The sequence below is a fragment of the Carassius auratus genome, chromosome 28 (genome assembly GCF_003368295.1).
Source record: "Carassius auratus strain Wakin chromosome 28, ASM336829v1, whole genome shotgun sequence".
Classification (NCBI taxonomy): domain Eukaryota; kingdom Metazoa; phylum Chordata; class Actinopteri; order Cypriniformes; family Cyprinidae; genus Carassius; species Carassius auratus.
This window is the reverse complement of record NC_039270.1, coordinates 8,772,917-8,845,005: the sequence shown is the minus strand read 5'-3', so window position 1 is coordinate 8,845,005 and position 72,089 is coordinate 8,772,917. Positions and strand designations below refer to the sequence as shown.

Sequence of the window (72,089 nt, the reverse complement as noted above, 5' to 3'; positions counted from 1 at the left end):
TTGAGCCTCAAACCCAACTTTTGCATATGAGCGAGGACGACATCTCGATGCCGAACCGCCAACTGTTCTGATTCTGCTAAAATCAACCAGTCGTCCAGGTAATTCAGAATACGTATGCCCTGCAGCCTGAGCGGGGCCAGAGCTGCATCTACGCATTTCGTGAATGTGCGGGGTGAGAGAGCTAGACCGAAGGGAAGTACCCGATACTGGTATTCTTTGCCCCCGAAAGAAAACTTTAGGAACTTCCTGTGCTGAGGGAGGATGGAGATATGGAAGTACGAATCTTTTAGGTCTATTGTGACGAACCAGTCCTCGGATCTGATTTGAGTCACGATCTGTTTGAGTGTCAGCATCTTGAATTTTAATTTCTGAACTGTACGATTCAACAGACGAAGATCTAAAATGGGACGCAGCCCTCCATCCTTTTTTGGAACAATGAAATAACGGCTGTAAAAACCCGATGCCCTGTCGGGAGGATACACCTGCTCTATAGCATTTTTCGCTAAAAGAGATTTCACTTCTTGCTCCATGACCAGAGCCTGCTCGGGATGCACTACTGTGAGCAACACCCCGTTGTAGCGTGGGGGACGAGAACCGAACTGGATTCTGTAACCCTTCTCTACTATCTGCAGGACCCATTGAGATATATTCGGCAGACTTTTCCATTCTGTCAGACATTCTACTAAGGGAACCAGCCTCTCGAGGCTGGCCTCTGGTGTAATTTGAACGGCTAGTTCGGGGACCTGAAGCCGAAGCGCAGGAACCACCCGAGCTAACTGCTCTTGGACCCCCCTCAGAGGGAGCGAGCCTGACGCAGCGTCTGGGAGACACAGCGCCAGAGACCCGCTGGAGACCGCTGCGCCCCGAGGCACCAAGGGTGGCGGGGTTGGCAGGACGGCCCCGTTAGAGCACCGAGACCGGACGGGCACCGTATACTGAGGTGTACACCGCACCGTCTCGATTGGGGCTGCCCTCACAGGTCTGACCCATTTGGCGTCAGGACCTTTTCTTCTGAGCCGAAGCTTTCTTAGCGAGAAGAACGGTCCTCAGATCCGGCTTCTGCTTAGATTGCTTTGGCTGTGAGTGCTGGCTTGGTCCCCGTGATTTTTGAGGAGGAGCGCGAGACGCAACACTCTCTTTTTGAAAAACACGATATGAGGAGCATGATGGCTGGGGCTGCCTTGCACGCCCAGCAGCATCAGGATTAGAAAGGCGAGGGAGAAAACTTTTAAAAGCTTCAGATTGCTTTTTATTTTCTTGAAATCTTTCAACCACTTCATTCACAGCATCACCAAACAGACCTTCATGAGAAATGGGAGAGTCTAAAAGAAAAGATCTATCTTTATCTTTAATATCTGAAAGATTAAGCCAAAGGTGTCTTTCTGTAGAAACCAAAGCAGCCATAGATATATAAGCAGCCAATAGCAAGTGCTGTTTCTTTAGTCGCCCTGAGAGATAAATCCGTAGCCCGACGAAGTTCGCGAATTTCGTCACGGCTGACTCCCTCACTGTTATCTAACTCCCCCAGCAGCTCAGCCTGATAAGCCTGAAGCAAAGCCATCGAGTGAAGGCAAAGCCATCGAGTCCAGCCTGACCTGCTACTGTGTAAGCTTTACCCACTAAATTAGATGTGATCTTTAAAGGCTTCGTGGGCAAAGTCGGGTTCTTAATAGATGACGCCATAACCATTTTCTTTCAGCCCTCTTATATCAGAATAAATGCGCACTTGAGGGCTGAAAAGACGTGATGAATATGGCTTATTCCACGATCTAGACAGCTCACTGTGAAGATCAGGGAAAAAAGGGAGACCCCGTGATGTAGGCGATGTTTTAGAAGACAGAAAACGCTCGTCTAGTTTGCTTTTAGGACGAGCGCTCTGTTTATCAGATGGCCAAGATATATGTAATTTATCTACAGCTCGTGTTAATACATCAACCAACTCCTCATATGCTGGGGAAAGAGATGGCGAATCCTCTTCCCCCCTGATTGTGTCACCTTCACTGCCCGTTACATCTAACTCCTCGGAGCTAGAGCAACGAAGCAATGGGCTCTCCCCCCGGGCGGAAGAAGTCGCGGGGCGGGCTTCCGACACCGGAGTTTGAGCTATGGATCTCCCAGGTAAGGGAGGAGAAAGAGCCCTCGGACCCGTCTCCAACCCCGCTGAGAGATCCATTTGCGAACCCCAGGAATGCATTCTCCGTTCTGCCTCGGCAGAAGCGGGTCCTGCACCCTGAGGAGCGCAAGGCTCGCCGCTCTTCTCATCAAAGAGTGACAAGCGGGAGCGGAGCATGCGAAACGAAAGCTTCTCACAATGCGGGCAATCAGTCTCCTCGAAGGCTGATAACGCATGCTCCACTCCCAAACAAACTACACAAAGCTCGTGTGTATCCCCACCCGTTAAATAACGCGGGCAGGGAGAAGCACACGGTTTGAATAGTTGCTTAGCCATAGTATATAAACTTTGCACAAGACAACAGTAAATATGACAGACAGGTTTGACACAGATCGCTTGCTGAGGCACAGAAAGCTAACACCGGTTGCTCCGGTTGGGTTTTTTATCAATTCCTGGTCGTGACGTCACTCCTGATGCTCACTCTCGCCATTGGACTAGTTGACATGGATGCTTCAGACGCACTCACGCAGAATGCGTTCCCAAAGCGTTATCGACGCATCGTCTCTCCCTCGATGGGGAACGTAAATATTCTAACGTAAAGTGTGAATGTATATGAATTCCCATGTATTAATATTAAAATCGTGGCTTTAATGATTTAAATCTGTTGTATTTAATTGTCATATCAATACATGTTTTTATTCAATTTTTTGAAAGCAGTTTACTTGTCTATTTAATAGGAAATAACATTTCTGTGTATGCTGCAAACCATCGATACACACAAAAGCACAGCATTCAATTACAAATCACATCCATTTTATTTGTTTGCTGTACTGCATATCTTTAGAATCCAGATGTTTGCAAGGAACATATCCAAATTCAGCCCTTTATCAATGGATCTTCATATTCATTCTCAGCAACAGCGTCCGTCACAGTCAAAGCTCGCGCTCGTTATGATTCGAATTTGAAAATAGCGCCAGTGCGCAACGTTACGACATGGTTTACGGCACTGATATCGAACGCTCATTGGTCCTCATCCAATTCGTCACAGATTGCGACATGTCGTGTTTCAGTTTATGACATTTGAGTACTAGTGATGGGAAGTTCGATTCTTTTCCGCGAACCGGTTCTTTCGGACGGTTCGATTCAATAAACCGGTTGAAAAAAACGGTTCATCGGTTCTTTCACGCTCGACGTAATGACGTCATTGGCGATGACGTAATGGCGTCACATCTATCAAACATTCAAATATATAAAGTCAGTAATCATAACTTTAGTCAGTTAAAACCTCATAATCATGAAAAGTTTACATTTGAGTTTTGCAACAACACCTAAATACAGTAACAGCAATAATGTGCATATGAGGATTTAAGTCTTGAAGATATAAAGTAAATAAATTAGGTGTCATCAGCGCAGAAACCATGATCCACTTACTAAACATAATCCATTGCGATGTATTTGTTATTAAATGAACTTACGTTTCGCCAGATTGCCCTTCATCCAAGCCCTCGAAATACCCGCGCTCAAAACATTACTAGTACAGAATCAGAATCAATCACCAAAAGAATCCCTTCGGTTCAGACATGCTGTGAGTCAGTTGGCTTCACACTGAATCGCGCATGCGCAGTATCATCAGTTCATCGGTTCTCAATTCGGACGCGTCCGATAGAAACGATTCTCGGTTGAGTGTACTGATGATCCGAAAACCGATGCAACCGGTTCTTGACTCGAGAGCGAGAATCGCTCTAACCGGCACGTGCTGCAGTTCAGTGTCATCAGCTGCTCTACTCGTGTTCATGTTCTGTTTACTACAAACTCAATTTGTGAATGTCATCGTTAACTATAAATACAGTACAGATATCTCATAAATCATCCCTTATTCCTATTAAACATAAGAGTCTTTAGAGTCTTAATTATTTTCCAACTTCCCTGAAAACCCATTTGGCCTATACATTATATACAATATACAGATTGGAAACATTAATCTAAAAAAAAATATATATATATATATATATATATATATATAGTTATTTTATCACACTTTCCGATGTTTAACAAAATACTTACAAAATTACACGTATGCGCAATATCATCAGTTCATCGGTTCTCAATTCGGACGCGTCCAACAGAAACAATTCTCGGTTGAGTGTACTGGTGATCCGAAAACCGAAGCAACCGGTTCTTGACTCGAGAACGAGAATCAGCTCATCGGTTCTCAAATCGGACACATCCGACAGAAACAATTCTCGGTTGAGTGTACTGGTGATCCGAAAACCGAAGCAACCGGTTCTTGACTCAAGAATAAGAACTGCTCCAGCAGTAAATGGATTACCCCAGGATATTGGTTTATTCTGACTCAGAGGGAGTGTCAGTCACGTTAAAAAAATTAACATCTTAAGTAATTCGTGGATTTATGCTTATTGGAGACGTGAACCGTTTCAAACGATTCAGTTCGATTTGGTGAACTGGTTCAACCGGTTCACTATGAAGAACCGGTTAAATTGAACGATTCGTTCACGAATCGGCCATCACTATTGAGTACTACTGCGCCAGTGCGCCTTCACGGAGAGAAGACAGATACATAATTTCATGGATTAATAAATTCAATTCTCCTCTGTACCCTATAAAAACTATTACCTCCATATAGAGGACTGCGACTGGAACTCATTATCATTTGAACTACTTTTGGTACCACTTTTGATATTTTCGCAAAAAATAAATAATTAACGTTACATTTGTTTGTTTGTTATTTGTTTATTTACAACAGTAACGTTATGTAGTTTTAAGAAATGTTGTCTTTAAAATAAAAAATCTTTCACTTTAAAGTGAAATCTTTCACTTTAAAATAATGGTCCAGATCACTAGTAGTTCATGCGGAATGACAAGGTAACACTTGAGTTATTAGTCAGGAGTTAACATGTTTTTCACTTTAAAATAATGGGCCAGATCACTAGTAGTTCCTGCGGACTGACAAGGTAACACTTGAGTAATAAGTCAGTAGTTAACATGTTTTTCACTTTAAAATAATGGGCCAGATCACTAGTAATTCCTGCGGACTGACAAGGTAACACTTGAGTAATTAGTCAGGAGTTAACATGATTTTCACTTTAAAATAATGGGCCAGATCACTAGTAGTTCCTGCGGACTGACAAGGTAACACTCGAGTAATGAGTCATGGATTTCACAAGTAATTTACAATAAAATGATCTGACACATACTGTACAGCCATATATTTCTGTGAGGAACTAGTGATATTCTACCAGACATTGTAATCTGGAAGATGTTGTTTTGTGCTTAACACTATAAATGCAGTCAATGTTTTCATGAAGGATGCAAATATGTTTTGACAAGAGAACATCATTATTTATTGTCACTTCCTAAAGAGAAGCCCTACCCAACATAATATCACTAACGTTAAAGTTATTGAGACATTGAACTTAATGGAGTTGGAGACATTGAACTTAATGGAGCTCATAAAATATATCATATGGATAGGCTATATATATACACGTTTCCATAAAGAAGCTAATTGTTCACGTTATAAACGTAGCTGTTGTGATTAGTAATTAATTAGTTATTCTTCATTAGTTGGCCATAGTTCAAAAGCAGTTCTCAATGACGACATTTTTCTTTAGTAATTATCAAATAACTTATAAGGAACTACCTATGTCCTAAATGAGCTATTACTTACTGCTTAGTTAATCTTGCTTCTATATTAGTTAATAGTATTAAGTTAAATGTTAATGTAGTACTACCTATTACTTCCTGCGTAGTTACTTATTAACAACGGACCATTATTTTAAAGTGTTACCCTGAAAAGTTTATGTACTTTATTTACATGGCAAAAGAAAGCATTGGAAGGGACATTTCATCATTTTCATCATTTCAACAATCATCTAATAAGGTTTTTTCTAAGAGTGGCAAAAGAAAAAGGGCTGTACACAATTTACAATTTACCAATCACTTAGTTAGCTACACCACTGTTTTCCCTCAATTTCACATGCTGATGTAGCCAGGCTTAATAATGAGAAACGTCTAGTAGATGCTATGTCAGAAAGGGACTGACAAATGGGGTCTCACCCGAGAGCCCAATCACCTTCGAGTGGTAAGAAAACGAGCCAATGGTCTGCTGGATTTGCATTGTGAGCTCTGCCCCGCTGTGCGGGTATATAAGGAGCAGCGCGAGCAACTCACACTCGTTTTCACCAAGCAGCCGAGCCCAGTGACCCGGCCGTTCATCGGAACAGCGATGTAGCATGTAACATCTCTGTTCCCTCCGTCAGGGAACGAGGGTTACATACGTAACCTAGACGTTCCCTTTCAGTCAGTCACATTCTACGTTACGTCAGAAAGAGACTGATGAATGGAGTCTGTAGCAAAGTTCGTGGGATGGAAGGAAGAGGACAAAAGGGTCGGCTGGACTGCTGACAGGTTTATTAAACAAAAAGAACTAAAAGGTTGCAAACACCCAAACGGTGACTCTTATTCTGACACTTCAATACTGCTTTCGTTTCACTCTTTCCGGTTTCTGTTTCCGGCTCGGGTCAGCAGTCCATCTCTCTCTCGCTTGCTTCCGTCTCTCCTGGCGTTTTATACTCTCTCCACGCCAATTACTAGAACAAGAAACAGGTGATGATAATTTTTGCCCAAACCACTCACTTAACGCTCATCTCCTGATTCTCTCTCCCGCTGCAGACTTCGCTAAACCACGCCCCCCCTGCCACATAACTCCACCGCCCTACTCAAGCCGAGGAGCCATCCGGCCTGCAGCCCCCCACCCCCCCCCCCCATTTCTGGAGAGGAAGTCGGCCAACGCCATCTGAACACCCGGCCTGTGGATCACCTTGAACTTAAAAGGCTGAAGAGCTAGATACCAACGAGTGATCAGCGCATTGGTATCCTTCATGCGGTGGAGCCACTGCAGCGGAGCGTGGTCCGAACAGAGGGTGAACTCCCGACCCAGGAGATAATAGCGGAGTGTGAGGATGGCCCATCTGATGGCAAGGCACTCTTTCTCGATGGTGCTGTACTTAGCCTCTCTTTTCGAGAGCTTCCGGCTAATGTACAGCACCGGCCGTTCCTACCCCTCTATCTCCTGGGAAAGGACTGCCCCCAGCCCCCTGCCCAACGCGTCTGTCTGCAAAAGAACAGGGAGAGAAAAATCAGGGGAGTGTAACAACGGCCCGCCACACAGAGCAGCCTTGACCTGAGTAAAGGCCTGCTGACACGGCTCCGTCCACTGGACCGTATCTGGCACCTCCTTTTTAGTAAGGTCAGTCAAAGGGCTGGTGAGGTCCAAATAATTAGGAATAAACCGTCTATAATATCCCGCCAGCCCCAAGAACTGCCTTACCTCCTTTTTGGTCTTGGGACTTGGGCAGGTCGCAATAGCGGCTGTCTTATCAATTTGGGGACGCACCTGCCCATACCCCAAGTGGAAGCCCAGATACCTTACTTCCACATGCCCAATCACACACTTCTTTGGGTTGGCCGTGAGCCCCGCTCCCCTCAGCGACCTCAGGACAGCCCTCGATGCTGCATATGCCGCTGCCAATCATTACTAAATATAATGATATCATCTAGGTAGGCAGCCTATGCAAATGCAGCATGGGGCCGTAGAATCCTATCCATGAGGCGCTGAAGGGTAGCTGGGGCCCCGAACAAGCCAAACGGAAGGGTAACAAATTGGTGTAATCCAAACGGCTGTCTTTACCCAGGATAATGGAGACAAGGGGATCTGCCAATAGCCCTTTGTTAAGTCCAATGTCGAATAAAAATGAGCCATGCCTGGCCGATCAAGCAACTCATCAACCCGTGGCATTGGATATGCGTCGAATTTCGACACAGCATTCACCTTGCGGTAATCTACACAAAATCGGACTAAGCCGTCCGTTTTCGGAACTAAATCTATCGGGCTCGCCCAGTTACTATTACATTGTTCTATTACCCCCATGTCAAGCATAGCGCCTAATTCAGCCTGAACTACTTTTTTCTTGTGCTCAGGTAAACGATACGGCCGGCTGCGAACTACCACGCCCGGTTCGGTCTCGAAATGTTGCTGAATCTGGTTAGTACGGCCCGGTAGGGGCGAGAAGACGTCGGCGAACTCCGCCTGCAATTTCGTTAAATCAGTGAGTTGGGACGGCGAGAGGTGATCTCCACCTGGAGCCAGGGCGAGGGATTGTGGTTTGATATTCGCCTCTGGCCCGAGGTCATCCTCTCCGCCAATCACCATTGCCAACATCACTGATTCCACCTCATTCCATTTTTTTAGGAGATTGAGGTGGTAGATCTGATGGGACCTGTTCCAATCGGACCGTATTACCTCATAATCGAGATCCCCGACCTGTCGTGCGACCTCAAATGGTCCCTGCCACTTAGCTATTAATTTGGAGCTCGACGTTGGGAGTAATACAAGTACTTTCTCTCCCGGTGCAAATTAGATTAACCTAGTTCCCCTGATATACAGCTGGCTCTGGCGGTCCTGGGCTTGTAACAAATTCTCCATTGATAGCCGCCCCTATGTGTGGAGTTTTGTTCTCAAGTCCAGCACATACTGAATTTCGTTTTTGCCCTGAGATGGTCCCTCCTCCCAAGTTTCTCTCAGTACGTCGAGCACCCCCCGGGGCTGGCGTCCATAGAGAAGCTCGAAGGGGGAAAACCCTGTGGAGGTTTGCGGGACCTCTCGCACAGCGAATAACAAGGGCTCTAGCCACCTATCCCAATTTTTGGCGTCTTCGTGAACGAACTTACGGATCATGGATTTAAGTGTGCGATTAAATCGTTCGACCAGGCCGTCGGTTTGTGGGTGATAGACGCTAGTTCGAATCGATTTAATGCCCAACAATCCGTACAGTTCGCGTAACGTGTGTGACATAAACGCCATGCCCTGATCGGTGAGGATTTCTTTTGGAACCCCCACCCGAGAGATAAGACGAAACAGGGCATCCGCAACACTTTTAGCGGAAATGTTGCGGAGGGCCACCGCTTCAGGATATCGCGTTGCATAATCAACTATGACTAATGAAAAAGCGATGTCCTTGTGCCGATCGCTCTAATGGCCCAATGAGGTCCATACCAATTCTCTCGAAGGGGACCTGCATTAAGGGAAGAGGGCGCAAAGGCGCTTTTGGGGCAGCCGGTGGGTTTACCAACTGACATTCCGGACATGACGGATAGGAGAGTGGGAGGGCAGGTTGGAAAGACTGGCCATCGATGGCGCAGACCTGTTGAAACGCATGTTTTAGTATCTCATCCTGAGACTGCTCCAGAGGAAAGTCATCACGCTCCGAGAGAATTAGTCTCCTGATTTCGTTCGGTTCCCCTGAAGCAGACCCCAGCGGCCCTGGCTCAGTTTCTCCCACCTGTACCCTTGCTGTCTCCTTCCATGCCTTATTTCCCCAAGAGGCATCCGCACATAACGAGCCCAATAACACCATAAACGCGGGCCAATTCGTTCCCAAAATTATCGGATGCCGGAGGTGGGGACTAACTGCCACCTCTACACTATGCTTTTGTCCCCGGAATTGAATGCTAATTGGGACAACCGGATACTCCACCACATCCTCGTGTACGCACCGCACCTTAACCACGCGGCTTGTAACCAATGCCCCCGGTTGAATCAGGCTTTGATGGATTGAGGTTTGGTTACATCCTGAATCCACCAAGGCCGGATATGTACCCCCCTGTACACGAGGAGGGCCGGGTGGACGGGACCTAGGTAAAGGGGCCCCAGAGCCAGACTTCGCTATACCACGCCCCCCCTGCCACAGAGTCCCTTACAAAACGGCACATGGCTGTCTTCCAGTGACCCATGTGAGTGATATCACCCTGACGAGTGGGGGCTTATAGCTGACACAGAATACACTGGGTAGCATATTCTAGCGGGACATATGCTAGCAGGCCGCCTGCTCGTAGGAGGACTTACACATGAACTCTGAGGTACCAGCCCGCAGGGTGGAAGTTTCAACAACAGAGCTGGCAAGGTGCTTACCAAGGGAAAGACACATGCTACGAAGAGACTGACTGTGGAAATACACATGTGGAAAAGGGGAATCACAACACATGGAGGCACCTAGCCCCACACGGGGCTGACCGATAGGGCATGCATGCAAGTGCTGGACATCGACAGTGCTGGAGGAACCCAGGGTTCTGAATTGAGGAACTCACCTGAGGAGAACAGTACACGCATCCAGTCTGTGAAGTGGAATGGCACAGCAAGTGGATTGACACCGAGCAGGTTCTTGCTGGCCCAAATAGGCTAGTGACAATGCCCCTGAATTTTTGAGATACCCCTACCGGAGGTAGAACTAAACCCAACAATGTTTTTCCTCATCTCTAAGGTCTCCCATATATGAAATGGATTCTTGGCTAAAAATATTTTACTGCTAAGATTGTTAAATTAACAAATATTGTTATACACCCCAAAATCAATAAAGGATTAAATTATAGCCTGTCCGTATGGGAGTTAAGGCATATAAACTAATGCAGATCAATCACACAAGCTCTGAGAGCTTTGAAACTTGACATGTTTGTAGTCAGGAAGTTGATTTAACTACTAGAAAAGACTGGATGTGAATATCTTGATGTATGGAATAAATAGAGACATGTAAACCCATATCTAAAATAAGCGGACATGCACAAATTTAATATCTATGCAGAATGTTTTCATTTATTTTGTGCTTGCTTTGCTTGCCATTATCATAGAAACACGTATGATGGCTTGTTGGAAAGGTGGGGTTGTGCTAAATCCAGCAATACCAAATATGTAAATATATCATGACAAAGAGAAGTGTTCTGTCACTCAATGTATGAGGTGTCCAAAATGAATGAAAATGGAACACTGACATAATTTAGTCCAAAGCCCATTATCAGTGGTGAAAAGAATGTTGAGAAATTCAAATATAAGATACATCTAATAATGAAATATTTCATATGGCACCTTGTACTATATGGAAACAAAGATTGAAATGAAGTGCACACAATACAACTTAAATTACTGTCTTAAAACAAATGGCAATCTAACTAAAGAAATTAACATTCTTTGGGGAAATGAGCCCTGTCTTCTCAGGCTGTTTAGTTTATTTTCTAGCAGCAACCATTTGGAACATCAACTGCTTTTGGTAATCATCGGAGAAGGGTCTGGCTGCAGACTTGCACTTGCACTCTCAGACACTGCTTCTGCTAGCGACATCACTTGCAGTCTTTATTTTTTATTTTGTTCTATTTATTGATAACTTTTTGTTTGAATTTCCCAACATTTTATAACAGTTGCCATGTGGCGAAGACAAGAAAAAATTAACTAAATTATAATGTCAATTGCAATCGCTACTTGCACTCTCCGCCACCTATGACTTCGCTTGCAATCAACACAAATCTTGCATGTTGCCAGTGGAGACAAGACGCTGTGGTGGTGATTAAACGATTAAAACTAATTTAGTACTATAACGTACCGGGTCCTGCAAAAAAAAGACAACCACGGACCTTGGCCACAGAACAGCAGAATATGAACGCAATGCACAAAGTCTTTCGTTAAGCGTTTTCCTCCTGTAGAAAAAAACAAACACTTAATATGGCATAATGTATTCAGATACATTAACTTCAATTAAAAGATCAATTTCGATATATAGTTATTATTCAGTGTACTACAAGGCAAGCAGATGGCTATGAACACAATGTGCAAACTTTGTCCTCCCATACAACATAACGATAGATGTGGCCTAATAACAGACTAAGATGATAAAGACAATTTAGTAGGCCTAGCATAGTCCATATGTCTTGTTGTTGACTCAAAGTATATACAGACCAGCAAATATGAACGGGCATTATGCATTAAGTGATTTTAAAAGGATCAACTCCATACAGGCAAGAAGACGAGTTCAGAACGCAGTGCGTTAAATTGTACATTAAACGTTTTCCTCCTATAGAAAATCATTATAAATAAAACACTTAATGTAAGTTAATGGAAAAAGACATTGATATAAACAAGTTGTAGACAGTTTATTCTATATGGAAAAATGCTTAATGTGAAACTTTGCATGTTGCGGGAAAGGGCAACAGCAAAACTCTGTGCAGGTCAAGCCCACAGAAAGACACTGGCATTTGTTGGCATCGGTGCAGTTTCCATCTTTACAGTAGAGGTGGGTGAGGTCTCTAAATCCTTTAGGTGCTGGTGCCTTCTGGAACATCACAGATTAAATGCAGCCACCTTCTCTGAGCCTCCATCCTCTACCAACTGGGTTCCAGAGAAGAGGTTTGGCCAGGTGGCTGTGACGCCACACTGCTGTTTGGCACACGGCTCTCAGCACATGTTGCTGGAAGCCATCTTCTGTTGGGGGTAGATTTGCTGCTGACAAATCTGTGGTAGATGCTAGTGTGTACCTCAGCTCATCCAGGTTGGTGCAAGGATGCCCATCTTGGTGCCTCTTTGTCTTTCAAGATCTTTAATTGAGTGTTGATGGTCATATCTATCAAAAACTATAACGACACAGCTGTTACCTTCCTTTCCCATTAAAGTTGCGATCTTTTTCCAGACACACTCACCCAGGTCATTGAACGTTTGAAAGGCTGAATCATTGAGACTTTGAAGAAGATCCATGCAATCAATGATACATGCTGATGGTTATTTTACACTTGGCAGCTGCTGTTGTCTTCTTTATGCTTCCATCATCAAAAAACAAAAAAATCATGTTTAATCTGAGATACGAGATTTTTATGACTTGGGAGCGGGGAGATACGAGGTTACGCACTCATTGATAAGAATGATCACTGCCAGCAGTGTTCATCAAAGTCTGTGGTCGCGTCGAGCCTTTTGACAAGAGATAAGGCTTTAATGGTAACTAAACCCCTGGTCAGAGCCTGACTCCACCCACTGGCAATATTTGAAAAATGCTGAAAAGTGGGCAGAGCACAGCGGAGATAGAGGGGACAAACCGAGGACAGGGCTGAGCGGGTGGGGCATGAACCAAAGGTGTCTGAGGACACAGGGCAAGGGCCTGAGCCATATCAATTCAAGTCCCTAGCTCAAACTGCGGTCTTAACTCCCGGATTCTGATAGGTATCCGACGATGCTAGCGAAGCAGCCACGCAAGAGAGAATGGGGCCAGTCTCCGAGTAAGGCACTGCATCGCTTTACAGCGTGAGCTGTGTGGAGAAGCCCATTTCCACCTCCATTGCATTGGAGAAGCAATTCCGCATAAAATGCAGTTTGCACACTGCAGCTCTAGGGGGGAACTCACAGTCTTTCAGGCCAAGTGCATGCAACCACTGGTGCCTAATTTTCAAGTCTGCTGGAAAACTATACAGTCCGTGCTGATGCAACCAACACGTACCATCCTGTAAATAAATCTATGCTAACTTGAAGCTATCCTAACTGATGCAATACTATGCTACTAACTAACTATGCTTCTAACAATACTAAGGTTAGGCTATACTAACAACTATGCTAATTAACAACATAGGCTACACAAAATAATCGAAATAACTATATAAATGTTATGCTAAATAGATGCTAAAATACTCTATCCTGATCATTTTCAATACTCGCAATTCCAACTCATGACTCACTACAGTGATTTTGACGGAACAAGATGGTTTGATACTGCCAAGGGCGTGGTAGCTGGCACCAAGGGCATGGTGAGCTGGTAACTGCTTACGTCACGTACCACCGGCGAGAGTAACACAATTTAAATTCTCTGTACATGTGGAAGAATTTACAATAAAGCAGACTTGACTTGACTTGACTGTTGCCCTCCCCACACACACAACCATGAGGGTTTAAAATTTAAATGTAATATGACATACACCAGGGTTATTCAAATCTTGCCCTGGAGGGCCAGTGCGGTGCAGAGTTTAGCACTAACCCTAGTCAAACACACCTGAGCATGCTAATCAATGTTTTTGGGACCATTAGGAAATCACAGGAAGGTGACTTTGATCAGGGTTGGAGCTAAACTCTGCACCGCATTGGCCCTTCAGGGCAAAATTTGAATAGCCCTGACATACACCAACTGCACATTTTAGAATTCTCCCTATTCAAACATACCTGATTCAACACATCAGCTAATTAGTGAAGACTCCATGACCTGAAATTTGTGTGACAGATGTGATGTTCCCAGGGGCTGGTGTACTTTATCATTTTGTCCAGTAGGTGTCCCTAGGTAACACTTTTTGGGTCTCCAGGTTAATTGCTGTGTCACAGGTGTGGAGAATTGGTTGATTAACCATGCGGCTGATAAGATGCTGGTTTTCTCCCCATCGAGAGGAACAATTGGGCTTTGGTCTCTGCTGGTCTCGCTGCTGGGTGGACATGCTGACTTTTCACTCTCTCTCCAATCCAGGGCTTTATGTTGTTGTTCTTGTTTGTATAATTATTTTTTCTTTATGTTAAATATAGTTTTTTCTTGATTAAATATTAAAAGTTTCAAATTTGATTGTGTTTGGCCTCCCAATTCATGTTGCTGCCACTTGAGCCAAGGGGTTGTAACACAGATAAGAGAGACACCAAAAGCGTGCAGTGTTGGGGGTTCTCCAGGACAGGATTGGGCAAAGTGCTTAACATTAATATCAAACCATAAACGCATAAAACTGAAAGAATGAAACATGAATTTAAAACTTCAGTAAGAGAACTTTTAAAAACAGTCGCCAATTGAGGGCCCTCAGTATGAGGGTGATGTGGTCCCATTTGCGACCACTTTGAAGAAATCTATCAGCAGCATTTTGGACCAATGGTAGGAGAGTAGTTTGTGTCTTTGAAATACCGCAATTTAGTGAGTTGCAGTAAACTAATCATGAAGTTATAAAAGCGTGGACAGGTATCTTTAACGTTTTGACATTTAAAAAGTTTTTGCCTTGAGACAGCAAGCGGAGTTAGTAAAAACTGGAACCAATTACAGAATAGATATGTTAGTCCAATTTTTATGACTCCTCAAGAAGGACAACCTGATTTCCCACACAAGAAGATCTGAAGGCCAATAAGCTGCCCAGATCTAGGCTGGTAGCCTGAGAATGATCAGTAGAACTGAAAACAATCACCTCTGTTTTATTTTCATTTAAAATAAAAAAACAGTACAGTAGTCAGAGATAATTTCACTTAATAGGTAAATAAATCTGGGTATCGTCAGTGTAGAAATAAAAAGATACCCTATGCCTTAGAATGGAATCTAGAGGAAGCATGTACAGGGGAAAAAAGGAAGGGCGCAAATATCAAGCCTTGAGGGAGGCCACAGGTGAGAGAAGCAACATAGGAAGAGAACCTAGTTTGACAAAATAATTTCTGTAAAAAGAAGTTGGTCAAACACATTTTTTCTAAAACCTTTGAAATAAATGGTAAAACAGAAATGGGATGGAAATTATTTTAGAACAAAAGGATCTAGTTGTGACACTGTCACACAAGGGCATGTTTTAACGCCTATTTATTACAGTAATTTTATGTATTATAGAGTTTTAATTGGTTTAGGTCAATTGTATGCCTCTTATCCATTTTAGTGTGTGTTTATGTCTTTAATCATCAGGAGTTTTTTTTATGATATTATGTCTGCCTATTTAAGAATAAAAAATAAAGGAGATGATGTTATATGTATGTGGGTCCCAGCACATATGGGTATTATAGAAAATTAAAAGGTAGACAAAATAGCTAAGAAAGCACTTCAAAAAGAGTGGGATTCTTGGACTGTTTAAGGGGATGGATAATATAACTATTCTTTTAACAGTCTACTTGGTTTATTGTGTTGTTTTAAAATCTTTTATTGTGATCCTGTATACACACCAATCTTATTAATCGTAATGTTAAAAAAATTAATATGTATAACGTCATAAGGACAAAGGTTTAATGTGAGCAATGATGTTTTTACGTGACTGGCAGATGTTTTGTGAATAATCGATAATCAGATTTGATTGTTTAAAAAAAAAAATCAGTACTCGATGTAGTTAAGATAGTTCTTAAAGAAATGGTGAGCCAGTTTTCGCCTTTCATCAGATTTTCTTTGATTCCTATAAGAGTCATATTCATCCTCTGCCCGATGTGTCTGGTGACCAACAGAAAGGCCTTTACAAGAAGCAACCATCAGCTTGCCAACTCCATCAATGAAGAACTCTGAAGTCAGTGGTGATCATTCAAAGATGAGACATGGAAACAAAGAATGGATGGACATGGGAAGACATTAGAAGAATGAAATGTGCTTGGAATCAATCAATGAAGATGGTACACTTACCGGTGTGAGCGACTCTTTTGAGGAACGGATCAAAGCCAACCCTTCGTACAGCATCAGTCCTAGCCAAGAAATAATTCACAACACCATCCACTAGAAAGCAGCCATCATAACCTGGAAGTGGTTGATGAAACTCTCTAATACGTCTTAGGCAGCCGCCGTCATTCTCATCTCCCTCGTCATACTCCAGAACAAAGTAGAACTGGTCACCTGAAACCTCACCACCAAGCTAATCACAGAAAACATTCTTTTATAACAAGTATATATTGCTAAAATACTTTTCTCTAGTTCGTAAAAGAATATCCATTCATACTTACAACATCTAGTTCCGGAAGCGCTTCCATAATCTCCACAAATCTCTCGATCCGTGTCTCATTCAAGAACTCAAAGTCGTCATCAACCCACAGGAAGTATTTAGTTGTGAGTTGAGATACAGCCAGATTTCTGCCTGCAAACCAGCCCTGAGAAGTAATAATAATCATCATCAGTGATAAATTACCAGGTGATCAACACTTGGTGTCCACAGGTCAATTTACAGTGAACTAGCAACAGACATGTTTGTGGAGTTTTGTCAGATCAGTGTGTCCCCTCTGTTGGTGCCTGAGGTATAAAGAGCTGACAGTAGGCACTAATTTTCACCTATTGAATATGTGTAAGTGATGACGTGTTAACCTGTGCAGGAGGCATGATGTAGTGCTCAATGTTGTTTCCAGACACATTTTCAGGTTTCAGGCTGTCATCCGCAACAATGATCTTGATCTTTGGGTAAAATTTCCTGATACTCTGGATGAGGACACCCAGCTCCTTATACCTCAGAAAGGTCTTGGTTATTATGGTCACTTGTGAGTTGATATCTGAGAGACAAAAGAGTTCCTTGGTTTAACTGTGCACAAATTTGAACTATGTTTTACTCAGGAAAATTTCATTTTTATTTAACTTACATATAACATTACATTAATGTAAGCATATGTTGCAATCTTTTTGTGTGTGTGTGTGTGTGTGTGTGTCGTGCTCTCACCTTTTCCTGGGTCATACAAAACAGGAACTGACGGTCTCCTGATCATGACTGGAAATATGGCCTTGTGATCCCCAAAAGTGAAAGAAACTAAGGAAAGAAGATATTTTATGCCATTTAAGGGACTGTTTCTAACAATAAGAAGCAAACATTTTTAATTGGAATTTTTTTTTTCAGCGGTTAGGCTAAATATTGGATCCAGATGGTTAGTTTTAGATATGTATGATGGAAATTTTTTAAATCTTGCATACGTATAATCATGAAGGCTCTTTCACATCAAGAAGGATCTAGGCTATTAAAAGGATACTTTGGCATCGACATTTAATTATCAGTTTGAGCCTGCCGCTTTAAATGTTCAAGCTTTTTACAGTCGATCCATTTGGTTGTGATTGGATGTCTGTGTTTTGATCTTTCATCAGTTGAAAAAATTGTCTCTTAAGAAATAATCCTACTACAATATCATTCCTCCATGTTGTATTGGTTGCATTTGTGATTGAGGACTCCATTTTCACAAAATTACGAGTAATTATTAAAACTAATATTTATAGTTACTGTATCTAAACGGGCCTTAATTAAAAAGAAATTCAAAGAACGTTAGACATTATGCTTTATCACTCCTCTCATCTGCGATTATTAGCCCACACACAGGCTGCATTTTTCAATGGCTTTTCTTCAGAAATTTATCCCAATAGATGGCAACAAAATTATCTATCTTTATGAGTGAATCAACTAATCATTCGCTCAACAGATTCGATCAAAACACAGATTCAGTCAGGAATGAATAATCACCACTAATTAACTTGCTCAGAGAGAGGAGATATGGTTTAATCTGCCGTGGCTTTGTCAGAGGATAAAGAATAGACAGAATAATGCATTGGACATCAATATTGTGTGTAAAAGGTGAGTAAGTTTTGAAAGAAAAAAAAAATCGCACAAACAATCCTGTGTTGGTCTCTTGCTAGCGTGATATTGCTAGTTGTACAAGGTATATAACTGAACTTTTAACTGTTTTTTCTAAAACATTGAGGCACTTAACTGGCTAGCATGTATCTTGTAACTTGAGTGTTAATCCTGCCTCTTCACTGTGTATTTAAGCATCACACTTTAGTACATAATTGTAGGCCTAAGTGTCTTTCCTGTACAGATAGCCTTTACCCAGGTCTGATGTTCTGATGTGGTAGATGGTGCTGGTGTAGGTCACTCTGGACAGCAGATCGTTGAGTTGTGTGAGGTTGCTGGATGAGATGGTCAGTTCACTCTGACCCTGTCCCTCCACCTGATCTCCATCCAGAAGATCCTCCACTGAGAGCACTCCACTCTTCACACTCAAAGACACCTGCAGACATCACTGTGTTAATGCAAATTAAGTACTTTAAATTCACATCTAGAACAGAATGTGAATTTAAAGAGGTCCTATTATGCTCTTTTTCAAGGTCTTGATTTTGTTTTGGGGGTGTACTAGAACAGGCTCTCACACTAGGTTGATTGAAAAACACATAATTTTTCACATATTTTACATTATAACAACACCTCTCTCCCCAGTTCGGCATGAACAGCTCAAATAGTTCCTGAAATGTGCTGTGATTGGTTAGTTGCACCAGTCTGTGTGTGATTGGTTATCTTGGCCAGTCTGTGCTGTGATTGGCTGCACTCGGCGCATGGTCGGGAAATGTCATGTCCCTTACTTTAGCTGCCTGCGAACTTCAGTGTAAATATTGCGTCAAAATCAAATCAATTTGAGCGATTTAAACCCAGATGATTGTGATCACTCTAAGCTCGTCTGCCTTGTGAAAGCTAGTGTGTCTCCGACACAGTGATAACACTCGTTGCCTTCTCTTGTACAGCTCAACCAGGTCTTGCCCCTTTCGTCTGTATTTGTGATATCACAAATCCTGGAAAATATGCATTGTAGCACAAATGAGTTGTTCATTATAGTTTTTGAAAAGTGATTTATGTTAAAGGGTTAGTTCACCCAATAATCAAAATGATGTCATTAATAACTCACCCTCATGTCGTTCCAATCCCGTGAGACCTCCGTTCATTTTGGGAACACAGTTTAAGATATTTTAGATTTAGTCTGAGAGCTCTCAGTCCCTCCATTGAAGCTGTGTAAACGGTATACTGTTCATGTCCAGAAAGGTAAGAAAAACATAATCAAAGTGGTCCATGTGACATCAGAGGGTCAGTTAGAATTTTTTGAAGCATCGAAAATACTTTACTCAGCATTGTCTTCTCTTCCGTGTCTGTTGTGAGAGAGTTCAAAACAAAGCAGTTTGTGATATCCGGTTCACAAACTAATCAATCGATGTAACCGGATCTTCTTGAACCAGTTCACCAAATCGAACTGAATCATTTTAAACGGTTCGTGTCTCCAAAACGAATTAATCCACAAATTACTTAAGCTGTTAACTTTTTTAATGTGGCTGACACTCCCTCTGAGTTCAAACAAACCAATATCCAAGAGTAATTAATTTACTCAAACAGTTCACTAACTGGTTGCATCGGTTTTCGAATCACCAATAGTTCTTTCGGACAGTTCGATTCAATAAACCGGTTGAAGAAAATGGTTCACCAGTTCTTTTGCGCTCAACGTGATGGCCTCATTGGTGATGATTGCCCTTGATTCAAGCCTTCGGTTTACCTGGGCTCATAACATTAGCACAGAATCAGTTCAGAATCAATCACCAAAAGAATCAGTTTGGTTCAGACACTCTGTGTGTCGGTTTGCTTCACACTGAATCACACATGCACAGTATCATCAGCTCCTTGGTATTTGAATTGGACGCTTCTGACAGAAATATATATATATATTTCATCAGCCTTTACTCCAGTCTTCAATGTCATATAATCCATCAGAAATCATTCCAGTATGTTGATTTACTATCAATGATGTTCTTTTTATCTTTCTATTCATCAAATAATCCTAAACAAAATCTCACAGGTTCCAAAAGAATATTAAGCAGCAAAACGGTTTCCAGCACTGGTGATAAATCAAAATATTAGATTTATATTTTGAAGGATTATAACTCTGAAAACTGGAGTAACAGCTGATGAAAATCCTCTGACACAAAGAAGTGTGAAAACTAACATAACAGCTAAGTTAATGAACATCTGAACATAATGAACCAAATGCACATTGACGGATCTTCTTTCATCTGTTCTGCAAAATGTAAACAAATGTATATTTCTCCAAGTGTAAATATTGTGGAAATATCATTATTAATTGTGTCTAGGCATGGAGGGGGGGGGGGGTCGTTATGTGACACACAGCAGACACAGCATATTGGCAAATTATTATTAAGCATTATTATTATTATTTTTATTGTTTTTCATTTTTATTAGAAACATTTCCAGAAGCCTGAACTGTATAATGAAATATCTCAATTCTCACTTTTGCATAAATTGTGTGAGCCGTGTCCCGGGCACCTATCAGCGTCGCCCTAGCAACGAGGCACTGAGGACGAGCACCTGACACCACTGGCACCTTCACGGTTTAAAGCACCTGTCAATAAATACACCCTCCGGGGCTTCACTCTTGCACTAAACCCTGTTGTGTGATTCTTCAGCCCGCCACACTGGTGGAGAATGCGGGCAAATTGCTGAAGGATCACCGACCCACGCGACTTTACTGGCTCACCAAATTGTTTTTTTGGTTTTTCGTCGGGCGGTGACTCCCTCCCCAGCTATGGAAGAGTTCTCAAACACCTGACGGAAATAAGCATTCGACAGCAGCAGATTGTTGAGCACATAGCCACTCGGCAAGGAGAAACGGAGCGTGAAGTCGCCACTCTCCGCTTCACGGCCGCTCAGCGGGCTCTGCTGCCAGACCTCCGCACTCAAGCCACCCAGCTCCTGCCGAAGATGACCATCCACGACGATGAGGAACATTATTTGGGCATGTTCGAGTTCATCGCCACTCGAGAGGACTGGCCCCGTAAAGAGTGGGCGCGGATACTGGCACTGTTGCTAACCGGGGAATCCCAGTAGGCCTACATTTGGAGCCGCCACGAGAAGCACCCCAGACCAAGGTTTTCATTAATGAGCGTCCGTATACAGCCCTGTTGGACTCTGGTAGTGTGGTAAGCCTGGTCCAGTCCTCCCTGTTTCCCCCACCGATGGGAACCAAAGCCAAAGGACACCCAGAATGTACCTACCCGGCGGGTGACTCTCTCCACAAGTACAGGCACCTGGCCACTGGAAGTGGGCGTAGTCAGGGACCTGCCCGTGCCCGTTCTGCTGGGAAAAGGCTGGCAAGGCTCTGACCAACTGCTCACCCAAGTCACCCGGCCTGCCAGCCCTGCCGGGAACCGCCTAAAGAGGAAGAACTGCAGCCAAGGTCCCCGACGGCGCCCTGTCCTCCTGGCTTTGGACAGATCCCGAGATGGTGAGTCCCCCCACCCCCCAAAGTTCTAACCTTTTCTATGATGTGTTCCAGCAGGTTCGGGGTGGGGGAAATTTTGTGAAGGAGCAACTCGGGGACGATCGGCTGAAGCACTGCTGGAAGCAGGTGAGAGAGTGGTTGAGGGGAGAGTGGTTGAGGGGAAAGAGGTCCAACCACCACCACACCAAACCCCATACTTCGTGGTTCAGAATGGCCTTCTGTACTGTGTCGCGCAGCGGAGAGGGGAGGAGGTAAAGCTGCTGGTAGTCCCACACACGAGGACACAGACGATCTTCGAGCTCGCCCATTCCCATCCTATGGCGGGCCACCTAGGTGCGCAGAACACCACTCAATGAATCCTAGACAGGTTCCATTAGCCCGGCATGGAGGCGGAGATCAAACGGTTTTGTCAGGCTTGTCCGGACTGCCAATGGACGTCGCCACATACTCCTCCCCCAGCTCCGCTAATCCCGCTGCCCATCACTGAGATGCCCTTTGAGCGGATAGGAATGGACCTAGTAGGGCCGCTGCCAAAGTCCGCCCGGGGACACGAACACATATTAGTCATCTTGGATTATGTGACCCAGTCCCCCGAAGCCATTCCACTGCGCAAAGCCACATCCAAGGCCATCGCCCAGGAGCTCTTCCTGCTGTGCAGCCGGGTCGGCATACCCCAGGAGATACTGACCGACCAGGGCAACCCCTTCATGTCCCGGGTGATGGCTGACCTCTGCCACCTCCTTAAGGTAAAGCAGCTTCGGACCATCGTTTACCACCCTCAGACCGATGGGCTGGTCGAAAGATTTAACCAGACGTTAAAACAGATGCTCCACCGCGTGGCTGCGGACGACCAAAGGGATTGGGATCAAATGCTGCCGTACGTCCTCTTCGGCGTCCTGGAAGTCCCCCAGGCCTCCTTACACCGTTCAAGCTTCTGTTTGGGCGGCAGCCCCGTGGCCTGCTCGATGTCGCCAAAGAGGCCTGGGAGCAGCAGCCCACCGCCCATTGGACCACGATCGAGCACGTGAGAGAGATGAGGGAATGGATCGACCGCGTCATGCCCCGCGTCCGGGAACACCTGGAGGCAGCCCAAGAAGCTCAACGTCGACGATACGACCGGGTGGCCCAACCATGGGAATTCCAGCCAGGGGATTATGTCCTAGTCCTCGTCCCAACAGCAGCGTGTAAATTTCTTGCCAAATGGCAAGGCCCGTACATCATCGCGGAGAAAGTGGGGCCCAGGGGACGAGGACTCAGGTTGCGGCCCTAGCCGCCTCCTCACCCGTGTTTGTCGACGTCAGCCCCCACCTGTCGGCCGCCCAGAAGACGGAGCTCCAACATCTGTCAGTTCTCTGATGTGTTCTCCCCACGTCACGGGCGGACCTGCCTACTGCAGCATGACGTGCACAAAACTCCAGAGACCATTGTGCGACAGCGGCCCTACCGAATCCCGGAGGCCCAGCGACACACAGTCGAAGGGGAGGTACGAGAGATGCTGAAGCTAGGGATCATCGAGCCCTCCCGCAGTCCCTGGTCCAGTCCCATAGTCATGGTCCCAAAGCCGGACGGCACCCTCCGGTTCTGTAACGACTTCCACCGCCTAAACGAGGTCTCCGAGTTCGATGGATACCCGATGCCCCATGTCAATGACTTGCTGGAGCGGCTGAGAAGAGCCCGGTTCATATCCACACTCGATCTCACCAAGGGCTCTTGGCAGGTACCGTTAACGGAGGCCACCAAACCGAAGACCGCCAGAGAAGGTGAAGTGGGGAACCCAGGAAGAAGAATCTTTCAGAAGGATAAAAGCGGCACTCACGTCTGAGCCAGTGTTGTGCGCTCCCAACTTTAACTGTCCCTTCTTATTGCAGACGGACGCATCCGACACCGGGTAGGGAGCCGTACTATCCCAAGTTCAAGACGGTGAGGAGCACCCGGTGGTCTACATCAGCCGAAAGCTGTCCACAATAGAACAATGGTACGTGGCAGTGGAAAAGGAGGCGCTGGCCATCAAGTGGGCAGTCCTGGAGCTGAAATACCATATACTGGGATATACAAATTCACCCTCGTCACCGAACACGCCCCATTACAGTGTATGGCCTGGGCCAGTTTGATGTGCGACATCGAGCTGGAACCGCAAACGCCAATGCGGATGGACTCTCCTGGCTGTGGAGAGCTTTCGCAGGTCTGTCAGGTACTCTTCCTCCCCCCTCGCCTGAGGCACCAGGACGACGCTTGGGGGGGGGGGAGTGTGAGCCGTGTCCCGGGCACCTATCAGCGTCGCCCTGGCAACGAGGGAGATTCACCTGCCCGCAATCACAGTGGTCTGATCGGTCCCAGCTGAAGCAGATGAGGAGAGGAACATAAAAACTGCGCCTGAAGATGACACAGGGAGAGAGGATCTCCAGACAACAGAAACTAATGTTGTGTCTCTTGTCCCTCCAGAAAGCTGCAGATCGACCAGCTCGCCACCCGATCACTGGACCCCAAGTCCCATTGCACTCAGCCGGCCGGCAAACAGGATCATGTGGCACCGAGGACAAGCACGTTACACCACTGGCACCTTCACGGTTTAAAGCACCTGTCAATAAATACACCCTCCGGGGCTTCACTCTTGCACTAAACCCTGTCGTGTGATTCTTCAGCCCGCCACAATTGTTAATAATGATAATATGCGATGGTCAAAGTAGCCTACTTAAGTAAACAGACAGGTTTTTATAATAAATTACATAAGTAATATAGGTGTCATGTCATAACATATTTTTAATATGACTTACTTTATATTAAATGTGAATTTAACATTGAAAGTCAATGTGATATAAAAACTACTACTAATCTTCATTGTTCAGAAAGGGAGCAAATAACATTTACATTATCAACATTACATTGTGCACTGCTGTAAAAAAGCGTCTGTCTCTGGCTCACCGCCAGCCAGCGAACGCAGATCTGAATTTAGCAGCTGATGATATGACTCGCTGAGTTCTCACGCCGGTGTGATTGCATCAAATATAGAAAATATTAATCGGCTATTTTTTATCTTTTGGAAGCTGCATTCAACTTGGTTCCCCTTCTGTTATAAGTTACACATACAACAAACTAATGTCATAGGGGTAACTGTACTGTAATCAAGTGTAACCCAAGTATACCTGTTGAACCAGACAGCGCACGTGGTGTTCATCCAATACAGATCTTCATCGCAAGCAAATAATAGCCTTTGCAGATTTGCTTTCAATTCAGTGCAGATCCAGCCACGTCTTCAACGCTCTTTCTGTTCTTAAACGTTACAACTCTGAGTGAAATGAACCATTTCAAATGCTCAGCGCGTGCGGCGGGATGCTGAACGAATCATTCAAACTGATTCACGAACCAAGTCACTGGTTAGCAGACTGGTTTGATCAAGCCTTGGAACAGAATTGACTCAAAAGAATGAATCATTTGTCAATGGGAATCGCTCATTGCCCAGAGAGAAGTAGACGTCGCGTTTGGATCAAACTAAAGCCTTTATAACATTTATTGCAATAAGATCAAGTAACGAGAGGAGCGTCGCCCACAGTAACGATGTAAAAGTACAGATTTTCCCCCCAAAAAATTACTTGAGTAAAAGTACCCATCTTTAAATGTACTCCAAAAAGTATTAGTTACCCCAAAAATTTACTCAAGTAAATGTAACGAAGTAAATGTAACTCGTTACTACCCACCTCAGTCAGCCACATTAAAAAAAGTTAACAGCTTAAGTCATTTGTGGATTAATACGTATTGGAGACGCGAACTGTTTCAAATGATTCGGTTCGATTTGGTGAACTGGTTCAAGAAGATCCGGTTGCATCGAATGATTTATTCACAAACTGAATATCACAAACTGCTTTGTTTTAAACTCTCTTACAACAGACCAGAAGAGAAGACAATGCTGAATAAAGTCGTATTTTTTGCTATTTTGGGATCAAAATGTATTTTCGATGCTTTGAAAAATTCTAACTGACCCTCTGATGTCACATGGACCACTTTGATGATGTTTTTCTTACCTTTCTGGACATGGACAGTATACCATTCACACAGCTTCAATGGAGGGACTGAGAGCTCTCGGACTAAATCTAAAATATCTTAAACTGTGATCCGAAGATAAACGTCTCACGGGTTTGGAACGACATGAGGGTGAGTTATTAATTACATAATTTTTATTATTGGGTTAACTAACCCTTTAAATAAAATATCTCCTTTTGAATCAGACTTTGAGCTTTGTAACTTTGTCAATCTTTTTTTTATGCTCAAACAGCAATATTATAGAAAAGGCATAATAGCACACCTTTAAGAATTTACATTGAACACTTTTTCTGGTCAAAACAGTATTTTAAAGTGCACGTATTGTGATTGAATACCTCATACACTGAAAAAAAGAATTGGTTTAGAAACAATTTCCATGCAGATATAGCTAATTTAATAAATTATTACATAATTTATGTAATACGGAATTAAACATGACATTTTGAATTTGAAAAGGAGAAATAATATTTTCTTGTAAAACAATATTTTATTTACAACTTAACACTTTTTCTTACAGTGTACTAGGGATTTTACCTGCAACTGACCTTAAATAAAAAAAAAGCTTTAAAAAAAAGAGCACAAATGGCACCTTGTACACCTCCCTCTTGTTTGTTAAACCTCTCCCTTGTGTTTGAAGAACAAGACCTGAAATGATGATATAAAAACACAATTCACTATGTTTCAAATTCACTGATAAGTGGAAAATATACTTTTGTAAAAAATTGTATATTATAAGTAACATATAAGCTGAGGTTTCGCTCAGTTAAACAACACTCCTGAACATGACTCAGTTTACAAGGAATGTAAGTTAACCTGGTATCAAACTTTTCTTCAGAGGAGCTACCCTGAAACCTGTGATTGGATATTGGAGAGGAGAGTTGGCTGGGGCAATAATAATATCTGCGTTTGTCTTCCTCCTGTAAAAATGACATGAAAAATACCATAATGTTGGGAAAACTGAATATATGTCTCCAAGAACGTCTAATGAAAGAATGATCATTGGAAATTTCAACTGCACCCTTGCTAAGAGAAAATATAATGGAGCAAGTCAATCCTCAATGAGAGGTGTAACAACAAAGATATACAGAAAAAGGTGTTGTGTTAACAGGACTGTGGTCAAGATGAAGAAAAATACAGTTCACCTGAGTTGATATTGCTTGTATTCATTTGCTCTGCGTTCTAGTATGTTATCCATTTCATATGGCACAAATTTCTTTAAGTGTTCAGCTCCTTGACAAGAAACATTTGGCCTGAGGAGTTTCGTCAAACTTGACAAACATGTAAAGATCACAGGTTAGGCAGAGCATCTAAACTGGATCCTCTTAAGATTAATTAGGAAAATTTTAATAATACTTACATTGAGATTTTAGATTGTTCAGTACTTAAGCTGTTTAAAAGAATAAAGTAAGCGGATCACATTGCTTAGTTAATAGTCAGAGAAAGGAAGGTTAAGGTACAGAATCATTGTAAATTTATAATGTAACATAAACAGAAGAAACTGAAAAGTTAATTCAAATGGGTGTTTCTTCGAATTGACACTGTGCAGACGAGGCACTTCAGATCAATGCTGCACTGTTTTTGCATAAATCAAGTCTGTTTAACTTCAATAATGCTGCGCAATTAAGTGCATGCATTACAGCTTACAGTTCATTCTGCATGCATAGCTCTTAGCAAAAAAAATCACTGCTATAAATGCTGGCTATCTTTCAGTGCCCGACAGGTTTTGGAGCCAAGTGAATATTGACTGCAGCTCCCAAAAAAGACAACAAAAAAAAAAAAATTTCCTAATATATATATATATTTTTTTTATTTCTATATGACCACACTTGTGTGATTAGAACATTCAGCACAACATATTCTGTGTTCACGCTTTGGATGATGCTGAGCAAGAGACATGTTTTTAAGACACTGCTCATTGAAACCAATCACACATGATTCTGCTGAGCTTATCAATGCAGTGGTCAGTCAGAGACATTCAGATGAGTCACCACTGAAACACCGGTGTTTTGCTGGTGACTGATTCTGCTGATTAGAAACAACAAAGTGCAGATGTGTCTACAATGGAAGTATGATATTCATTAAACAGTGCAAACAGCTTCAGTGATTAGAGTGGGAGTTTTTGAGAGTGTTTGGGAGTGTAATGGGAGTTTTTGAATGCCAGGTAGACTGAAGTCAATGATAATGCTTTTCAATAATGAAAATATTCTTCGCTCTCTTCCTGTACAATGAAAAAACACATGGCATGACACCCATATCTGCTGCTTAAGTAAAAAGTGGGCTTTGTGTGTAGTTAACAGATTACACTAACAAGCTACTTTGCCAATCTGATTAAAGAAATATATAATAATATCTATGAAAAAAGCATTAGAAATATTGAAGAACCCCTGATTTAGATTGACCATTTGTGTTCAGTGCATTTATGTTCCTAGGACTGTTGTTTCGAAGTTTATTCTTTTTCTGTTGTAGCTCAGTTCTTGTTGGTTTATTTCCTATTTAGTCCACCTTTGTGTACTGTGTATATTTCCTTGTTCTTATAGCCCTCTGTTGTCCATTTAGCTTGTCAGCTGTTGTCTTTGTGTGTGTGTGTGTGTGTGTGTGTGTGAAGCTGTTGTGTTTGTGGTTCTTTGTGACTTGTCTTTGATTATCTTTCATATCAATAAAAGTACAGTACTTTTATATGGATGTCAGAGGAGAAGCTGAATTAACTGCTTTTGAGGAAACATTTTATTATTTAATGAATTAAAAGACTATCTGCTAATTTTCAACATGTCTGTCATTAAACATTTTTTTTTTCTATCACTTGCTCATCAGGAACAGCTTCAGTGAATGGGTGCCGTCAGGATGAGAGTTCAAACAGCTGATAAAAAAAATCACAAAAATCCACAACACTCCAGTTCAACGATTAACAGAAAGTATGTTTTAACTTAAAACCAGAATCAAAAGTTTAATGAAATGTCTTGATGGATTTGTTTATTAATACACAGCTTTTCACTTTAAAAGATGTTAATTGTTGGACTTTAGTTGTGTGGATTAGGCAAGGCAAGGCAAGTTTATTTATATAGCACATTTCGTACACAATGGTAATGTAAAGTGCTTTACATAAAACAAGCAATTTTAAAACTTTTAAAATGATTAAAACATTTACTTTAAAATGAATTTATAGTGCAATCAGTTCAGACATCGCACAGTGCTCATTCAATAAATGTACAGCTAAACAGATGGGTTTTGAGTCTAGATTTAAATGTGACCAGTGTTTTAGCACATCTGATCTCTTCTGGAAGCTGATTCCGGCTGCGGGCGGCATAGTAACTAAAGGTGCGAACCCTTGGTATTTCTAACTGACTTGATCCTAGTGATCTGAGTGGTCTGTTAGGTTTCTATTCAGTGAGCATATCTGCAATATATTTCGGTCTTAGGTCATTTAGTGACTTTTATACGAGTAAAAGTACTTTAAAATCAATCCTAAATGTAACTGGAAGCCAGTGTAAGGACCTGAGGACTGGTGTGATATGCTCAGATAGTCTGGTTCTAGTCAGAATCCTGGCAGCAGCGGTCTGGATGAGCTGCAGCTGTCTAATGGATTACTGTGCTATTTTCATCAACGGTTGTCAGCAAATTTGGACCATAAGGGGGTTAATATTCACACAGGATTAGTATTAGTATTAGTATTAATTTCAGTTCTGAAGGCCACCACTTTGCCCTTCAGAGTTTAGCACAAACTTACCTCAACACACCTGTCTAGAGGTTTCTAGTATGCCTAGGAAGACCTTGATTAGCTGGCTTAAGGTTGAAACTAAACTCTACTCTACTAATGAACAGATGAGTTGAAGAAGACATACAAAAATGTGCTCCAAGTCGAAGAAACACCCTGTTACTAAAATCACCACAGTGCACAGGTGCTCTAAGAATAGTGTAGATCATTTTAAGAGTTTCTAAATATCAATAAACCAATACAGGCTAAGAGCAATAAATATAAAGAAAGGACTATGCATACCAGTGTGCAAGTGTGCTTTTCTTGCTTTCAAACATGCCACTTTGTATAAAGTAGATGCCCAGTGAACCAAGACAAATCAGGAAAAAAAGTTGTTGTGTGCTCATCATGGGCTTCACTATGGGGGATGATCTGAAAGAACAGTTACACACAGCAATAAAAGTCACACTGGAACACATTTATACAGGAACTTTTTAATGAATGCTAAACATGAAAAATTAATGTAATACTTGTAACAACACAAAGATGGGTAAATTATAAAAAATAAAACTAATTGGTGACCTACTGTAACCTAATGTTAGTGTTAACTGCTTTTTAAACAGCTATGTCATGTACACAATTATTTTGTTTTTTAAAAGAATAGTTTACCCCAAAATAAAAATGTATACAAGTTTTTTTGTTTTTTGTTTGTTTGTTTTTTAAACAGATTTGGAGAAATTTATCATGTAGCAATTTTTCCATGTCTTGGATGGCTTGTGGGGGAGTACATTTTTTTTTATCAGAGCGGTTTAAGCTATCATTTTCACATTTATTAGATAAAACAGAGAAAAACACAAAGCAATGAGTGAAGTGAGAAGGAAGAGGGAAGAATAAGCCAAACAAGCTGAGATGCTAATATCTGTCCCAAATGAACACAGCTGCAGAACACACACTTATTATGAATGCTCCAAAGGCCAACCAAAAAAAGTGTATATTTCTACAAAAAGTGCATTTTGAAATTGTTTACTCACTTACATCATCCATCAAATAACTACGGTGTATTTGTTACTGCAATGTATTTTAGCACCGCCCATGAGCTTATATCTCATATATTTAAGAGAGTCCTAAGGTGGCCGAGAGAGCTCAACATGCTGCAACTTCGGAAAATACATGCAAATAGAAAAAGCACCAGCAAATCAATAAACCATCTTTATCAGTTTGACAGCAGGGGTCCGTTTCCCTAAGGAGGTTCAACCAACTCTAGTTTAAAATTGAACTCTGAGTTGACTTACCCTGAGTTTTCGGTTACAGAACAGCTGAAATGAGTTGGTTTAATCAACTCTAAACTGACTGACTCTGAGTTAAGCACGTGCCCCACAACTATAAAAAGCCATTATCAATGGAGCTCCGATATTACTATTCACTATGGCAACAGCTCCCGCCAAAAAGCCGTTTGCAGACTTCTGACTCGATATAAATGTAATTCTTATCAGTGTTAAAATATCACAGGTGATAACTGGCAGAACGTTAGATTAATGAACTAATAGCTAATAATTTTTCTATGGTATCTCATGGGCAAAAAATACATATAAAATAATATTAATAATTATATTATAGGCCTAAGTGCAATTTTCTTATTTTACAAATGATCTGCCAATAGAGTAAGAAAAATATGGCAGTGGCTATAGAAAGTAAATACACTAAGAATTAACACACTTTCTTAGTGATAGATCCTATTTCCAGTAGGCTAAGTGCAAGTAGCTCTAGATGCTATTTACAGAAAAAATGTACAGTGAAAATCATGATATATTCTATTAACCATGTAAAAGTAGTAGTTGTTTGCAACAGGCTAAGTGTAAACACTCTATAATCTTGTTCCCCCAACAACACCCCCCCCCCCCACCCCCAGGAAACAAGACTAAGTATCTTTTATATATTTGTACTAAAAACAGAAGAAGAAAAAAAAAACTTTTTTTCCAGCGTGCATCAATGAAGTGTTTAAAAAGGGGGAGGAGACTGAAATAAACTCTGGGTTTACCGAAGAAAACTTGCTCCTGACCAGGTTAGGTTCATAGAGTAAGTTACCATGGTAACTGACTCTGAGTATAAGTTACCTCTCTTTCAGAAACGGGCTTGACTTACCCTGCTTTCTCGGGTTTGACAAACCTCCCATTCTGAAACAGAAAACATAGAGTTTCCTTTATTTCAGGGTTAACATACTCAGAGTTTTCACTTAACCTCCTTTGTGAAATGGGCCCCAGGAGTACGTTTCTTTATTTGGTTGTTGAGAGCATTTGCAGTGCATTTGTTGTCAAATTGATGAAGTAGTTTTCTAATTTTTTTTCTATTTGCACTGCGTTGAGCTTTCCCGGCCACCGTAGGTTCCTATGAAACTTGACAAAACTGTAAAAATATTGACAGTTAACTTTGTGCCAAATTTAAAAAATCTAATTTCTTCTTGCAAAATCACAAATAATTTAGGTCTTTTACCAACTACCATAAATACAATTTTGAAAAGATTCAGGGAACCCAGAGAAAGCTTAGTCTGTGTAGGGCAAGGCAGGAAACCTCAGTTGAATATGTATGATCTTTGAGCTCTTAGAGGGCATTGTTTGAGACACCTTCATGTTGTGGTGGTAAATATAGCCAGTTGTCACTTAAAACGGTCTGCTGCTGCAACTTGAATCTCTAGAGAGAGACCTTGCGTGTGTGTGCTAATGTGCGTGTGTGCGAAGCGCATGTCAGACAGAGAGCATCCTGATTGGCCTGTTTCTGCAAATCAACCAATCAATTGTCAGTGTGGGCGGGCTTTTATCTCTTCTCCCGAACAAAATTAATCAGTTATGTCTATCTAGAAACAGGAGCACCATGGCAGAGGGAAAGTGGCACAAAAAAAAAAAGTATAAGACACATTTTACGGCAGACTACACGAAAGTGTACCCCTGTCTTATTTATATATGTAAAACATAATGACAGTCTTGCTCAAGCATTGCCCATGGCAGGTTAAATGATTGCAAAAGGCATGTTGAGGTTGACAAGTTTAATTTCATCTGTATATTATTCAGGCTAGTTGCCAAGGCTACATGAAAACAACAAACTCTTTAGACCTGTTTAAAGTTGCAATGGAAAATAAATAAAAGCAGTTTACATAAATTGTATAAGCAGATTATATAAATAGTAAAAGTAATCTACATATTTAAACATAATTAACGAATAATTACATAAGCCTATAGCTTATAGAAATAATATTTTATGCTATATCTTTTAGGGACCACAACATGTTAGGGAGGCTAAGCGCTCTACTAATGTTAGAGAAGGGGAAGGGGAGGGCAGAGGAGAGTTGAGCTCTCCCTCCATTGGTAAAAAAAAAATTACCCAATCAGCATCGAGTGTTCACTTTCAGCACTGAGGAGTGTTGAGAAAAGAAACTTTGCAAAGGAGGCTAGACTCCCTTCTGGTATACCAATTATCAGAGAGACGTAAATTACATGATATTACTTTGAAGATCTCCCGCTGTCCTGATAATGTACCAAACAGGCTACTTATGATGTGTAGCAATACTGAATATTTGATTGCCAACAGATTTACCAAGCTGCCATTCAGACAGTATATATAAAAATGTAAAATGAAGGGAAAACACGCCTAAGCTGGATACAGGCAGCTCTCTTTTAGCACAGACTATTAAGGGATGGATGTTGGCTTCAAGTGATAGGACAGGTGAGTGAAATGATATCATCTTGCTGTATGTCTGTCATTTTCTGACTAAAAGCAACCAACAAGCCATTTAAAAGTGGTTAAGCAAATAATAACAATAATAATAACAATAATCTGCAGGGATCCCCAGACCAAAACAAGTGTGCCTCCTCTATTTTAAAACCTGCGAGCTGCCACTGGTCATGGTGTGCGGTGCATCAGTGCAAATGGCATGGGTGACCATTTGTGTGAAGGTACCATCGATGTAGAGGCATATATTGCGATTGAGTTCCATGGTTATTAGATCAAGACAATGTTAGCTTTCATTCTGCATGTGCTACAACAGCACAGTTTCTTAGACTCGTGTGACTGTGATGTGCCTGGCCAGCAGATCTGTCACCTATTGGAAATGCATGGCCCATCACAAAAAAGAAAATCAGACAATAACTACTAGGGTCTGTTGAGTAGCTTAAGTCATGTATCAGGTGAGAGCAGTCAGTTAAAAAAGTTTAACGAAAGAAACATTCTTGATTTTATGGCATTTCACAACACGTCCCAACTTCTCTGGATTTGAGATATAGGCTAGTATCTATAAGACTAGAATGGATTCATTTAAATTTTCACTTGTCTATCAAAAAAAAAAAAAAAAAAAAAGAAAAAAGAAAAAAAAGAAAAAGAAAAGAAAATGTGTAATTGACAAGACTTTTATTTATTATTTTTATTAGTGTAAACCTAGTACAGACTATACGGTATTTTAAGACCAGTCAAACAGAATATTACATTATAAAATATATATTAATAAATAAAACGTATAAATGTATTCAATGCTATAAAGGGTTACATATTGTTTACAAAATATTACCAGTGTAATAGTGACCAAACATGTTTAGCAGATTCCACTGGTATTTTATACAGACACACTAACATAATATTATCAATTATTTATTTAACAATAAAGACGCTGCAGACCTTAGCAGACAACTTACAGCCAGCAATCACCTCAGAAAAACTAACATGTAGACCCGTGGTTCTCAGCCTTTTTTCCCCACTGGGCTACAAGTTCACGCATATCATTAACATATTACATCAATACAAAACAACCGGATTTATAATAATATAGTCTAAATATTATGAAATCTAATCGATTACATTCATTGAAATAAATAATTCTGCTCACCATTTACAAAACACCTGATGCTGTCGGGAGCTGACCAATGCTATGAAATTCGGCTCGAAGGGACTGACAGCACAATGAAGTTGCAATTGTAAGTTACAGTCTGTAAGACGCCCCCAGAAGCTTGACTTGACCAGAAGATGGGTTCACACGTAGCCTATATGATGCAAATATGGAAAGTACTTTCTAATTTAATAATATCAGGTTCTCTTCAGGGATATTTTGCAACATTTCTGAGATTAAGGATGATTTCTGCGTTGTATGTTTGTTTCCTTTTGCCTGAACACCTTGAAGTGAGTGGCGGGGCAAAACGAAAGTCCTGCACTCTCATTCCTTCACTGCTGGCACTGCCACTATTCTGGTTTGTTTGAGCGCTCCTTTGCTGGCATTTTCCACATTTCGGTTTTCTCCCTTAATAACAAATTTGTCCATTCTGGTGCTCAATTGTACAGAACTAATGGCTGCTAATGACTATTTGAATTTAATTCTGCCATTCTGCATTTGAATTGTTCATTCGTGCTGCGGGTTGAGAACCACTGATGCAGGGTTGCCAACTCTCACGCAGCTCTCGCTTCAATGCTCACGCTCTCACGCAGCCCATGCAAATCACACGTCTCAGCTTTCAGATTGTTTAAGTTGTAATACGAAATTCAAACAATATATACAGTTTTGGCGAACTTAATGGAGCGCGAGTCGTTGTAGAGCGTCGGATAAAGCCAGGTCATTGAAAAAAAAGAGTTGCGCAACATGCCTCTTTGATCTCGCCGGTGTCACTGCCACACGGTCACGTGGTTCAGTAGCGCGCTGTCAATCTATTTGAATGGGTTTATTCAGGATATACGACAACAGCTTCACTACAAAGTACTTTGCAGCAACTTCTGATAAACATTACAGCATTTTATCATGCACTGATTATCACTTCGATCTATCATTTTATTATGGAGAGTGATGGAACAGGAAACATTAATGTATGTGTTCCTTCGCTGTCTTTCATAAGTGTTCGTAAAATGTGTGACAGGCTACAGGTCTGCTCATGTCTGAAAATAATATATGAAAAACAGTATAGCTTATATATTTTTTATGAATGTAAAATCTAAAATTAATTGTAAATACCAAACTTCCAATTTTTAATTGCACTTGTCTTGCAAGTAAACTAAATATGAAACTCACTAGTAGGCCTACTCACAAGGACTCACTAGTGAAATATAATAACATTATTGATTAATTGTGGAACATGAACACTGTAATTTTTATTTTCATTAAAGGGGGGGGTGAAATGCTATTTCATACTGAGTTTTTTACACTGTTAAAAAGTTGGATTCCCATGCTAAAAATTATGTTGTACGGTTTGTCACAAGTTTCTGAAAGTTTTTTTCGAGTATGGATCATTTATTTCTTAAGGATAATGGAGTCCCAACGAAAAAGGGTCACGATCGTGTGTTGGAACCGCAGGAGGTGAGTAAAACTGCTTCAAATATCTCTGTGTTGTTAACTTAGCTATCAGCGAGTAAGCACATCAAGTAAACAACATGCGATGTTGTCATCAAACTGCACTTTCCACATGTACACCTAAAAAAAAAAAAAAAAGACGACAAAGTTGAACTTAGTCATTTTCCAAAACCGGTAAGCAAATATATACAGTTTCAGTACATACCACATAGAGACGTCCTGCTGTAGTCGTTGCTGCTGCTGCTCTTGTTCACTTTCAGCCTCTAGATCTGATTCTGGATCATAAATATATGCTGAGTCTTACTGTTAGCCATGGTTTGTTTTGGATGATGGTAATGTCACAGCTTCCAGCTCTCAACGCAAAAGCCTACTGGCGCTCGTGATTCTTTAGCTCTGCCCACATGTCACGCCTCCAGCCGCTCGTGTTTTTCCGGGAAAAAATGCAATACTACTCTATAGGTACTCAAGATTAATAGGATATTGAGTGAAAACGAGCATTTCACCCCCCCTTTAACAAGTTTATACAATTTTTCCTCTCCTATAGTAAAGAAGGAGTGGAGCTGTTCCTCAGGGGTTCTATAGTGCACTATAGTAGTCTGATGCGATACTGTAGTTGACAGATGAATGGTTACAATTTTATCTCTAATACCCACAAGCAAATGTCTTCTGCCACACCATGACTTTTCCCTTTGCCCAAGTACCGCAAAGAATGATGGCCCGGAAGTGGCCCAGCACTGGATAAAAGACTCTGTCCACACATGGGCCATAACCAGCCTGAATCGTAGCCAGTTAATCAGCCTTAGCTGGCCCTGATCTGGGCCAAAACAGGTATTATTAATGGTGCCAATTCTCAGCCTTAGGGAAACCAGAATCCCCAAATTTGAGCCACACCTGAGCCTTATATAGCCCAGACCCAACAAAGACAGCAAGTAGTGTCGGCCCAGATCCCGCCCCGAATGGATAATAAAGTACCTTAAACTGAATAGAAAATCAGACTTAAAACCCGCACATCATAAATGTGCAATAAAAAAAAATGTATTGCATTGGTGTATCTATTTATTTTTATAAAGAACAAATCAACCAATAAAGAGTGAGTGTATAAAGTATACAGTCTATAAGAGAAACGTAACAGATAGACACATGTAACTAAATCAAAATAATTTATTACAGATTTGACAAAGAGCAATACCACAAGTAATCCAAATGACGATCCATTGCAGATGCAGTCCACTCCAGCAGAATATAATAGTAGTGTCAGGAGCAGGGCATAATTTAAGTTGTTAAATAAACGCTGAAAATACTATCCTGATCCACTCCCTCAAGGTGCAGTTTTCTCATTCAAAACACGCATCACCGGAAATACAGCATGTCGCAATCTCTGATGAAACCGACGAGAGCCAATGAGCGTTTGATATCGCTGCCGTAGAACTTGTTGTAAAAATTCTTAACGGCACATTTTTTAAATAGTTACTATAGCTACAGAGGAAGGAGATACATATCGCCAATGAATGCGGTTTGAATTTGGATCTGTTCCTCACACCAAGTATAAAATGGATACAGGATTTAAATTTAAAAAAAAAACTTTCATGAATATTTTATTTAATGCTTGTGCATGACAGCATACTATTAAAAATGATGTGCCCCCACTCATAGATCACTGTGTGTCCCATAGTAAACCAAATAAATATTACATGATAACGGTTAAATACTCTCTCTCTCTCTCTTTCTTTTCATGTAAGGATTCTAAGATTATTTGTACCAATAATAATAAATTTAATAAAATTATAATTAAGTGCAGTTAAAAGCACTTGACTGATTTGCTTACATTTTAAATGATAATGTTTCATTCTGTTTTGACTTGCCATTTCAAAGACTACATTTTAACAATACTACACATCATTAAAATGTATGTGATCATTTAACCATTATCATGCAATATTGTATTTATCTTGTTTATCATGGGTCACATAATATGCTGCCAGATCTTAGCCTGATTTGGGCCACTTATCACTCAACTGATCTGGACCACACTCCTCCCATCAACAATAGGCCCTCATGTTGTTTGCTGGATCCCTGCCATGCCGTCATTGCCACACATGGCCCAGCTCTGGCTGAAAGGGTACATGCCATTGCTGACAGGAGGGCAGCAGTGCCACCTTGAGGCCACATTTGGGCCAAGTCCATTTGCTATGTGGGTAGTATAGATTTTAGAAGTAAAGTAGTTCATAAAGTCATTACTGCTGTGATGTTGGGAAATGTCAACAATTGTTGATGCTTTATTTTTCATTAATATAGCCACTGTATTGAATATATACCTAGGGTTATGTTTAAAAGAGACAAAAAGTAATCTGATCTAGTTTTTATTGCTTTTCTGTAGGATAGGTTACTATTCCGCCAAGCAATACGAAATAACTCTAGTTTTGTTTTCCTCCAGCTGTGCTCCATTTTTCGAGCTGCTCTCTTTTGGGTGCGAGTATGCTCATTATACCATGGGTCAGACTGTTTTCCTTAACCTTCCTTAAATGTAAAGGAGCAACTGTATTTAAAATGCTAGAAAAGAGAGAGTCCATAGTTTCTGTTACATCATCAAGTTGTTCTGAGGTTTTGGATATGCTAAGGAATTTGGATACATCAGGAAGATTACTTACAAAGCAGTCTTTTGTGGTAGAAGTGATGGTTTTAGCTATATGAAGTTTTGACAAAACTAAGTAATGATCTGTGATATCATCACTTGGCTGCATAATTTCAACACCATCAACATCAATTCCATGTGACAGCATTCAATCTAGAGTATGATTTCGACAATTAATAATAGGGGATTTATCATTAACATTTGCTTCTCTAGATAATGTCATATGAAGCACCATTACTTCAAACAAGTTATACTTGAAGCCTGCACTTTGAGAAATCCTGAGAACATTGTTATAAATAGTAGCAACACCTCCCCCTTTACCTTTTGGACATAGCTCATGATTATAACAGTTATCTTGGGGGGTTAGCTCATTTTAAATAATGTAATCGCCAGGTTTCTGTCAAACAGAGCACACCTAGATTATGATCAATGATCATATTATTTACAAAAAGTGCTTTCAAAAAAAGGGACCTGATAATTAATAAGCCAAGTTATACCATTTGTTTATCTGTATTGCATCTGTTTTTTATTTGTTGAACCTCAATTAATTTGTTACTCTTAACTTGGTTTTGACGTAATTTGTATTTTCTAGTTCGGGGAACAGACACAGCCTCTATAGTGTGATATCTAGGTGAAAGAGTCTCTATTTGCTGAGAATTAGCTGACCTCTGTGACGTGAGGCAGCTAGCAGACGGTCGGTTTAGCCAGTCTGTCTGCTTCCTGACCTGGGCCCCAGTTAGTCAAGTATAAACTCTAAGACTATGTGCCATATTTCTAGAGAAAAGAGCGGCACCACCACAGAAGGGATGAAGACCATCTCTTTTCAACAGGTCAGGTCTGCCCCAAAAGCTCGTCCAATTGTCTTTGAAACCTATGTGGGCACCACTTAGACATCCAGCCATTGAGTGATGATAATCTGCTATGCATCTCGTCACCAGGGTAAGCAAGGAGGGGACCAGAGCATATTACAGTGTCTGACATCGTGCTTGCAATTTCACACACATCTTTAATGTTATTTTTAGTGATCTCCGACTGGCGAAGTCGAACATCATTAGCGCCGGCATGAATTACAATCTTATTGTATTTACATTTAGCATTAGCCACCACTTTTCAAATTTGCCAAGATGTCAGGTGCTCTGGCTCCCAGTTAACATTTGACTATGGTAACTGGTGTCTCTATATCCACATTCCGTACAATAGAACTGCAAGTAACTAGAGCACGTTCATCAGGTTTCTCACTGGGTGCATCCCTGAGTGGGGAGAACCTGTTTAATGTTTTGATCGGAACAGTAGAGTGGTGTTTTGACTTACTGTCACCCAGTTGCCCTGCTGCAGAGGCGCTGTTACCGGAACCAAACAATGTACAGGACTCCCTGAGCCTTACGCATCCAAAGCCGTATCTAGAGCCCTCACATTCTTACTGTCCTCAATTGAAGTTTGGATGCATGTCTCCCCCCAATCGTTTTATTTTTGTTTGTTTGTTTTTTTTTTACAATAAAATAACTTAAACAAGTGATATAAATGAATGAATGAATGAATATGAAATAATAAAAAAATAATTCAAGACAAGAAAATTCAAGTATCCCTCTGGTGCCGACAAGAGAAACAAGAAAAGGACAGAGAAGGAGAAAAAAATTTAAAAGATAAAGGTATGCTTTCATTATTTAAGGGGGGGGGGGGGGTGAAATGCTATTTCATGCATACTGAGTTTTTTACACTGTTAAAGAGTTGGATTCCCATGCTAAACATGGACAAAGTTAAAAAAAATTAAGTTGTACGTTTGAAGGAGTATTTCTGTTCCAAAAATACTCCTTCCGATTTGTCACAAGTTTCAGAAAGTATTTTCGAGTATGGCTCTGTGTGACGTTAGAGGGAGCGGAATTTCCTTATATGGGTCCTGAGGACACTTCTGCCGGAAGAGCGCGCGCTCTCGTATAGCACAGCACTGAGAGCACAACAGACTTCACTGATCAGAGCGAGAGCGTCGCGAAATGTCACAAAAGGAGTGTGTTTTTGGTTGCCAGGGCAAGACAACCCTGCACAGATTACCAAAAAAAACAGCATTAAGGGACCAGTGGATGGAGTTTATTTTTACGGAGCATCAACGGAGTTGTGCAAGTGTTTTTGTTTGTTCCCTGCATTTCGAAGATGCTTGTTTTACAAACAAGGCCCAGTTTGACGCCGGATTTGCATATCGTTTATTTCTTAAGGACAATGCAGTCCCAACGAAAAAGGGTCACGATCGTGTGTTGGAACCGCAGGCAGTGAGTAAAACTGCTTCAAATATGTCAGTGTTGTTAACTTAGCTATCGGCACGTAAGCACATCAAGTAAACAATATGCGATGTTGTCATCAAACTGCACTTTCCATGTACAGCTTAAAAAAAAAAAAAAAAAAGATGACAAAGTGGAACTTAGTCATTTTCCAAAACCGCTAAGCAAATATATACAGTTTCAGTACACATAGCATACCGCCTTTGCTGATGCTGCTCTTGTTAAATTTCAGCCTCTGGATCTGATTCTGGATCATAAATATACACTGAATCTGACTGTTAGCCATGGATTGTTTTGGATGTTTTTTTCCCTCACGGTAATGTCACAGCTTCCAAACGCTCTCAACGCAAAAGCTTACTGGCGCTCGTGATTCTTTAGCTCCGCCCACACGTCACACCTCAGCCGGTCATGTTTTTCTGGGAAAAATCGGTACAGACTATCTTTCTCTTATGAATATAATAAAACTAAAGACTTTTTGGAGTTATGAAGGATGCAGTACTACTCTATAGTTACTCAAGATTAACAGGATATTGAGTGAAAACGAGCATTTCACCCCCCCCCCTTAAGTATCTATTTTTTTTGTAACATTCTATTTTTGATCATATTAATGTTTGTCTATTTTAGTTTCATTTAAAAGATTGCACATTTAATGCACATTTGCATTTGCACATTTGCAAATTATTTATTTCATTTTTTGTGACAGTTTGTATTCAGAAGTTTAAGAGTAAAGAATTTTAAGTATCGATTTTTTTATTATTTATTTTGTATTAATACATAACCTCACTGTATTCATTTATAATGTAACATTATAGCTTGACATTTGTGTCAATAATCTAAGCAGAGGTGACTCCGCGTGGTAGGAGGGGGGCCCCCAAATCAAATCTGCTTTGGGCCCCCAAGAGGCTGGCACTGCAGATTAGAATGGTAGATAATATCAGAAATATGGTGGGAATTAAGTTATATTTTATCACTTTAAACAACAGAGAGTGATAGTAAGATAAAGATTCTACAGAAAAAACAAAGCTACACGGAACTACGATCACAAAACAGCAGCAAGGCCAGCAGGAAGCAGGAATAAGACTGTGAGGAGAGTAAAGAATCAATGATCATTTCATGGTATGAAAACAATGTTGTGGTAATAATAATAATAAATACTGTTTGACAAGATATGTATATATCATAGACTGTATAAAAACATGGAAGTAGTGTCCGTCACATCACTCCTGAAGAGCATTTCTGAAACTCAAAGTGTGCAGAGCGAGCCGTCACCATCTTGGCAGCGTGTCACCATGTGACTCTCCTGGACAATTGAAAATGGGCAAAAAAGCGGGAGCTAGTGGCTGAAGCCACAACCACCTAGCTTGACAGCGGTGACAGCAGCAGCAATTCAACTGTCACTCAAGTGACCACACCCTTAATTATGCAGAACTTTGAGGCTTAATATCATTTAAACAAGATGAGTTATAAAAAAAAAAATCATCCCCCTCACAGTTGTCATGAAGGGCAAATTAGCTATAATGACCAAACTAATTTTTTGCACAAGGCTATAAAAATGCTTTTTTCTGCTGTAAAGTTGGGCATTTTAACATGGGGTGTCTATGGGACTGGCTCCCTTTTGCAGCCAGCCTCAAGCAGCCAGTCAATTAATTACAGTTTTAGTCACTTCCTTGTTGGCTTCACAAGAGATATATATATGTATCATTACTGAAATTATATATATGTACCATTACTGAAACACGATGAACGATGTTTATTGAGAATTGGTCCAAGTCTGTGAAACACACGCACACTTAGAGAGAGACAATAACAAGTGTAACATTGAAGCCTTTTATTTAAACAAAAAAAAAAACGAAGCACTAATGTGACCACATAAGGCCACTTGTACTGCTGCTGCTGTAGTTACTTTGGTTTGACGAAATTGATAGGTGAGAGGTGCTGAGCGCTCTGTCTATATAAGCGGGTGTTCGCCACAGGATTGTCAGGTTACTTTGACTGAAGCGATGATTGAGTCGTGCAGCTACATAGGATGGCAAGCAACGCAGCACTTGTTCCTGTATAAACTTAAACATTTAGTAGACACTTTTATCCAAAGTGACTCACAGTGCATTCAGGCTAACATAGTTTTTTTTACCTAATATGTGTTCCTGGGAATTGAACCCACAACCTTGCGCTATTAGCCCAATTCTCTACCACTTGAGCCACAGGAACACTATCTCAGGGAACCGAGATTAGGCCATCCTTAAAAATATTCTTGTTTGCCATAACCTCAGCCGACCCTGTCAATTTAGGACCTAATTTTTTATTTTTTTGCTTTTAGTTCGACCGACTTGCTGGTTGTACATTTGCATTAAGACCGAGCAATTTTTTTTTTACTCTACATACAATTAATACACAAGCAATAAAATAATAGAAATTATTTTTTAGAAAGTATTGTAAATATATATATTCCCCAGGCCTACATTCAAACGAAGGCTATGTTCTTTCTTTAAAAAACCCCGTGACGTCATCTATGTTTACACGGATGTCACACTATGGCCTGTGCGTTCACTTTGTCTCCTCTCATTCACTGTCAGAGTCAATGGTTCACGCTTGTAATGATGACTGCGGCTGCAGTAAACAAAATTGTTCGGGGTCACTGTTCAAAGTCATACGGTTTCGGGCACCATAATACATCTAAAACATTCATTAAAACAGCTCGACACCGGTTTAACTTGGCACGAAGTTCTGGAAAAACTGTGCCCAGATCTTTTCCCATCCCTTCTCCCATCTAGTGTAAAAACGTGACCGTGTCAACTGTCGCTTTATTTTCTAAAATGTATTGCACAAATCAACCCACATAAGTTTCGAAAACGAAAACAGGAAATTGATTTTAATGACCTTCTCTCGGAACGCGTCCGGTTTTTTTTTTTTTTTTTTGGAGCACGGCTATTGCAGCTTCGGACACACATGCATAACAGCAAATAATACATCTGCACAGTGTTTCGCTTTTTACAACAGAAATGTGAATTATGTCAGTATTCAGACAGTCTCATGCATACATACAGATTCGGGCTAGAATCGCCTATGCGATTTGTTTTTGTTTGACATTTCTAATCGTAAACACAGTCATGTTGAAGCCTACAGTAAATGTTTTGCATTATGGCATTCCACTCTTATTGTTTTTTGAGAATGTTGCACTCCTGTTTGTCATTGTGCACGAAAATTCACGGCAATAAATCATCAGAAATATTGGTCTTTACCAATATATTTAATCTTTACATTCGTCCTGCCTGTTGTCCGTGGATTTACCTATATTTGGTGTTATTTGCTGTATAAAATGCATCTAGACATGCAAAATCGATTTTAGAATCGATTCAATGTCATTGTGCACGAAAATTCACGGCAATAAATCATCAGAAATATTGGTCTTTACCAATATATTTAATCTTTACATTCGTCCTGCCTGTTGTCCGTGGATTTACCTATATTTGGTGTTATTTGCTGTATAAAATGCATCTAGACATGCAAAATCGATTTTAGAATCGATTCAATGAACACTTGTCACTCAAATCAAACAGGATTTTTTTTCACAAAAGTTACAACCCAAGAAAGCAAAGTAAACGGTCTCTCATTTGTAGGTTGCATTGACACCTAGCGGTGGATGCAAGTAAAACAGTATCACAGTACCTAATTTTTTTCTTCCCACCTGAAATCCATGCAATAAACATGTTTTTGACTAAGATTTTAATTTGTTTCTGGTCTGTATAGTCTGCATCAAAATGAGGTTTGGAATGATGCGCCCCAAGGCACGGGTTGAAGACCCAGCCAGTGACGTCACAATATGCTAATTTGTTTAAATTCATACCTACATAATCACCATCACCAAAATTTTACTTTTAAAAAATAGATCTACCTACCGACCCTTTTTAAAAAAAAAAAGTACTGTTAATGCAAACCAAAATATTTTTAAGGATGTCCTTACGAGTACGTTCCCTTTTGATACTACCTTCATATGGGAACAGTACAATCATGCCGTACTAATGGAGTGTATCAACAAAGACATCAAACCTCCACAAGCAATCCATTGCCATAGAGAAGTTAACTATAATCCAAGGCTAAAACGGGTTAAGCTCCTTGAGTTCACACCAAGCTAGGTTATTCATTCCAAAGTACTCCTGTCATTTCGACAGCTACTGGCCGAGAGGTGACAGGTGAAGTAGGAAAGGCTCCCAAGATCAAAAACATTTACAAGGCAAGAATGTGCCTCAAACCTGAAAAAGGCAATTGGCAAAGCAGGAAAACATTTTAATGATACTTCTGGTAATGGCTGTATTCAGGTTGCAGCAGTTTCTCCTGGCAGTTTGGAGAAAGCTGAGGCTGAATGGAGCGAGTACGCGAAGCTGTATCCAAAATTGCCACATTATAGTGAAATTGACAACAAAAATAAATTCGAACCCACTGCCCCAATGGCACCAATAGTCATTCTTCTGCTTGGACCGGCGATGCCAGGACATCAGGCATCGGCTGCTGCTGGCCAAGTTGGGGTGTATCGAGCTATGGGTGCTTGAGATTTGACTAGTATTTGTAGTACTCTACCGCTCAAGAAATCTAACTGTACCAATTCTGATTTTTAGGATCGTTACATAGCAGTAAAAGATCTGTATTCAATTTGTGAACAGATCTGCCCGTCTACACACACAGGTCAAATTGTCAGTCTCACTCTACCTATGCAGACACCTGCAAATGTAGATGACTATGCAAACCAATTTAATGCACTGCGCACAGAAGTTCAGCGTATAATTGGGTCAGGTATTCAGACTTTGTTGAGTTCACTGAATGCGTCACTAAAGTGCGTGGGGAACTCAGGCTCAGGATATTTTTGAGCAATGGAAGAAGGGACTGGTTGCTGCAGTTGGCTTGCCACTTTGCAAACAGGTGCCCTGCAAAATTTCAAAAAGCCCAGTTCTTCTTTTTTTTTTGCAACAACCACCAAAACCACTTCCTCGGCCTTGTTTTGAAAACAGCTAATGCAGCGAAGCATGGCACTGGCAATGAAGGCAAAGATGAAGCAGCTCATCCAACAAGTTGAAAAGCTGACAAGAGCCCTTGAGGGCACAGATTGCCGGGTACTGGCCTCTGTTGAAAGTGAACACGAAGACCCTCACCCATTTTTATATGCTAACCTTGGAGGCCCAGGATAGCTACAGGATAAGACATGGGGGCTTCCGTGTCAGTATCTGACATTCATTTACCTTTAACAAACGAACAAATGCATCTTCAAGGTATATCTGGTCGCAGTCTTTTCACACAGTCGCAATTGCTTCCCTTGACAATACATCCACTTGTAAAGCCATTTTGGGTGCAATTCTGGGTTGGAGAAAGCCAGGTCAGCATAGTAGTGGGAATGGAAATATTGGGTAAAATTTAAACAAATATTTTATTGGCAAAAAGTCAATTGATTAGTTCCTCTTTACCAGGTACCATACCTGCATTCAATAAGAATATGATTCCTAAATAAGTGTTGGTACTGTTACGTAGAGCAGAGAAGAGTCCACTGATTCCTAGATAATGTGGTATTTTTCTGAGAAATGTACAAATTTGTGGTCAATTTCTAAACTTGATGTTGGTCTTTGCAGACTTGATCTTTTGAATGTTTCAGGGAATGTACATCCACTAGTGTTCCAGTATCCTCTTCGGAGACAAGCAGAGAGAGAACAGCACAGGAAATTGCAAATTAGCTCCAACTCCAAGAGGCAGGAATTGTTGTAAGGTGTTGTAAACCTTCCCAACTAACTCCCCCATGTGGCTTGTGAAAAAGCTGTCATCAAATTTTCAGTCGATATTGGTTCTGTGATAGGTTCCCACTGATTTCCTGTGACTGTGAAGGTAATGCTTTCAGATATTATTGTATTTATTTGCAGTGTTGGGCAGTAGCGTCGCTACAAGCAGTGAAGCTACTAGTTTAACTACATTTCTCAGTAGCTTGGTCAGTAGCGAAGCTCTTTTTTTTACCAAGTAGCGCGGTAGCTTCCACATAAGCTACATTTTCGCAAGCATTTCTGAAGCTCAAACTCAAATCGGGAAATACAACTACTAAGATCGCTGATCAGTAGTGACCAGGCGGCAAGGAAGTCGACCGGAAGTTGAAGTCGGCTGCGTCTTGTAGCAGAACTTCACTTGCGTTAGCATTCCCATTGACTCCCATTCATTTTGACGTCACTTTGACAGCGAATAACTTTACATCTGAGGCTTTTAAAGACTCCGTTTGTCCATTATTTATTTCTAAAGATACACGACAATGTATAAAGAGCTCCATTACCTTCTATGTTACATTATGGCCCCGTAGAAACAGTTTTTGTAAAAAATAGGCTAACGATTGCGTCATAACCACTCGACTCTCTGTCGCATTACCGTACAGACAGGAGGAGAAGCTCGCATGCAATTAACTTAATATGGCGTACTGGCGTTACATTTTAAAATACTATACAAATTAATTAATCAGAATACTTACTCCTGCTCACTCACGACAAAGAACTCCCCGCTCAAGCTCGCCGTCTCTGCAAGATTAACGATGGCAGATTGCACGCACAGCTACTAGAAGATTTACATCTGTCAGACAGGTTGCTGACGTCGTCAAGCTTCGTTTGAGTCTGCGCGTCAGAAACGGATGTGCTAAAAAACGCTAAAAATGGGCTTCAATTGTCTCAGTTGAGTTCCAATGGGGTCGCTGTGTCCATTTCTTTTACTGTCTATGGTAGTGACGCGACGGCGCTACTTCATCTTGTTTGTGTTTACAGTGGATAGCAACCAACCATCTTTATGATGCATTACCGCCACCTTCTGCTCCGGATGGTACCACTACTTGGCCAGTCACGCAAAAAATTATTTGATGAAATGATGGCATAGGATGAGGTCGGAGAACAGTTAACCTCGAGGAGTGAGTCGCTGTGGCTGTACATCGACAAGTACATGACAATGACCGAGATAACAGAGAGAAAATATGTTTTCAGATGCTGCTTGTAAAAATTATCAGGGTCCAGCCTGGCCATTTTTGTACTGTTTGGAGGTCTTGCATTTTGTTCTGCAAAGGCCTACAGTATATTAAGCATGCCCATGCAACAGGTGCATACACTTACTTGTGCGCACATTGTCAATTACATGTATTTTGATTGTTTTTGTTGCCAAATTGATAAGGAACACAAAAAACTATTAAACTAACCAATTACACCTGCCTATCTTTTTGACTGACAGTTTTGAGCACTGAGATAGCATTGACTTGTAATAAAATGTGTTCAACATAAAAATGTAATTTTAAAAGTAGCTTAGATGTAGCAAGCTACTGTTGATGTAGCTTAGCTTGCTACATTTCCCGGGGGGATAGTATCAGTGTAGTGAAGCTTCATTTACTGTAGAGTAACTGGTAGCTTAGCTCACAACATTTTCCAAGTAGCTTGCCCAACACTGTTTATTTGGTTCCAATCAACTGAAAAATTTGTTTTTTCATCATCACCATGATCACAATTTTTGTCTGGCTCTTCATCATCATGGGAGAGACAACAGATCCGGGACTGAAGCAACTGTTCAAAGACTCATGTCATATGATGGTCGAATGTTCTCCCCATCCATATAATTTATAGTGGAGACTACTTAATTATACTGCTAAAACTGAGGAACTTTCTGATTATTTTGTGTGCTAAAACTCCGCATTCAACTGACAAGCCTTTTTGATTACAGCCTGTACCCCTTTCTGAAATCAAAACAAAATGTTTGATATGGTTACAAGCCGTCCTTGTGGGGTCACCTGAATCTTCATGTATTGTTTGGTTGTCAGTGTTGAGCAGTGTTGTGGTTAACACATTACAAGTAACATGAGTTATGTAAACAAATTACTTTTTTCAAGTAACTAGTAAAGTAACACATTACTTTTTAATTTAAAAGAAAATATCTGAGTTACTTTTTCAAAAAAGTCTTTGTTTTCCCATTTATTGACTGACAATTCTCCTATCCCTATATTGGGAGAAATCGGTTAATACAGAGGTGTTGTGTGCGCTGTGTGAACATGATGTAGTTCTAGACTAAATGTGAATGTACATTAATTCATCCCACTCCCAAAAAAACAAAAACACATTTTTTTTAGTATGCATCAAAATAAATTAAAACTCAGAATATGATGCAAACCTGCAATAATTAAATATTTTAAATAAAACAAATGTATCTAATCCCATTTTATTAAATAATGTCTATGCTGCTGACCTTTGATCCAGTTCACCCATACAAATAAACTTCTTCTGCTGTGTTCTACTGTACAGACGTGTATTTTTGGTGTGAAAGGGCTTTTACATTTGCTATGAATAGAACTTATATTAAAAACAATAAAGCACTGCTCATATTCAAAAAGTAACGCAAAAGTAATGTTATGCATTACTTTCCATAAAAATGAACTAAGTAATGTAATTAGTTACTTTTAGGGAGTAATGCAATATTGTAATGCATTACTTGTAATGTAATGTTAGGGTTACTGACGAATCTGGGAATGTGGTCTATGGCAAATAACACTCCATATCAGCTAATGACTGATAACGGCCTAGAAACATTTCAAGTTTATCTTGATACTGTAATACCAAATACCAATACCAAACCCTGAATCTGTTAGAAGAAAAATATTGAATTTGCGCTAATAATGTTTATCATTGACTGCCTAAGCAATGGTTGTTAAATGTTGTTATACTGGCTTGCTTAACACTCACCTGACGATCTTGTCTAGAACAGGAGCACCACTAGTTAGACATCGACTTTCAAAACTAGATGAAAAATCTTAAATTGGTTGCTCTACAAAATCGTGCTGCTCTTGACTATATTCTTGCACAAGAGGGTGGAGTTTGTGCTGTAATTGGAGATCAATGTCGTACGTATATTCCTGATATACAAAACAATATGACTGATGTGATTAAACACATGAAACAGCTAAGAAACAAGATACAGAATTCAATTCGAACAGCGGAGTCTTTACTCATTTTCAGAAAACATCTAAAGACTCATCTTTGTTCATTTGTTTATAGTTTAAATATTAAATGAGTTTAGCTCCAACCCTGATAAAACTCACTTGTAGCATTTTAGTAATCCTAAATAAGTTAGCTGGTAGAGGTGTGTTTGATTAGGGTTAAAGTTAAACTGCATGGCAGTGGCCGTCCAGGACTAAGTTTGCCCATCCTTGCTTCACATCACAAAGACACTTTATAAAATATGTTTTACACATTTTAATAAATAGATTATTATTAGAGTGACATATACTAGATATTTCATATTTAAAATTAACAAATGTACAGTACAACCATAAATGATTTCATAATTATTCATTATTTTTAATTGGACATTAAAACATTTTCTTTTTAAAAATACAAATTACAAGTTTTTACCTCTAGCATGCACTAACTGAAAAATGGCATCATCACAGTCACCTCAAAATAGCCTTTACAGAAATAAAATACAGTAAATATAAATATATAGTTTATTGTTGTGTTAAATTTCAGTAATTGTGGCAAAGCTGACAAGTTCTCTGATGAGAAACACCATTAGGGGATTCAGGCTGATGCTTTTTCTTTTCTTTGCACACTCTTATCGGAATTGCAGCTGATCTGTGACTGACACAATTTGTGGGTTGTCTCGAAGATGCATGTGTATGTGTGTATTGTCTGTTTCTCAGGAGATCAAAGTTCTGAGTTTCTTTTATCCTTACAGAGCCATTTCAGGGGGGCGTGGACAAGTATTAACTTTTATAAAGAATATCTCTTTGGATTTGAGACTTTAGTCTTTGCAACTTTATTTGCAATCTTCTTTATTTACCAAGAGCTTGTAACACTCCAAAGAGGAAGGAAAATTTTAAATCTCATCATATAACCCCTTTAAATATTATCCTGCAGATGATGTGCCGAAGTTATTCAGCAGTGCTGAGCTGAATCAACAGAAATGTGCCAGACAGCCACATCCTATCACACCACATCTTACAGGAAGGAAAGTGTTTCTCAGTTTTCCCACGATGTATTTAAACTTATATTAAGAACACAATATTTTATATGATTAAAACTGTAACCTTCATAAACTTCATTTAGAGCTATTAAAAATATGCATTAATTACATCTGTGTTATTTTTTAATGTTAGTGACAAATACTATAATTTATTAATGTTCATATATATATATATATATATATATATATATATATATATATATATATATATATATATATGCTAATGACTATTTGAATTGAATTCTGCCAAAGCACGCTCTTGTAAGTGTAAAATGTGTAAAAGGCTAAAGATTTGCTCATGAAAATAATATACGAAATACAAAATACATTTTACATAACATTATAGCTTTTATTTGTTTAGTACATGTTTAATGCAAAAACTAAAATGAATTGTAAAACTAAAATTATTATTATTATTTTTATTGTGTTCAGCATGGTGATCCGCATTTGAATTGTTCATTCGTGCTGCGGCTTGAGAACCGCTGATGCAGGGTTGCCAATTCTCACGCAGCTCTCGCTTCAATGCTCTGTCTCACGCTCTCACGCAGCCCATTTACAACCCTGATTGCGATATGAAACAAGTTCTCGGTTTTCAGATTTGTAATACGAAATTCAAACAATAAATACAGTTTTGGCGAACTTAATGTAGCGCAATTCGCTGTAGCGCGTCGGATAAAGTCAGGTCATTGAAAAACAGAGTTGCCCAACATGCCTCTTTGATCTCGCCGGTGTCACTGCCACACGGTCACGTGGTTCAGTAGCGCGCAATAGTTCCAAACAGCAGCGCTGTCAATCTATTTGAATGCGTTTAATCAGGATAGACGACAACAGCTTTACTACAAAGGTCTTTGCAGCACCTTCTGATAAACATTACAGCATATTATTAAATCACCTCGATGATTTACTATGTCATTTTATTATGGAGAGTGATGGAACGGGAAACATTAATGTATGTGTTCCTTTGCTGTCTCTCATAAGTGTTCGTAAAATGTGTGATAGGCTACAGGTCTGCTCTGAAAATAATATATGAAAAACAGTATAGCTTATATTTTTTTAATGAAAGTAAAAACTAAAATGAATTATAAAACTGAAGTTTTTTTTATTTTTTTTATTGCACTTGTCTTGCAAGCCAAACTACATCTGAAACTCACTAGTAGGGGAGACCGGGGATGGTTGTAACACCTTTTTCTTTTGGCTACACGTCTAAAACTTCTAGGCAAAGTACCCACATGTTTATACTACAAATGGCAACAATTTAAATTTATTCAACTATATCACAGACTTTGTGAGATGATGACAAATACAAGGTGGTTCTTTGTTACAACCTACCCCACTACTGGGGTAGGTTGTAACACATACTGGGGTAAGTTGTAACAAGTAGACAAAATATACAAAAACTAAGGGTACTTCAAGTGATATGCCACAAAAACAGTTTTATTTTAAATGAATGGCTTCAACAATAAATATGTGTGAATATGGGGAGTGTATGAGCATATTGTGTGTCTTTGTGCATGTCTGTACGTGCACATTCATGTGTGTGTGTATGTGTGAGAGAGAGTGTGTATGTGCTCTTGTTTTTGTGACATATCAGGACACAACTCTGTATCATGACATGGGTATGACACAGGTATTACAAGGAGAGGGTGACTTATGAGGACATAACCCATGTCCCCATTTTTCAAAACGCTTATATTTTTTGAGAAAGTAAAAATGTTTCCTGTGAGGGTAAGGGTTAGGTGTAGGGTTGGTGTAGGGCGATAATATATACAGTTTGTACAGTATAAAAACCATTACGCCTATGGGATGTCACCACTTTTCACAAAATGTGTGTTTGTGTGTGTGTGTGTGTGTGTGTGAGCAAATTAACAGACGTATGTTTATCCCCACTCCAGAGAATGAACAAATGAAATGCATTCTTTACCAGTCACAATGGTGACAATAAAAAAAAAAAAAATAAAAAAAAAAATCACTGAAAGTCTGGGGTTCCGCTTCATAAACGAGCCAAACCAATCAGGCCCTGCCATTTTCTTCTCATTTTCTTCTCTGGCTTATGACAAAGACTCCTCCTGCTCCCTGGTGAAGACCTGGTGAGGACTGTAGTATCCTACATGAGGAAGGTCCCTCAATCCCTGGTCTTTCAGTTCTTTATATTTCTGCCAATATCTGTTCAATGTTACATGGCAGATTCTGTGGGATTTTGCCACTGCCCTAACAGACTTTCCTTTCCAAACTTTCTCTGCTGCTCTTTTTAAAAGACTAGCATTGACTCCAATATCTGTTTTTCCCAACCAAGTTCTAGGCATTCTGTAGTATTGTTAAAATCACAAAAATGTTCTTGGTTGTATGTAAGGGGATGGTTGTAACACTTTCAAAACACGTGTTACAACCTACCCCTTCACTGTCACCCAATGTTTAGCAAGCTGTATTAGCATGGTGCTTTGAAATTGGAAGAAGGTTGATACACCATTATTTACTAGAGAAACTACAGTTTGACCTGATATAACTCATACAACATTATCTACAACGGTAGAAGTACTAAACAAAATATTATCTTGTTGTTATTTTTTTTTTACTTTCTAACCTCAGAATTAGATTTTCTGCTGTAGCTTCAGGAGAGGTAGTAACACAGACTGGAAAACCTCCATGTGGGATTGTAAAGGAAGCCTGATGAAACTGAAATTGTCACCTGACTCCTATCTTGTCCCTGATTCATGGAATTGGTAGTGTTACAACTCTCCCCGTGTTACAACCATCCCCGGTCTCCCCTGCTCATAAGGACTCATTAGTGGAATATAATAACATAATTGATTAATTGTGGAACATGAACACTGGAATTTTTATTGTCATTAAATCGAAGCTTTACCTGTATTGTATATAGTTTATTGTATAAATTGATCCTTTTCGATGCACAAAAGGTTCTTTCTATTGTAAAACATTTCTTTAGATCATGAAATATTCTTGACTTTATTCGACAATTTCTTCTATTCTGGGACAGGCCTCCACCATTATCAACATTATCAGTGAGTAATTACTGACAGAATTTTCATTTTGGGGTGAACTATCCATTTAAGAGTCCAAGTTTCTCTCCTGTACATACACAAGTCTGATGTTCTAGTAGATTCATAGTAGATTGTGCTACTATGGAAGTCGCTCCTGAAACATCCAGTCAGTTATATAAAAATCAAATCAAATCCTACAACGCAGCCACTAACTACAAAAACCACTGACATTTTCCACATCATAAATCCAGTATTTCAAAGTCCAGTGTAACGTGTCAACCGGAAACTACAAGAAAATTAGCTTGACTTTATGATATATTTGTTAATAAAATATTGACGAACAATGTAATTGGTAGTCATTGAACATAATGCTGATATTGAACTCATTTAATCCACTGGGAAACATGTGGCTGCTCAGTACTCACACTGGTGAAATAGACTAGCAATTCTCCAAACAAGTTGGTTTAGTATTTCCCAGACACTTTTGAATAGCCAATTGACGTTTTCATTACTGTTTTGGCTCAGTTTGGTTGCCAATCTGAATGGTGGTTCTAACGCAACAAAAATAACTACAAATATGGTAGTTTTAAGACCTAATGTAAAAAAAAAACACCATCTTGTGTATAATAACTAGTGGTGGGCCGTTATCGGCGTTAATGTGCTGCGTTAACACGAGACTCTTATCGGGCGATAAAAAAAATATCGCCGTTAATCTATTCTCAAAGTTGGGTTGGGAGCTGGGTCTATACTAAGCAAGCTATGATGACTTTCAACTTGATATTTTATATAACCAACTGGCTGAGGCCAGCCTAAAAAGATGCTCAGGACAGCAGTTGACAGTTGCGCATCGTCCCGAAAGCTTATCTTTTTCACGTTTTTACGCCTTACCGCTTGTCGATTTAAACATTAAAGCATTCAAACACAAGACGGGGGAAAGCTGAACGGAGTAGCTGGTTACTGGTGTTCAGTGTGCACAAGAGAGAGAGAGAGAGAGAGAGAGAGAGAGAGAGCCACCAGCGACACTGAACCGAGCTCTCTTCTGCAAAGAGAAAGTCGTCTCAAAACACTTGAACATCGAATTTGCTTATTTTTGCTCTTGTGCCGACAAATACATAAAAAATATGTCAAAATATCCACCTTGGAAATTATGCTCGAAAAAACTGTCAGTTATTTCTTAAGTGAAAGTAAACAATTGAGGAAAAAATGGGATGTGTATTATATTGGATGCGTTCATGGTCTCTTAAAGTGACCGCGCCTAATTTAGCTACTGGCTGCTGTAATGTTAATCCAAGAAATTGACAGAAAATCACTCACTGCTCTTGACTGCATTACTTTGTAGTTTTAATAGTCAAACCAAAAATTATTCAGACACCAGATATAATTTTTGATATATATAGCAAAACTGTAATAATGTGAGAAATGTTGACGGTGTCTGAATAAATGTAGGTTTGAATGTATATTTCATTTTTACATTGAAGACTATCCAGTGCTGTTTTACATTTAATTATTTGGTTTCTGTACCTTGACACATACAAACTTGAAAAAAACTTAAACATTGGTGTGTCGTTGTGTCATTGGTGTGGTGGTGTATGAAAATACTTTTCTGAATAAAACTGAGGCATTTTCTTTATACTACAGAAGTCCTAATATAAATAATCTAAAGGTTCAATAAACTGTTGCTGTCATTATTTACCCCTTACTTCCGTTTTATGGTCATAAAACATTTCTCGAAATATCTTCTTTTTCCACATGATAATGAAAGTCATACAAGTTTGGAATGACATAACAGTGAATGAATCATTATATATTTTTTAATTTTTCCACTGATATTTACGCATTCAGCAGCCATGCCATCTAAAGCGACATACACAGCATTAAAGATATTCATCTTTCAGTTCATGTATTCCTAGTAATTGAACCCATGACCTTGGCGTTAATTGCGCTACGCTCTACTGTTTGGGTTACAGGGATGAACAAACCTTTTAACAACTATCCCTTTAACAACAAACAAACTATATTAATGCATGATGATAACAATATCACATCAAGGAGAAAAGAAAGACGGGGCAAGAGAGTGAGTATGACAGTGAAAGAGAGAAAGTCTCCTCCTGACCCTGTTACTCCTCTCACTGCCCTTTCACCAGGACACATTTATGGGATGAAACAAAGACATCTCTTTCTTCATCCTTCTCTTTTTCCATGTGTCCCGCTCTTCAGATTCCTCTCCTCTGCTGACGTCTTCCAGACACAACAATACAGAGAGAGAGACAGACAGAAAGACAAGCTGCTTTCTTTCTCTTCCACCATCATTGTCTGTAGACAAAGGTTTGCATTCTTTCCTCCTCCAGTATCCCACCCACTCCTCTTATTCCAGTAAAATGGCATTAAAGCGGACAGAACATATTAGAGGAAGATATAAACATGAGTTGATATGAGAACACTGGCATAGTGGTGTGATAAAACTGACCATTTGGAAAGAGAATCTGGCATCTTTTGGATTTAGTGTACATCACAAACTTCAAACGTGTTTTACCTTTCATTCATAACCAGAAAAACAGCATTAGTCGACAGAAAAAATAAATTAAAATAAACATTTTAAGTAAGTGTTTTCTATATGAACACGTTTTGAAATTTTATTTAATTTAATAACTCCTGGGATGTAAAGCTACATTTTTAGTAGCCATTCCTCCAATCTCAGGTATCACATGATCCTTCAGAAATCATTACAACATGTTGATTTTGCTGCTCTTGTTCATGCTGCTTAATTTTGTATATATTTATTTATTTATGCGGAAACCATAATACTTTTCAAAGCATACTTTGAAATCAGAATTTGTTTTGAAAAACATTTTGTCAATTTGAATCAATTTCATGTGTCCACACTGAACAAATTAAATAAAACAATTATATATATATTTATATTTCAAAAGAAATAAGACCTTAAATATGGTACAGGAGTTTTTGATGAGTTTATAGGCAATAACTAGTTTGACAGTTTACCATTTGCTGCTAAGCAAACTAACAGGCTAGATAATAAAGTAAAAATAAATATATGCACATTAAAAATGCAGCTAATGACAGTTTACTAAACTTGAGAAATGTAATGATACACAATGGCATACGTCTGTAAAAAAAAAAAAAAAAGCAGCCAAATATGACATTCCTGTTGGTTTCCAAGGTTACGGGTCCCTTCTCCACTTCTTTTTCCATTCAGAGCTACAGGGACTGTGAACCTTATTAGACATTTCTGCAAATATGCCAGTTTAGGCGTTTTTGGCCAATTTACTGCAATCCCAGAGGAGATACAACTAAAAACAAATAGTCAAATAGTGTAACACAAAAAAGAAGATATTTAGTTTAATGTTTTTTCATTTTTTTTAATCTCTTTTTCCCACTCATACTGTAAATACAGATGAGGTCCATCATGGCCAATGACTCAAAACCTCAAAACACCTTTCTCACAGTGTGTGTGTTCCACCCTAGTCTTATAGGTTTGATAGGTTTGAATGAAATTGACATTGTTACTAGTACTTAAAGACACAGTTACGATATGAAGCCCGTGTCCAGTGCATGCAGTGTGTGAGGCGAGTGTCGTTTTCATGAGCCTTGAGGTTGCTGAAGTGGTGTTGCTCCTGTTGCGATGTGAGAGCAGAAGGAGTCAGGAAGGCACTTGGTGTACTCCACCAGCTCGTAAGACTCACGGATGTCCGAAAGGCCGAGCCAGAACACAATCCAGTGACCATTTACGAAACTGCCATCACAGTGCTTGAAATACCTGAGGATTTTAAAAGCGAATGAGATGGGCAAAGACTCACAACAGGGCAACGTGGAAGAGAAGACACACCAGGGATTGATGCGGTTGTTAGCGCGGGATCTCCAGAAGAGCTTGCCCAGGTCCTGACGAATACACTCCCACAAGATCTGACCGGTTCCTTGGCCTTGTTTACTGCTGCTGACCACAAATTTGTCCAGGTACGGAGTGCCGCTGTTCACAGGCTCTGTGGTGATTATAGCAGCTGCGCTGTACCTGCAACAAAACACAAGAGCAGATTTAATAAACTCATATTCCAGAAGAATAATGCTTTAAAATGATGTTTGAGATACCATTCACAAACAACACTACTGTAACAGATTGTGTTTGGTATGCCATGTCAAGGGGGTTGTATTTAACCTGGTATGCGACATTAATAAGCTACATGAGAAAATTATGAACTTTTTTTTTTCCATTCAGAACTAAAAACATTAGTAGTTTATTATTTAAAATGATTAATTTCAGACGTCATAGATAATCTTCAGCCAAATAGTTTAATGATAACTTGTGATAATGTTATCATAAGCAGGAAATACAATTACCAATAATGTAACCATGTTTAAATATTCAAATATTAATTCAATGAAAATATACATTTTGATATTTATTTAATCTCATTTCCAGTGACGCTGCATTCTAGTTACATGGGGCAAGTTGTGTCAGGTCAGGTGGTTTTTCTGAGGCTATACTTGATAATTAAGATCCAGAAACAACGCTCTTACCCCTGAGAAAGGTAAATGGAATGCAGTCTACCCTTGAGAGAAGCTATATAATCCTCTCTCAGGTTCTTCTCAAAAGACTTGTTGATCAGTGCCAAGAGACGGTCAGTATCAATGTCATCCAGGCTACTGTATCTGTGAAGAAAGAAGATCCACACATGAGAGATACTATAATAAAAGAATGATTGAGTGAGAAAATCAGAATTTACTCGTCCACATGTCAGTCCAGTCCCAAAGGCTGATATGTTTTTACCACTCAACAGCAGACAATTTGAAGATTATTTATTCAGGTCTTTTCCACACAGTGTTTATTTTTGCAACCGTGGCCATACAGTATAAAGTATTACAATATCTTCGCACAAAGAAGAGACCAGAACTAAAGTTTTTGTTCACTGCTAAACTATATAGGTTTGACAGGACTGATTTCAGATGACACGAGTGTGAGTAAATAATGACAGATAATTGTATTTACTTACGCAGGGAACAAAACAAAACCTGTTGTGATGAAAACTGCTTGTTCATTCTTGATCATTTAATGAGCCTTATAAACAAGCAGTGGTTATGTACATTTAAACATGTGAAAGGTTCCCTGTGGTGGATGGAAGGGTTAAGTTCTGCCTCTTTTCTGACTGGGCAACATCTAAAAGGAAACACTGAATGCATCAATCACATATCATACCTGTGAATTGGATCTCCATTTTTGAAAAGGGTGCCTGAGCCTGAAACACGAATTTAAAAAGACACATTATAGGCTTAAGAAATAAAAATAAGGAAAAACGTAGTAATCTCGCCTCCCACCCTTGTGGCTGAAGAGCTCAGTGAGAAGCGTGTCGGCTGAGGTGAGGACAGCCGAGCTCTCCGCCGGAAGCAGGTTGAGCAGCTGAGCTATGGCACTGACGCGTCTGTGCTCCACGTCCTTCAGACCTGACAGATCTCCCGGCAATGACACCAAACCCAACACCTGAACAAATGAAGCATGCCTTTAATAAGGAACCATTTCAAAAGCCCATGATTTTTCAAGTTTATCATATGTTTATTAATTCATGCAAACTTGGTACTTGGAAACGCAAGTAGGCCTTCTGTTCATTTGTTGGCACCGACTGTTCTTTTGAAGCTTATGCATATCATACAGAAATGTTTTTCATGGTTTCTAATATACTTTGTAGCAAAAAAAAAATTGCAATACTACCACCTTGTGTACATCTCAAGCTACTGAATCAACTGTTGACAATCATTAATTGATACTATTTCTACACTCTTATGCTGAACCACATTTTTATTTAGGAAATTCATTTGGTAAGTATTGTTACACGTATTGTAACATGACAATTTAAAAATACATGTCTCTGTTGAGTTATAATTGGTTACTATGACTGAATAGGCTTATTATTTTCAAATATATGACAATAATCACAGATGGACTGGATGATCCTGAGATCAGATCTCTGTGTTGAGCACTGGCTGTTGGTCAGACTCCACGTGCATAAAAAAAATCTCACTTGATTATTACAATTGATGGCAAAAAGAATGTTTTGGAAATGTAAATTTATATTTTCCTACTGACACACTAAAGCAAAAGATAGGGATCATCCATGAAATCGGTGCCTTTTTTTTCCCTAAGAAATAATCAAACATAGATGTAATATAACAACTAATAAATTAGCAATTTACATAATATTATGTATTATTTCATCAATATTACATAAAAATGTAAATTAAATATTATTTTAAATAATTTAAATAGCATTTGTGCTGGTAAGGGTAAGGTTTTTGGCCTGACCCTCACTACAATTTTTCTTTTTCAGCAGGAGATTTAATATGCAAGATTAGGGCAAAATCATGGAATTTCACAATGGCATTATGCAAATTTCTTTATGTAAATTTAAACAATTATTTCTTACATTTAATATAATCAATATCTATAAGGAAAATCAGTTCAAAGTTTACAATGTGCTTTTGTGAACTTGACTATTAGCTAGCAATAGCAAATTAGTTTGAAATCGTCTGTTACTGTTACTGTCAACCCCGTTACTTTTCAGGGTAACAGGTTTTGACATTGGGGTAACAGGGATGACATAAATTAGGTGTCACCCTATTTTTAAAGACTGTCTGTGTAAAATGCAAACATGTTTAAAGGTCACCCTTGGGTGTAATTTTGAGCTAATGCCTATATCATTCAGTGGCATATGAGCACGAGTAACACTTTAGTTTGTATTAGTGGTATTATTACTATTACTTTTGTTAATGGCCAGGATAGCATGATCAGTCTCAATAAAAATACTTTTCATTATTATAATTCATTGTCAATAATGCATCCATGTAAATTTAATAATAAATAAGAACAGCAAGGTGACTACAGACCTTCAACCCAGTCTTGCAGGGTATAAGCAAGGTCCGGTTTCAGATGATCACAGAAAGATCTGATCATCTTCCTTGCCTAATAATTGAACCAGATCAGTGAGATGACACAGAACTGTCAATTAATGTCTAATTACAATACCCTTAACACATCAGAGGATGGCCTCCACAATCCAGTGGGCCATCCTCTGCTTAGAGATGGCATTCCCCTTCTGCCTGCCTCCGTAACAGACAAGAGCTGGTCTGAGGTCCTAAAGCTTTGTGTCTGTAGTGTGGAAGGATCGACACATGAAAGTGCGTGTCCTTCAGGTTAATCGCTGCAAACCAGTCTCTGGGATAGACACACATATCAGATGGAGGGACCGGCTCTATCGCACCCTTTGCCAGTAGGACTGTGATTTCCACATACAAGACAGGAGCATCAGCTGCCTTCACTGTAGTGAAGTGGATGCTGCTGAAACTAGGGGGGACACCGGGCAAACAGAATCGCATAGCCAAGGCTCATGGTCCGCAGAAGCTAGCAAGACCCATTAGCTCCATTAATTCATGCCATTGTACATTCACAGGTGACTATCCCAAGTAGGCTAAGAATCCAAAATATTTTTGCACACATATTAAAGTTTTGAATTATTGTCTTCTTTGCAGCTGTAAAAACAGCAAACAACATTCACCCTTTTTTCCCCCTGGCAGCATAAATGGCTGCCCACTGCTCCAGGTGTGTGTTCACAGTGTGTGTGTGGTCACTGCTCTGTGTGTGTGCACTTTGGATGGGTTAAATACAGAGCACGAATTCTGAGTATGGGTCACCATACTTGGTTGTATGTCAAGTCACTTTTACTGAACTTAAACAGCAGTTGGAATCGTCATTGAGAAGACATAAACCTGGATTAAAATCTTTAAAAAGACAATCCGTCGTCTTTACAAAGACGCACCCATTTATTGCTCTTTTAGGGAAATGCTCTTTTATGCTCTTTGTTGAGGTGCACAACACGGGGTAGTGCAACCTGAAGCGCGTGACCCACTTGACACAGGAACGTTCACCGCTGAAGCACCGTAACGCAAACACCAAAAGCTTGGAACTCGTAGCTCACTGTAGACTCTTGGATGGAGCAGAACGATGTTGTCGCTCGGCTCTGAAGCAAAAAGCTGGTACATATTGCACTGGATGCAGTAATTGCATGCCAATGTGCATTTGCTTGTTTAGTTTACACAGTAGATTGGTATATCGAAGTGATATCCCAATTCGTTGGTCATCCGATGTGACGTCGAGAGTGACCGACTGAAAGGGAACAGGGTTGACATAAATACCAAAACATGAAGTACAGTCATAAAATAATTAATTACACAGCCTGAGATATATAATATAATTTCTTGCCATTTTAGGGTGTCTTCATTTCATGTATATTTAATGTTGATTAAACATTTTATATATTTCTTTTTTCCAAGTGGAAAAGGCACCAATTTTGTGGAATGACTCATAGACATAACTGGCATAAAACTTTTTTTTGTGAAAATACACAAATATTTTTCCAGTTTCTTTAGTGCATTTAATACTATCCATAAATATATAGGTGCATTCTGTACTTAACTTAAATAACAAGCTTGACTGGTTGGTCTGACAGTTCGATAGAAATCTAAGTCGTAAGCATTTTTTTAAATGACTGAAAGCCTTCGAGGTATGTCATGTACTAGCCTGCTTAAGACTCTGAAGGCAGATTCTGCTGTGTGGTGTGTGTTTTACCCACTGCAGAGGAGATAGCGCAGATAAGAATGATTGATAAAATTTTAACCCTTCTCTATAAAACTCTTAGAACCTTTGTGAGCACAGTAAGCTCAAGATTAATTCAACACCACTGTCAGAGAGGAAGAGAGCAATTTACGAAGTTTTTTTTTTTTTTTTACCAACTGCTGTAAAGTTGTACAATCAGTGCCATACAAGACGTTAGACTGCACTGTGGAATGGTTGTAGAAATCATCTAGAACTTTTGAGAACAAGACTGCAGACCAAGACTTACTTAGTAATATAAAAGAGACATAGCTAAACATTGCCATATTTCATGAGACATGGTGTCGGGAGTAATGAGACCTTCCATATCCAAGAGGTTACAGGGAAATCACTGTGCTCACACTAAAAAACTCCTAAATAAAACATGGTCATGATCAAGGTGGTATGCACACACACACATTAAATACAATTTAAGAGTACAATACTTTCTGTTAGTCATATTCACATCTTCGCCCTACCTTGTGGTTTTGGTTGCGGATGCCCCCTGAGCTGTTCAGGAATATGACTTTCAGAGGCTGCAGTGACTGCGAGATGGCTGCTGTGACCTGGATGGGTCTGAGCACAGAAGAGCGGCCCGATGCATCGCGGCCCACCGGACAGACCAGAGGAATCACTCTGCAGTCCAGAGTCCACTGCAGAAGAGCAGAGTTCACGACAACGGAGAGCCCACTGCTGATAAACGCAGACAGACAACACACAGACACAGTGAGAGAGATGGGGACGCCACTATCGGCCCATTATCACTTGGTTAAAGTGGCTGCTCGACCTGCTCTCATCCTGAGTGTGCTGCAGTTGTAAGAGGGCCTCTGAGCTAAAGAAGGGCATCACATTGGCTGAGTTGTGCTGAAGGGCTTCTGTTAAAGCCTGACAGTGTTTCACCATCGTAGTCCTGGCGAGGGAGGATTTAGTCTCGGTTTTGGCGCCGTCCTCTTCCTCCAAATCAGGAGGCAAGCCCATCACCACCACAAGCTTCATGTCCATCCGCTGCAAGAACGAGAGCCCAAAGGCCAGACTCTGAACCATCTCATGGCTATCAAACACCGAAGTGTCAACCTGCAGACAAAGCAAAAATCAGCTTCTGACTCTACAGAAATATAATGTACTTTCAATATAAATAAACGTCTACGATATATACATGGTAGAAATGCATTTTTTGAGTTTATTGAAGTAATGTTTTTTAAAAAAAAATACTATCTCAATTTTTCTGCTTAAAATTAAATATTATATTTTCTGCATCAAACTTGTTTTTTTCAGTGTAAATGCATTTTAATATTTGAAATGTCATGATTCCAAGAAACTGTTCATTTAGATTACAACTATTAAGAGGTCATATCTGCAGCGTAGCCTACCTAATTAGTTAATTTAGTTTGACCAGTGATCCTGAAACAGAAAAAGGCTCAATTGTCTACAGAGTCAACAAACCAAAAACAGATGACAGAAAGGATCTGTACACTCATGCACAATTTGGCCAGCGGTCTGGATGAACCGTCAGCAGAGCCTTCACATACAATGTTCAAATTCAGCTTCTGATTAATCCTGGTTACAATGTATACAAATGTGCCACTTTAAAACAATTAGACTTAATACTGATATAGTTGTATGAATATGTATTACACATGAATTAATATTAATAAAAAAGTACATGTATAGTATATAAAGTTATAATAACACATGAGATAGTATTATAAACATTAAAATTTTATTTTATAAACTATTAAACAAAGTAGGTTGAATATATCAGGATGGACATAAGTATAACTAATATTAAAATATCTATCTTACATTTTAACATCTAAAATGTATTGAAATGTAAACGTAAATGTATCATATATATATGTGTGTGTGTTGAAAATAGTACGTTTTCTTAAAAAAATATATAAACATAACTGGCATTATTAAAATGTAATATAAATTAATACATTATTCAAATAAAGACATGTAGGCTATTTAGTCAGTTATACACTGGGCAACTTTTTTGAGCAATTGTGCTTGGGCAATTTAGCTACTGAGAATGGGTAACACATTTCTATCTGGATACTTTAGATCAGTCGTGGGCTCGGTGTCTCAACTGGTTGCCCGTTGACATCAAGATTAACCAAAGTTGCCTGTCAACATTGCTCAAAAAGTTGCCCCGTGTATCATGAGCGTCAATCTGGTCGCAGGACACGCACCTCCAGAACCGCGAACGCAGGAAATGAACCGGCCCGCTGGAAGTGTGTTAACCAGTAGCGAGCCTCCCGTGGATCTCCTCCAATTTCTTTGAGAAAAGCCTTGACATCTCTGTAGATCAGCGTACGGTTGGACCAGAGATAGTTGGGGGGCTCCTGCTGGCTCCACGCCGAGTTTTTGCCCCCGTGGCCCGCGGCGCTGGATGCCCTCATGCGCTGGTTCACCGAGGGTAGGCTCCTCTGCTGCCTCAGGGCTGGCCGTCTCGCCCAAAAATGACCAGCCATGACCACGGTCCTGCAACCGGACGAACCACTATTGACCACGGCCATGAGCAGAGCCGATGAGCGAGAGAGAGAGAGAGAGAGAGAGAAAGACAGAGGAGCGTCTGGGTGCAGTCTGCGGTGTAGCGGCATCCAAACAGGTGTTTACGAGATTTTTGGTTTCTGCAATGTTTAGTTTCAGTGGGCGGAGCAGACATGAATATTTATAAATTGTTATATGATTATTTTATTTTATCATGTATTTAATTATTTTTGCTTTTTATTGCTTAATAATAATAATAATAATAAAACATTGGCAAAGTATCGCACACATAATGACCAGTTATACATGAAAAATAATTATCAAAGACAAATTCATACACATAATAAATAAATAAAAATTATAAAAAAAAAATATAAAGACTCTTAACAGATTGTTAATGACAGAGACATTTCAAAAAGATTCAAATAATCACATAAGGAAAGAAATGCATGGATTTTCTTTAAATAGGCTACTCCTCTAATATTTCAAGAATCTTAGGGTTTTTAATTCATTATAAGATCAAGTGATCAAGGTAAAAAGGGAATAGGATAGGGAACTATTTCAGAATTTCTGTTTGTGAATGAAATTATATATATATATATATATATATATATATATATATATATATATATATATATTTATATATATATGTGTGTGTGTGTGTGTGTGTAACTGTGCCATAATCTGACCATAATCTAAATGTAAATTATTTGATAATCTGTATTGGCTGTTTGTTGTAAGAAGCAAATATTGACAAATGTTCAACAACATAAGATTGTTTTTTTTTTGTTTTTTTTTTGTTTTTTGCAGCTGTCCAGTTTTTAAACATTAGAGCATATCCATTCATATGTTGTAAGATGGAAAGGAGGAAAATGAGTCTTAGATCATGTGAATTTAACTTGAAAACTGGCATTTCCCTGAAGAAAGAGATATGCCAGTCCTCAGTTTGGAGGATGTCTTCACTTTCTCTGTCCACTTTCTCTGTCCACAAATTTCTCCACACAAATCTGCTTAAACTCCAGATGTTTAAAGCCTAGCCTGCCACAGCAAAGCGACTGCAGATACAAGTCTTATTTTGTTTTAATACAGATCAATATAATGTCCTAGAGGAGTTCACCAAATGCTGCAACTCTAAATCTATAAGATATTAAAGTTCAGACAGGGGGCTGGAGGAACCATGCATATTAATTGATGTGTTATCCTTTGATAGCAGATTCAGAGATTTGGGCTTTGAGGCTTTACAGCCAACCACAAGAAACAAATTTAACAGGCTGCTTTGTGCACTTTAGGACACATGAGAGAGCTTTGTTGACAGAAAGGGTAGGAAATATGTTGTTTTTATTGTACTAAGGAACATAAATATTGACATGCATTCATTTTCTTTTGAAATATAAACCATCCAGATCATAACTGAAAAGGAAAAGCATTTGTTATTGTTATATAAAATAAAAAAAATAGATGGAAAGGGAAACTATTAAAATAAAATATGAAAAACCATAAAGTAATTAAAAAATATATATATGCAAATGTTTTTTCTAATAGTTTTTGAACCAAGTCTCTTCTGCTCACCCAAGACCTGGAGGTTTCAACTGCACCAGTGCATTGTGGTCCAGACGCAGCTCACGCAGGGAAGACAGGCTCTCTGAGAAGAGAGGAGGGATCTGAGTGAGGTTATTACGGCTCATGTCTAGCTTCTCCAGGAAGGACAGAGAGAAGAAAGTCTGTGTGGGAAAACAGACATTTGGCTAATCCATATCAGTGATGTGCGGGTCAATGTATTAATAACCCGCACCCGACCGACATTTTCAACTAACCCGACCGCATCTCTGACCGCAAAAAAAAAGGAAAATAAAATATTGTACCCGACCCGCTTCCTGACCCGCATTTTTTTAATGCAGTAAATGCTCATCACATCGTCATTGGGCCATAGACATAGGAACTAGGCAAAAAAAAGAAAAGAAAAACCTACCAAAAAAAAAAAAAAAAAAATACTTAATATATTCACATTTTGTCAAGAATTATATATAAAAAAAAGGTCAATAAGCTCATAATTTGTTCTAAAATAGTCTAGTCTGGCTACGTCTATTTTGAGGTTTCTGTTGCGCAGACAGTGAGGCTCGGGTTGTGAGCGGAGAGCGCATTTCTCCATATATTACGCTATGCTCGCTCATTCCGTGGGGTCTCACTCAAGCCAGAATGGCCTGGTTCAAAAATATGCAAGGAGACATTTGATTGTTTAGTAATAAACTGGTGTTTTCTGTGTTGCTGCAAAGATGAAGTTGACAATGCGGACTCGCCAAGCCAGAGAGAAATGCACATTTCATATGGATTACATAATCAGAGAGTAGCCTATTTATTTTGGTTTAAATATTTTCGTTTAAAAGTAGACATTTCAAGCTTTCTGTAATATATAGCCTATATTTCTCAAATCTGTGAGGCACAAGCTGAGTTTCGGCCCCCTCCAGATCACATGCAAGTGATCGTGCCGGGGCGTCTGCTATATAGCCTATTTGCTTCTAATTTATAAAATACGAGCATTTGATAAAAAAAAAAAGTAGACCCTTTACAGATTTGATTGATGTATTGCTCTTATCTGTACAATCAAAACTGAAAGTGTAATTTAAGTTCTTTTCAAGGTTATCAGGAGAAAATGACACATTAATCGACTCCAGAGGGTTAAAACGAGTTTTCTATAAAACAAAACTTAATGAAGTCGTCAAAATCATGTTTAACCAAAAACAGCGTCTTCACCTTTTCTCGTGCCGCTTCCATCTTTACCTGCAGGCTGAGCTCGTTCGTCATCTTCGCGCAAGTTATTCAGCCAATAAAGTGTAGGCCTTTGTATTTCAAAATTATGTCTAATACTATATTAATTACAAAGGTTTAATTGGCATCTTTAATTTAAACGACCCGACCGACCGCGACCCGAATATATTTGGAAATATTTTTGGATGACTCGTAACCAGGGCCGTGCACAGACCTTTTGAGGGGCATGTGCTGAAACTGAAAAAGGGCACCCCCCCCCCCTTTTTTATATCAAGATTATTTAGTAAGCCTGCATAAATGGAAGAAATGGTCACATCTTCACGACAAATTCAATAACACAAAATAATAGTCTCAAAAGCTTTAGCTTTATTCACGATTAATAACAACCATAATAATAATATTAGATAATTAGATAATATAGATAAACAGGGTTTTAAGGGCTTCTTTAAACCTAATACAACATCAACCTTCTGTGAGCCATGTATCTGGCAAAAATGTTATACTGTGGTGAACCAGGGATGTTGGTCTCTTGAAGGTCTCTTATTCACTAAACTTTCCCTAAAATAAGCCAGCAATGAAAAAATAAATAAAAATAGTGTGAAAAGTACAGTTGCAGTGAAAAGCATTTCTGAAGGATCACGTGACACTGAAGAGTACTGATGTAATAATGCTGAAAATTCAGCTTTGATCACAAAAATAAATTACATTTTAAAATATTCAAATAGAAAACAGTTATTTAAAATTGTAAAAATATTACACAATATTACTGATTTTGCTGTATTTTGGATCAAATAAATGAAGCCTTGGAATAAATCATGAATTACATTCTGTATGATAAAATATAAAGATTTCAGTGATCTTCTGTAATTTTTTTTTTTTTTTTAGTTACTACTACATTACTGTAGTAAAACCATGTTTTCCAACATTTTATAAAGAGAGTATACAAAGAGTATACCATAACATGATTAGCCTAAATGTTAATAAATTAAGTGTATCAGCAATTATAAATCAAAGAAGAAATTTCTTAGAAATATGTTATCTAGGTGAAGAGGATCACTTGCGCTTTGTGTAAGTTCCAGTACGAAACAGCGCGGGGGCGCACCTGTTATGATTTTCCGATGGTAAAAACAAATTATATGTTGTTGTATTACTTATCAATATATCGTTTTTGACCAGCGAATGTGTGCAAATGTGATTTTTTTTTTCTGTCCGTCATTAAAACGGCGACGGAGCGCTCAGTTTTTCCTGTGGTAAAATGCATTTGGCCAAATTAGCATTTTATAAAAGATGAAATGCAACTGTATGCACAGGCTGTGTTGGCTATGTATTGGCTATGACTAGATGGCAAATGCTAGCCCTCTTTCTCAGGCGACATCCCACATGTCTGAGTCAGTGAGTCAGTCAGACATCAAATAAATAAAACATTAGCCTTTATAGACAGTGTTTAGTAGTACTTATTCAAACAACAAGATATTTATTTACCCTTCGCAAAACTTTGTTCAGCTCAGCTGTTGTCTACTGTGCGGCTGCAGTGAAACTTTAGTTGATTCAATGAATATAGAGGGGGCGGAGTTATCAGCTTACTTACAGCTTGAGGATCCAATAAGATTTACACAAGCTCGTTTTAAGAACTTTCATTTGGTAAAACAGACAGACAGACGTAGAGGGTGACCAATAGCATTGATTAAAAAAAAAAAAAAGAAAAGAAAAAAAAACACCAAAAAAAGGGCACTTCGGAGTGTAAGGGCAAAAAGGGCATGTGCTCTGCACAGGTTGAGCCCTACCTGTGCACGTGCCTGCTCGTAACCGCGGGCGACTGCAGGCACCCGCTCATTTTGGATCAACCCGCGCATCACTGATCCATATATCATCAACTAGATTTCACAGTGCAACCTCCAATTGACAAAACTAAGCTTTGTGAATTGAATAAATCAGGGTTGTCCAGTCATAATCCTGGAGATATAACGTTCTGCAGTGTCCAGTGCCAACAACTTTGTCTGTTATAAAGTGTTTCTTATGATTTTAAAGGTATAGTTCACCCAAAAAATAACTACTGTTTTACTAATTATTATACAAAATAATCCTAGTCATCCAGGCCTAGTCATCCTGAGGTTATTTAAAATTTAGATTAGTTTGTTTCTTCATTGGAACAGATTTGGATACATTTTGCTTTACATCAGTTGCTCAGCAATGGATCATCTTCAGTGAATGGGTGCCGTCAAAATAAGAGTACAAACAGCTGATAACAATTTGTCTTTTATGCCAAAAATCATTAGGATGTTAAGTAAAGATCATGTTCCATGAAGATATTTTGTAAATTTCCTACAGTATTTTTTTTTTGCACCCTCAGATTCCAGATTTTCAAACAGCTGTCTCGGCCAAATATTTTTTCCATCCTAACAAACCATGCGTCAATGGAGAGCTTATTTATTCAGCTTTTATGTGATGTATAAATCTCAATTTTAGAAAAACTTGACCCTTATGACTGGTTTTGTTGTCCCCCCCCACACACATAGTATATATAGGAGAATGTATTCATTCATTCAACTTTTATGAGATTATTTAGTAAACTTTTATGTGCTGTACCCCCCCCCCCCCCACACACACACACTGTATATATAGCTAAACATTTCATTACCAAATATTCTAAAATACAAATGATTAACACTCGCACAAGTGAGCTTTTCCCTTTTTTATTTCTTCATTACTATTTAAAAAATAAAAAATAAAATACTGCGAAAGAAACCTATAGGCAAACAGCAACCCCGTTAACACAGCGATATAAACTGCTATGCAACGCGGAAGCCCGTCACAGCTTGGTGCCACTGCTAGAGCCTCCATCAGGCTACAGGGTACGAGGCTGGGACCGGGAGGATTTCGGCTCTGATCCGGTGCTGACCACCCCCCTAATCCCCCCGTCCTAGTATCTTAACATGGCAAGATATCGCTTTAACATTTCCTTTTCCCAAAAAGGTGATTACAAATATTCCCGTTCAGAAAAGAGAGCAGTCCTGTTGTGAGAGATGAGCCGTCTAACACCGACACACATACCGAAACTGCAACAACGAAGAAATGCGAGTCTCTCATCGGCCACTGAATGTACCTTTTCAGTTTGGATGTGTTCGGAAATAATAACAATAATACAAACATTGCATCATAGAAAATGGTCCCAATATGGAAGAGGTATTCAAAATGGCAAGGACCAAATATGGAAGAAAATTACAACATAATATATTAGTTGTAAACTGAAAGGATGTTTACAGTACTCAAGAGTGTTACCCCTTCGTCTATCACTTAAAAAGTGACATTTAAAAGTAAAACAAGGGAGTTTTATAAAAAATATATATATATATGTTTGGAAAAATTAGTTGTTGGGTAGATGCTAAGTGCAGTACAATTTCCCCTTACTCCACCTTCAGCTCTTAGTCAATCTAAAACTAAAAACCAAGAATAAACCCAGCATGTGTGCTAAGGAAATCAAACTGTATTTATCCAGTCTGAAAGTTTTTGTTCTACCTTCACACAATTAGTGCCACATTCAGTAGTGGTAGAATGGAAGATTATGGATTAGACGAGAAAATGTGATTTGTTTGTTGGCTATCCAAGCAAGATGAATTGGACGAATGGGTTATTTGATGACAGGAGGGGAAAAAAACAAGGAAATCAAACAGAATGGGATTGGGGGGGGGGGGGGGGGGGGAGTGACGTTGGAAGGGATGTTCAATGTTTTCTACATGACATAATATTCTAAAACGGCACTATTTTATTCCCATCTCTTTTGTCAGTGGAAGCAGTTTTTCTCTTCAGATGTGTAGGACTGTCATCCCTGGTCATAACGCTGAGTATCAGCTATTGGTTATAAAAAAAAAAAAATTAATTTAAAACAAACAACACTTCCTTTGTCAGCATAACGTTCCCGTTCTGAACCTGTGCTCATGATGATAAAGCAGTGTCTTTCTGTGTTTGTGGAGCTTGCTGTGAATGCTGCACAGATTTTTGGCTCTCCATATCTCGAAAGTGTTTCTCCACCTGTGGACAGAGAGCACAAAGGTTAGCACAGCAAAACAACAACAAATCAATTCATATTATTAGTAAATGTTTTAGCCATCGGTCATTTGCATGGAATTGGAATTAAAGCTTGTAGGTTGTGTGTCTATATTACAAAATCCTGAGGCAAATAATACTGGTACACTTTTTATTTAACTTCTCCAACATTCAGGATTCCAATAAAAACCTGATCAATGGAGTTGTCGTCCTGTGCCAAGGTATTTCTAAAATAAAAGTTAAAGCTCACTAAAAATTATTTTACACAATGATTTTGTTTTTTAATTTTTGTAAGCTAATGTTAAAAAATTTTGGCTAGGTAAGTTTTTTTTTTTAATTGTTGAAAGTCTTCTCTTGCACTCTCAAAGGCCAGATTTATTTGATCAAATTAAAAACACAGTATAACTAATATTGAAGTATTATTAAATTGCATTTTATAAAGTAATATATTCCTGTACTGGCAAAA

The 72,089-nt window shown here is 39.5% G+C and overlaps 3 protein-coding genes across 8 annotated transcripts in view; all 3 read right to left on the bottom strand.

The window, feature by feature from the left end:
• Positions 1–15,133: 15,133 nt before the first annotated feature.
• Positions 15,134–49,476, bottom strand: LOC113046700 (beta-1,4 N-acetylgalactosaminyltransferase 1-like). Of its 4 annotated transcripts, XM_026207614.1 has the most exons (13): positions 34,313–34,346; positions 31,585–31,616; positions 29,746–29,874; positions 27,109–27,138; positions 26,894–27,019; positions 26,565–26,668; positions 26,341–26,396; positions 18,488–18,668; positions 17,336–17,422; positions 16,990–17,171; positions 16,635–16,778; positions 16,321–16,546; positions 15,134–16,202 (listed from the first exon to the last, which is right to left on the bottom strand). In XM_026207614.1, the coding sequence occupies exons 1-13, from the start codon at positions 34,313–34,315 to the stop codon at positions 16,021–16,023; spliced, it is 1,482 nt and encodes a 493-aa protein (XP_026063399.1). In that variant the 5' UTR covers positions 34,316–34,346; the 3' UTR covers positions 15,134–16,020. The 4 variants fall into 4 exon arrangements, with proteins under 4 accessions (XP_026063399.1, XP_026063401.1, XP_026063400.1 ...); XM_026207616.1 differs by lacking the exons at positions 31,585–31,616; positions 34,313–34,346 and adding an exon at positions 49,390–49,476; XM_026207615.1 differs by lacking the exon at positions 31,585–31,616 and having other exon boundaries at positions 34,313–34,397.
• A 5,898-nt stretch (positions 49,477–55,374) lies between these two features.
• Positions 55,375–64,943, bottom strand: nags (N-acetylglutamate synthase). 2 transcript variants are annotated; one of them, XM_026207612.1, is made up of 8 exons: positions 64,513–64,943; positions 63,108–63,394; positions 62,800–63,013; positions 58,996–59,158; positions 58,877–58,916; positions 58,201–58,332; positions 57,512–57,694; positions 55,375–57,442 (listed from the first exon to the last, which is right to left on the bottom strand). In XM_026207612.1, exons 1-8 carry the CDS (start codon positions 64,921–64,923, stop codon positions 57,265–57,267), a joined length of 1,608 nt encoding a protein of 535 aa, XP_026063397.1. In that variant the 5' UTR covers positions 64,924–64,943; the 3' UTR covers positions 55,375–57,264. The 2 variants fall into 2 exon arrangements, with proteins under 2 accessions (XP_026063397.1, XP_026063398.1); XM_026207613.1 differs by having other exon boundaries at positions 55,376–57,442; positions 62,800–63,010.
• A 5,313-nt stretch (positions 64,944–70,256) lies between these two features.
• The window catches only part of LOC113046698 (protein LSM12 homolog B-like), a 4,944-nt gene continuing 3,111 nt past the window's right edge, over positions 70,257–72,089 (bottom strand). The window contains exons 5-6 of one of the 2 annotated variants that reach the window (XM_026207611.1): positions 71,507–71,608; positions 70,257–71,428 (exon numbers count right to left, since the gene is read on the bottom strand). In XM_026207611.1, coding sequence (XP_026063396.1) covers positions 71,513–71,608 — 96 coding nt within the window. In that variant the 3' untranslated portion in view covers positions 70,257–71,428; positions 71,507–71,512. Of the gene's footprint in view, positions 71,609–72,089 lie in introns of both variants that reach the window. The other variant, XM_026207610.1, reaches the window with a different exon arrangement.

What these genes read in the sequence shown, in the direction of transcription:
- LOC113046700 (XM_026207614.1), bottom strand. An exon ending in TACAAGCAATATCAACTCAG is followed by an intron (nt 26,669 to 26,893) that starts GTGAACTGTATT and finishes TCATTTTTACAG; the next exon opens with GAGGAAGACAAACGCAGATA. An exon ending in ACATCATGCCTCCTGCACAG is followed by an intron (nt 16,779 to 16,989) that starts GTTAACACGTCA and finishes ATTACTTCTCAG; the next exon opens with GGCTGGTTTGCAGGCAGAAA.
- nags (XM_026207612.1), bottom strand. Translation starts at nt 64,923, where the DNA reads ATGCCGCTACACCGCAGACTGCACCCAGACGCTCCTCTGTCTTTCTCT. An exon ending in TGAGCTCTTCAGCCACAAGG is followed by an intron (nt 58,917 to 58,995) that starts GTGGGAGGCGAG and finishes TTCGTGTTTCAG; the next exon opens with GCTCAGGCACCCTTTTCAAA. An exon ending in AATGGAGATCCAATTCACAG is followed by an intron (nt 58,333 to 58,876) that starts GTATGATATGTG and finishes CTTTCTTCACAG; the next exon opens with ATACAGTAGCCTGGATGACA.